General features: G+C 36.4%; 3 protein-coding genes across 3 annotated transcripts; 1 reads left to right on the forward strand and 2 right to left on the reverse strand.

Moving 5' to 3' along the window:
- Positions 1–6,880: 6,880 nt before the first annotated feature.
- Positions 6,881–13,918, reverse strand: LOC140155449 (large ribosomal subunit protein mL40-like). Its single transcript, XM_072178307.1, has 4 exons — positions 13,783–13,918; positions 10,759–10,944; positions 8,581–8,745; positions 6,881–7,409 (listed from the first exon to the last, which is right to left on the reverse strand). The coding sequence occupies exons 2-4, from the start codon at positions 10,908–10,910 to the stop codon at positions 7,094–7,096; spliced, it is 633 nt and encodes a 210-aa protein (XP_072034408.1). The 5' UTR covers positions 10,911–10,944; positions 13,783–13,918; the 3' UTR covers positions 6,881–7,093.
- Positions 13,919–14,083: 165 nt separating this feature from the next.
- LOC140155448 (coiled-coil domain-containing protein 191-like) lies at positions 14,084–39,069 on the forward strand. Its single transcript, XM_072178306.1, has 18 exons — positions 14,084–14,217; positions 16,541–16,665; positions 17,120–17,158; positions 17,375–17,519; positions 18,844–19,047; positions 20,210–20,382; positions 21,138–21,361; positions 21,993–22,167; positions 23,761–23,951; positions 25,091–25,358; positions 27,050–27,399; positions 30,795–31,010; positions 31,686–31,801; positions 33,747–33,829; positions 35,466–35,567; positions 36,234–36,530; positions 37,664–37,818; positions 38,823–39,069. The coding sequence occupies exons 2-18, from the start codon at positions 16,564–16,566 to the stop codon at positions 38,956–38,958; spliced, it is 2,976 nt and encodes a 991-aa protein (XP_072034407.1). The 5' UTR covers positions 14,084–14,217; positions 16,541–16,563; the 3' UTR covers positions 38,959–39,069.
- Positions 39,070–40,684: 1,615 nt separating this feature from the next.
- On the reverse strand, positions 40,685–59,559 carry LOC140155461 (omega-amidase NIT2-like). The gene is made up of 9 exons (XM_072178318.1): positions 59,395–59,559; positions 55,451–55,569; positions 54,194–54,314; positions 52,561–52,649; positions 51,776–51,869; positions 46,726–46,800; positions 44,859–44,937; positions 43,840–43,938; positions 40,685–42,479 (listed from the first exon to the last, which is right to left on the reverse strand). Exons 1-9 carry the CDS (start codon positions 59,402–59,404, stop codon positions 42,338–42,340), a joined length of 828 nt encoding a protein of 275 aa, XP_072034419.1. The 5' UTR covers positions 59,405–59,559; the 3' UTR covers positions 40,685–42,337.
- Between the last annotated feature and the right edge of the window lie 1,389 nt (positions 59,560–60,948).

Raw genomic sequence — 60,948 nt, forward strand, 5'->3', positions numbered from 1 at the left:
GGTTATGTAAAAGATATACTATTGAGGACATGCAAAATGTCCTTGAAAGGATAAGAATGTCCTGGGAAAATTGGTTAATATGTTTTAGAGCGATGTCCATGGAAATAATTAATACATCTACACCACCATACACATCCCACCATAGTGACCATACACCCTCCTTTACCCAACCACACAAAAACCAGGGATTACTATGATGTCGGGTATGTATAGCGAGCATAAGGCTAATGAAAGTTGATTCCAAGTTTCCTGTCACCTGTCCGCATCACTTTTTCATTTTGGCCAAAACCTTCATTATTTTCATGAAAAAGTCATCTGAAAATTTCCATCTGAAAACTGAGATGGAAATAATATTAATATATTAAAAATGTTAGACATGCCTTGCTGATGATTTCAGCAGTTTGTCTTAGTTGTAGGGATAGAGAATGTAGTCAATAATGACAATTTAAGGTTGGTCTGAACCCTGGAATTATGGAAACTTTGGACCTCATAACTTCTAAATTGTTGGTCTAAAGTATATAAAAGTATACATATTTAGAATGGCAAAGACTTGATAAGTTCATCTGTGAGGTCAAATTTGGGCCAAAATGGCACTTTTGGCCCAAAATCCCAAAATAACGGTTTTTGGCCCACTTCTTTTTGTGCACCATAACAAAAAATTCTTGGGCTAAAATTTTTTGTTATTAATTTTTAAAAACTAGATCAAAATATCTAGGACCCGTTTTTCATTTTTTGAATTTCGACTAACTTTGAGAAATTTGCGCCAAAAATGGTCAAAAAATGCTGATTTTTCAAAAAAATCACAAAAAAGCCCGATTTTGGCACAAATTTCAAATATTTTTGGTGAAATAGTTCGATATGAAAAAAAAAATGAAAAAACAGGTCCTAGATATTTTGATCTAGTTTTTAAAAATTATTTAAAAAAAAATTTTGGCTCAAGAATTTTTTTGTTACGGTGCACAAAAAAGAAGTGGGCCAAAACCGTTATTTTTAGATTTTAGCAAAAGTGCCATTTTGGCCCAAATTTGACCTCACAGATGAACTTATCCAGTCTTTGCCATTCTAAATATGTATACTTTTATATACTTCAGACAAACAATTTAGAAGTTATGAGGCCCGAAAGTTTCCATAATTCCAGGGTTCAGACCAACCTTAAGGATACATACTCTTGAATTCCATCCAACTTGTCCATGTTTTACATTTTTGCATATTTATGAAGTACATACATGTATTCAACACTTCAGATATTCAATTTGCAAATTTTGTGCCTAAAAAGTGCTTTTAAAAATGATTGTAATATATCCATTTTACCCTACATAATATGTTGTTTACAGTTGCTAGGTGAGGCAATTGGGATTGCCAGACCCAGCCATATACATTTCTAAGACAGCTGAGCATAAAATCCCTCTCATTCACAATATGTAATATCACAAGGTAGAGAAAATCCATAAAAATCAATATATTCAGACAATGACATAACACCAGCCCTGTTTCAGCATTATTGAACACCATCCCACAATTCACCTGCTTTTGACACCTCTTGATCTAAATAGCAGTGTATTATAATACATGTTAGTTTGTCACACATCAGCACACATGTATTGACTGCATTGATTTGTGGGAAGTGCTTTGACTTGAAAGATTAGGCTCTTCACCAACCTTCAAAAGAATTCATTACTGTACTGTTGTATGCATGGCTAGTTGTCAATAGTGTGACTTGTAAATGAGGCTTTTGTGTGGGTCAAATACTTGAGGTCAATTCTGGGCACCATTTTGAAAACAATGTGCTTTTTATATGACTGGAGACATTTGAGATTTGGTCTATTTAACCTGTTCTTGAACCTGGATTTGGATATAATATAAAGGATGTATACATTTTGCTTGGGATATAAATGGTGAGTACAATTGAGATGGTAAACTAAGAACTGATTTGACACATAATGGCAAAACAGGTACCTGAATCACAAAAATGATTGAAATGGAAGCTTTTGAAAAAGTGTGTGATTTTGCAGAATGGTGGCAAGAAATGTTACTATTTTTCATCACTGCTGTAGTTTGGACATACAAACTTTGTACCTATGGCTTAAGTAGGATTCAGTGATATATTGCAGCTAGTTTAAAATAAAAAATATGGGTCAAGAAAGAAAATAGAAGAACTTTAATGAATAAGCTTATGACCAAATGTGGAGCACTGAAAATTTACGTTTTCTAGAACTTGTAAATTATATTTCGGAGGTTCATATACCAAAGTTTGATAGCAAGAATGTAATTGTGGAATGTTTGACATATGCCTACAATTTGGTAGAGAAATCGGTGTGAAGTACATGTATGGTATGATATCAACGATCCGAAAATAAAATAGCGAGTGGTGAGAGTGGGGACCCAAGTCATAGGCTTCCAGTGAAAATCTGATTAAGGCTATAAAAATAACAATAGGAAAATAATAATATATAAGCCTTTACCTTTAAGATGAGGTATAACTTTTATTTTTCCGATGATTATTTCTGGGCCAAATTTGATACTTAATGTGGCAAATTCATCCCATTTTTTTGCTCAAAACCTCAAAAGAGGCAGTAACCTTAAGGATTTCCTCATGATGTTCCTGGCGATTACAAAAAAATTATTATTTTTTTCATTTTCATAAAACAAACTGAAATTGTTTTCTCAATCTGTTTAAGGGATCTAAAATGAGCGTTTATTGCGCTTTTCGACAGTATTTTTGTGGGACATGAGAGCACCTCAGACCTATCGAATTGCATTCTGAATCTGAAGCATGTCTTTCTGATATCAAATAATTTTAATTTTTGAAAATCACAATATAATACAAATTTTATGACAAATTATAAAAATTTGATATTGTTCAAATTTTTGATATATAACAGTCCTCGAAGTAAATTATATAAATCTAATGTTATATTCTTAAAGTGTATGTAGCAGGGAGGAAAAAAGCCGACGGTCAATTGAAAATTTTGACCTTTCATATTGAAGATATGGATTTTTTTCCCCAAAAGACCTAATTTTTTTTTGTTTTTGGAGAAAAAATCCATATCTTCAATACGAAATGTCAAAATTTTCAATTGATCGTCGGCTTTTCATCCCACCTACATACTCTTTAAGTATAAATCATCAGATTTCTAAAGTTTACTTCAAGTACTGTTAAATAAATTTTTAATGATTTGCCATAAATTGTGTAACGTAGCATTAACACGCAATCAAGACACAAGGAGGCTGATATGAGGTATTTCGAGTTCCGACTTTAATACCGTTCTTAATCTCAGTGATATATCGCTAAATTGTGCAAGACCCGACAAGCGATAATACATACGATACAATATTTGGCCGATGAGGCCTATCATAATTAAATTGCGAATTTCAAAAATCAAAATTATTTGATATCAGAATGACATTCTTCGTATTCAGAATGCAATTCGATATGTCTGATGTGCTCTGATGTCCCAAAATAAATACTGTCCAAACGTTCATACCCCAGCCCTTAATTGCAAAGATGATCTAAGCATTAATCCCTGGTTTGACATTGTCTTACATCAGCAATATAGGTACATGTAATAATGAAATACTGTCAAAATAACAAATAATGAAAGCGTCACCTCATAACTCGACAAAAATAGTCAAGTATAGAGGCCATTGACGACCTAGTAAAAGCGTGAAGTTGCGTACTAATGCAATTTTATTCATTTTCATAAAACAAACTGAAATGTTTTCTCAATCTGTTTTATTGCAAAAATGATTTAAGCATTAATCCATGGTTTGACATGGTTTTACATCAGCAATATACCGTAGGTATCAGGTAGTTATGAAATATTGTCAAAATAACAAATAATGAAAGCATCACATCATCACTCGATAAAAACTATGTGATGGGAAACTTAACGTCAACTTTCATTAGCCCAATCACCAATTCACCATAGGCATAGAATACAACCCACAAGAGTTAATAGTTGTCTGAATAATTGAATAACTGAGAGGAAGAAGGTCAACTGTGTTTTTGTGATATTAAAAAACCCTTAATATTTGGAAAAGTTTTATAGACAGAATGTTGTCATCTTCAGGGACCTTTAACATATGAACATACAGTATTACATTCAACTCATTTGCAAAATTTTGGATACCAGGATCGTATTCTGATATAGGGCCAACTCAGATCCATGAAGTTATAGGTTGTTATATTTGATTTAAAGTACTTTGTTTTAAAATTTTAGGCCGCACATGTTTAAAGAAAGGGCCAAGGGGGCCTATAATATTTGACCTTTGGATCTCATGTACCCATGAATAGTTATCGAGAAACGGTTGGCCCTTTGGTTTGACATTTGGGCCCCGGCAGGGCCGGGCTTACCTTTTTTGGGGACCTGGGCTGGGCCAAAATTTGGAGGCCCCAAACGCACCGTGAGGAAGGCATGTGCACTCAAGTGGCCAAGTTTTTAGATTCTACTAGGACATTTGCGCGCGAATCGCGCGAATAAAAAAGATTTTAGACTATTTTAGCCCAAATTGAAGCTGGTATTTTGCAATACAACAGACCAGTGCCCGCGAAGCGCGCAAAATTTTGCAATGTTTGTACCCTATTTTGGCCCAAAACATGGTGTTTTTAAAGCTAAATTGGAAGATGCACACTGCACAGGGCAATTTTGGGGCCCAAAAATTTAGTGGCCCTGGGCCCTATGGTATATAAATCCGCCCTGGCCCCGGGAACACTTGATCTTGGATATCTGGGCCAACATTTGCAAAATTCACATCTAAGTGGAAAGGCCTTTAGGCCTAAGTGTATCATTGCACGGTCCACATGTTGGGTCCTTCGTAGTTTTAGAGCCAGCTTTAATGATACCCTTATATTCAACATTCGGGGCCCTGGAGCTGGGCCCATACTAGGTGACTCCACGGTCGTACTTGTATTTTGAGTATATATAATCATGTAGGATTATCAGTGTAGCAACTCGCAGTCCGATTCTATAGAAACTGTGTGAAACTTTTTCGTGGTATAGGGCCCTGGGTGTGCCACATACCGGGCCTCATATTTTTTGATTAGTTTTAGGGCTACTAGTCTTAACACTCCATGGAAAGAGAAGGAAAAGCAACCCACGAATCACAAATTCGGGCATAAATTGAATGGCCTTTTGTACGCACGGGCATAACTTTTTCATAACTATTCTACCCAGCACACCTAGATTTGAACCTTGCACAAAACAATTAAAGCAAAAAAAAAAAAAAAAAAAAAAAAAAAAAAAAAGCAGGGGGGCCCTTGGATCAAAATAGCAGGGGGGCCTTGTCAGCAACTGCTGACTTGCTGACAGCTTAAATCCGCCACTGGGTATTGGTGACAAGTAATTAGATATGTATATTATAGGGGCAAGGACTACAACTACTGCACTGGAAATTTTATTTCAACACAGACAACAGTTGTGGAGTTACAGTCAAAAATCAGGGAAAACCAATATTTGATCAATAAATCAATAACTACTTGTCTTGAGTCACTGAAACTCCAGTGTAGTAACTGGATTCCTTGCCCTATAATATACATAACTTTTGTTATCAGTGTTTTATTAGTTCTTGAGAAAAATGCAAATTTATCAAGGGGTGTAGTACCACCTTAACCCACACGGAAGAACAGTCTCATGGTAATAAAATGCTGGGTCTAATTCATTTTTGTAAAAAAATGGAGTTGGGCCCTTCTTCCAATTAGGTATTAAATTTATTGTCCATCAAGCATAATCCATTTGAAATTGAATTTGGAGTATTTAATTTTAGGCTGAACCAATTTATTATTTACTAGGTTATGTTAAGCGCCCTGATGAGCTGTTAATGGAATGAACAGAGTATTTGTATTTAGTAATTGGGACATGGGGAATTTAAAATGGACATACAGAAAGTGCTTTCTCCTAACCTTTCAACACTGTCCCATGACCCTCCGACCATCCTGCAATATGGAGCCTATTGTCTAGACATAATAAGGTACATTTAAATTGAATGGACACATGACTTCCCTGTACTTTCCCATAATGCATCTTGCACACTAACCTGATATAATTAACTCTAGAAACACTCTCGGCTAGTCTCTGGGAAAATCAAATTAAATCATGCTTTACAGAAAAACACATCAAGCATTACAGGTACCTGAGAGGGTAGCGCTAAATAATACAATTCTTAAATCTAACATCAACAAATAAAACTTCATGCAAACCCATGCTGCAATTCAGGATATAGAAATAACGACTGTAGAATAAAATATCACAGCCATTGAAACTTTTACCTTATTTAATTTTTCTGTGATTTAAATTTTTATTTATAACATTCGGCTGAAGCCAGGCTAAGCCCAATCGTACTCAGAGGCTTTTAAATTCAAGGGATGCCATCCGGATATGACGGGACAAGGACATGGGAAGAGGTCCGATTTTAGATTCTAATACAATTTTGGAACCTAATTTGGATTCTAATACAATTTCATGTAAACAAGTATATTGTAACATTTCCATAAAAAGATTTGTATTTCTTTTCCACAACTGAAGTCTGTACTTTGATGTGTTATGACCATCCTGTGACGTGCGCCATGTACGTACAGTGCATGAGTGTTATGAACATAGTGTGTACACATTTGACTAATATTTTGATCATGTGAACAACGGGACGTATCGGTTTTTTTGCAAGGTATGTTACCTAATTAGCGCATAACAATCATGTAAAAGTCAGAATTTTGACAAAACCTGGGGGCATCCTCCTCAACAAATGTTACAATATGGCTTAAGCAGATGTAAGTAAGAAAAGTCTGTAGGATAAATTAAAGAAGGGGAGCTAATTAGGCTGTATAATGTCCATTCAATTTCAATTTTAAGCTTTAGTATAATAATTGTGTTTCCTCTCTCCAATCTATAATTTAGTAAATTCTCAATTTATTGATGAATTTTCACATATTACATGTACTTTGGCAATAATTTTATGAACTTGAATTAATGTCTTAAATTGTGATGTGGTTATAATTAATAATGAAAAAAAAAAAAAAAAAATCATTGCAGAAGTTTTGAAGTTCAGAGTTTCTGCACACATTAAAGCACATTATTTTCCTACTAAAAATGGTACAACTCTATTTAAATTGCTTTGTCTTATCCACATACTCGCCATCTAGTGAGAGACGTTCCTTATACCCTTTTATTGGCGGGGTATGTGTGGGTCCTTTAATTTCAAGTGGAAACAGAAAGAAGTCTTTTTCTACAGCTTTTTGATACAGTACTTCTGATTCAGCTCTGAGCTCCTCTAAAGCTCTTTGTTGAGATTGTTTGGCTGTTTCTATTTGATGAGTTTCTTCGGCATGTATCGCTGCTCTGTACTTGTTCCATTTCTTCTGTAGCAAGGCTCTACGTTCCTCTTCTTCAAACATCAAATTGGGATCGGGCCTCTTTCTGAAATTAATCAAGGCACATAATGTGAGATTAACAAAAGGTTTACAGAATTGTTTGTGTTCTTCAATGTGACATGATCTTGTCCACAGTGGAGACCATCAGCAACAAATTAGAAATTGAGATAAAGACAAAAATATGAAGTAAACACCAATAAAATACATAAGAAAATAAACATCACAAAACATCATAACATTAGAATCAAGAATGCTAGACCTTTGGTGTTTTCAGTATAGCTTAGCCTAAGGTATGTATGAGGTAATAATTATACATGTTGTAGGTCAATTTTCAAAAATGCCTCCTTGGAGCAGATTGTGTCACAAATTATTTTTTTAATTCTAACCATTTTTGGGGACGCCTGGTACATTTCACAAATAAATAATTGATATGCTATACTCTGGCTTTCTACCTTTTTTGATAAGTTTTCAAAAGTTTGCCTATAAATCTTATTCGGTAGTGTGTCAAATCACAATGATATGTTCATCAAACACGGACCATATGTAGAATTCTCATGATAAAACTCCAAGTGTGGATGTCAGAAAGTTGTTGATGGGATCTTAAAAGATCCCATCAAAATGGATGACATCAAAATGCAAGGAATTCATCTTGAAGTTGTCACTAAATGTAACAGGGTGGGTTCTTGACAAGTCATAAGTTGATACACAAAGTAAAATTCACCTCAACTCCCAATCTCAACTTGCTTCAGTAAAGATCCTTATCACTATAAATCTTGAACACATATTTTGTACACATATCTGATACTAATTGTGTCAATGGCCCTTCAGGAACCTACCACATCAAAAGTGAGTTTTCATGTACTTCTACGCATGTGATTTATGCACTTGGGTGTCGACGACATTCGCACATTCTGTACATCGGTGAAACTGAACAGCGTTTGGCTGATAGGTTCACCGAACATAGACGAGACGTCCTTATATGCGACACCGCTAAACCAGTCCCTCAACATTTCAGAGGTGATAGTCATGCCATCACTGACCTCACCGTTACCACTCTCACCCAAGTGCATAACACACATAAATGGAAAGTCACAGAACAACGCATCATCTTGGTACTCTACAACCCAATGGGATCGACATACAATTCAATGTTTTCAACATTAATATGAATTAACTTTAATTATACATAAACTCTTCTACAGGTTTCCAATTCTCACCTTGCTTCAGTTAAGATCCTTGGATCATACATAAACTCTTCTACAGGTTTCAAATCTGGTTCTCCCAATTTGTGCTGGACCTTCAACAGTCTCTTTACCATCCGCTCTTTCCTCGCTTTATCAATTGCAGGGTCTACTCTTACTGACTTTTTTGGTGGTTCAGCACTATAGGAAAAAAAGAGACCAAAATGATATGAGAGTTTTCCTGCACTGAAGGCTATGGTAGAAATATACTATCTTAGGAGTACAGTTTATGTGACATGAAATGGTGTATGATAATGGTGTATTTAGAAATAGGGTAATATTTGGACAATGGCTTTACATTTGGACTGAACCGTTGCAGGCAAACATTAAGTGACACGACGAGAGTGGACATGTTTTGAAATAGCTCTTAGAGAGGGCTTTTATCCCCTTTAATTTTCCTTTTTACTCGCATATTATTTTGTTTTTTTGACTTTTGGGAGCACTTTTTGATGTTACTGAGAATCTATTTTGGTGGAAATTGGAAAGACTTTGTGAGGATCATTCATCTGAAATTTGCACCATAGTATATCACACTACTGGAAGTCACATTGTTTTTATCGTTTGGATTTCTATCCCTTTATAATTTTCCCCCTTTTCGCACATCTTTGTTATTTTTACAATTATTGTGTGAAATTTACTTTTGTAAACATTGTGGAGCACTTGTTGATGTTACTGAGGATTTATTTTGGTGGAAATTTGAAAGTCTTGGGAGGATCACTCTTCTAAAATTTGCGCCATTTTACCGCACTACTGGAAGCCATGTTGTTTTTATCATCGGTTCTATTCGCCATTGGATTTTTACTGACTACCTCAAAGCTTGCCAACCAGCTAGGAATGAAGTAGGAACTCACTTTCACGGTAGGAATTTTCCATTTTATATTGATATTGACGCCAGCCATTATGTTATCCAAGTTGAAGTATCAAGTATCAGTCTACCCACCCAGTATTCATCTACATCTACAGAAATACTGGACAGGACCAATTGGTATATAACGTCCAGATGTCCTCTTGACCTAGAGGGTTGATGAGTACCGGGGATGGTCCCCCTTTTCTTTTTGAATAGCTCTGACACTTTAACTTGCACAGGGATGAATCCTCCTGAACACGGGTCCAACGGCTTTATGTGACTTCTGAATCACGGACGGCGCACATACACTACCTATATCTGCACGTGCTAAGCAGTGTATGGGGGCGAGAAGAAATTCTACAATTAAATCAATTATGTGATGAAACTGGACTTAATTGAAGGATTTCCGACCATATAGGAACTCTTTGGGAGGGAAGAGAATTTTCACCTAAGGCAAGCCCAAGGCTCGAACCCTCGCCGATCGTATCTCCCGGCTGACAGCGCAATGCCTCAACCGCTTGGCCATCTCGCCCACTTAGTATTACGCTTCATATTATTGTACTATCGACCACAGATTTGGTAGGGGTCTTCGCACTAAAAATATTATCTCATAACTGCCAAACGGGCACATATGCAGCCATTCTGATTGTAAACATTTTAGCAGGTGATATTGAACAAAACCCAGGGCCAGTTAAAAGAGAAAGAAAGCCAAGTACCCAAGTACTCAGTGTGATCGTGCCGTCAAAAATGCTGATGTCATGGCCAGATAAGAGGTTGGACTGTGAGTAATCATATCCCAAAATGTAATCACCCTAAACGAAATACCATTATTCCAAAACGGTTTATCTTATGCCAAATTTGGTGCATTTAAAGCTTATGCTCATAAATGTATGCTGTGACATCAATATTGAGGCCATTGCAGCAAATGTCATAATGTGCAGAAATCAATTTTGCTTCAAATGCATATATCCCAAATTTGGCATTTACCATTTTGGAATAATTGTGTTTCATTAAGGGGGTACTACACCCGTGGCCAATTTTGTGCCTATTTTTGCATTTTTCTCAAAAATTATAGTGCATTGGTGACAAGTAAGATATGTATATTATAGGGGCAAGGACTGCAACTACTGCACTAGTTGTAGTCCTTGCCCCTATAATATACATTACTTGTCACCAATGCGCTATAATTTTTGAGAAAAATGCAAAACATGCACAAAATTGGCCAGGGGTGTAGTACCCCCTTAAGGGGGGGTATTTACTTTTTGGGGTGTGTTTACAATGGGAACTACTCCAAAAAAAAGACCTACCTGAGTGGAGGTGTAATTGCAACCCTTAAACAGCTGGATACACTGAATGCTCTAGTCATTTGGTACTTGATGATACTCTCTGTGACCCTCTCTCTCCACATTGATTGGTGTAATATGGAGTTTGCCCATCGACATCCTGCTTTATGGAGCATTATAGTACTTCTGTTATCTCTATTTATTTTGGCACTAGAATTAAAATAAATTAAAAAGAGAAATAGGCGATATGAATTTGCTTCCGCACGGACAGCCAAACAAACAAGCAAACAAACAAACAACCAACCAACCATCTGGATGCCCCATGTGGGGGCCAAAAATTATGTCCAATTTTCTTTTGCAATTGCACACGTTGACAGTGCAGTCTGACTGGTACAAGTCAAGACTCAGAATTTTGCAAAACACATTTTTATTTAATTGTCAAAAATACTAAAGATGAAAATTGTTGACAAAGACATATCATACACGAAAGAGGTGACTTTAGTTTAAGCTTTATTTTTACATCACTTTTGTTTCACAAGTTTTTCACTCTGACATGCTCCTCTTCTTCTTCTTCCTTATAAGTGCCATGCCTCCCTCATATGTATTCGTATTATCGTACAGTGTACAGACAAGCTGTACTTATAATTTTCACTCTGGAACCTATAGTAGATGAGTGTATTTTTGAAGTACAGTCAACAGTACCGGGATGATCCCCTGCTCTTTTCGAATAGCCTGTGACATTCTTTAACGTGCACACTACATTAATGTGAGAAAATATGCATGTACACGGGACCGACAGCTTAAAGTGCCCTCCGACATGTCCGAAGCACTAAGCAAGTAGAGTGAAGTGCCTTGCTCAATGACACAAAGAGCAAGCTGAATTTTTATAGTCCAGCGCCCATGATCGCTGAGCGACGTACGATTGCATGGTAATGAGGTGGCGCACTTCCTTTTCCCAAAATGCCATGAAAAAAACTCATTGACTAGATAGAAAGCAATCGCTTTCTAGAGTTTGTCCACTCTGAAGTACAAAGTGACAACGTGCACGTATACAGTAGAGTCCCAACCCCAAAATTGGCGAATTCTCCCAATAGTGCGAATTCGCTAAATAGTGAGAAATGGTATTGCCCATCCATCTCTACACCAGCTGTCAGTGCTTTGCTACAATTGGTAGGGATAGGTTGACTTCCGGTACAAGCGCTGTGGAAGAGATGGTACGGTACATGAATGACGGCAAAGACGTCATCTTTAGTTGTCAATTTCTTACCGCGACCATTGCTCAAAATCCATTAACATCCACTAAAGCTACATTTTTAAGTACAATTAAGCTGAATATTTTAGTACAATTAAGCTAAATAATATCCAAACTTCGCTCGTTTAAGTTGATTTGAGTCATTGATCGCAATTTTTGTGGTAAAATTCTGGCAAATATCGGGCCTAAATTTTGCAGAAATAGAATCTTCGAATGGGTATTTTCCGACTCACATGTTTCTTTTTTTAAGGCATTTTTTGTTACTTTTTTACCTAACTTGAAAATGCATCGGTGAATTTTTTCCATCGGTACTCAAGGCGTCGGTAGTCCTTGGGCATTTTGATCCCCCAAGTGCGAGCACATCTATCGTTAGTTGCGAGCGTGTGTTTGAAATAAACAATTTGCACCATTAGAGAATTTCTCACTAGGTGAGAAGGTGAATTCTCACTATTTGGAGAATTTGCCAATTTTGGGGTTGGGACTCTACTGGTAGCTTGGTATACAGTGCGTTAACAGTGGCAGTGGCCAGTGCGTAGCGCTGCGTGCCTTCAAACTTCGGCACAATGTATGTGTCCGTGTCGGTACCTCAGAGTAGACTGACTGTAGTCAATGGACCAAGCCAAGTGCCCAGGATGAGTGCACTATGTACTGATCCAGGGCATACTGTTACAGTGTCTGCAGCTGTCGGAGCAACTTGTGCTTTTTGTGTAGAAATGCACGCTTATGAACCAAATTATACCTCTGGTGGTTATGCTCGTGATCTTGACCCAGAGTATAATTATGTCATTGCTATCTCCATTGGTTCATATGTAAAGTACAATTTGCCTGGACAATACTTAGGTATGACAGGGAAACCTCAGTTAACACATTTGTTAGTCAGTCAAAATGGCCTAAACCGGCAATACAAATTTACATTGAAATTAAAAAGAAGCTTTTTAAGAAGGAAACCTTCATAAATATGTTGTCTATACTTCACTTGACCCAAATATATGATTTTTTTTGGTGATGAGAGACTCGCACATGGAATTTCAGAGAGATTTTGATAGCAGTTCCATTAAAAAAAGGAGCTATCGTCATGAGACTAAGATCTAGAAACACCCCGTAATGCTGTTTTGGGGAATTTTGCTAGCAGAATCTTTTTGATGAAAGTCAATCTTTGACAAGATGTAACTTTGCTACGGAAAGTGCTATGACAAAAAGGTTTTCAGTGTTGGCTTTCTTTACTCAAGGGCTTTAATTTGATATATAAAATGATGCAGTTTGATGGCAAATTTGAATTCACCTGGGATACCTACAATACTTCAGACCTGTCTTGTCATCATACGTATTTGAGTTACCACCAAATTATACTGTGATGGACTCATACAGTTGCAAGAAAAGACTGTCTTTTCTTGATATGTTAAATCTTATGGACTCGTATGAGCCAAATATCACTTGCTACTTGTCACATCAAATAGCTGTTTTGATCACATTTCCAGATGTTAGCCCTTACCTGGAGCTAACGGTGAGTTATCTTGATCCCAAGTTTTACAGGCTCAACATTCCGGTGGCAGCGGTTGTTAGTGTTTGTTGTACTCTCTGTGTTGAAATGCATGCATATGAACCAAATTATGCCACTGGTTGTTATGATCGTGTTCGATCTTAAAGTCTGTAGTTAACATGGTTAAGCTTATCATGCCAATTTAACCAAGGCAAAGTCCAAACCAACTCTCACGACTCAGACATGTCAAGGCCCTTACGATTACAACGTGTATGAACATTTCATAAGGATATAAAATTATAAATTATAAATTTACCTGTCCGATATCTTTTTACTCTGCTATGTGTGAGAAGAATGGCCAAAAAAACAATATTTTTTTAGCCCCAAATCGATGTTCCAAAAAATTCTGTGGGCGCCGCCATTTGCAATTTTGTAGACAAGCTGTTTCTATATTTTAAAACTTTAAATCTGAAGAGAAGACATATTTAAAATAAAAACAATTGCAATAAGTAGAAGTGTTTTGTACGTATTTATAAGTTAAATAATTTTCAAAAAGTTGAAAGTATAGTTACCTTGCCTGAGGCTTTATAGATATATAATTTTAATGATTTTCAGAAACACCAACATTGGGTCAAAGGTTGATGTTGTTGACGTTGGAGATGCAGGAAATCATCAGTTTGTGGCGTTCAATTTTGTTTATTTCACTAATTAATTACAGCAAAGACGTGTAGTCTATAGACATCATTCTGTGGTACCGGTAAGTATAATATGATATCCCATGCAGTGTTGCTGTCCCGGGGTTGCTGTGTTGGACATGTTGGAATTAAGCATTTTTTAAATCAATTTATGCTACGGGCTAGACCGGGTAGCAAAATTTGCTTTTAATTTTTAATTTTCATTCACTTAATTTCATTGACATTGGTACATTCACATACTTCAGTGTGAAGTCTGTTAATGTCTATGCATGGAGGTATATAAAAATGCTACTCAACTCCAAAATTGTGTAGCAAAGTGATATTAAATTAAAATTGTGTAGCATTTTGCTACGGCCTACGCAAAACCCAGTCAGTGATAACCAGCTATTTCCAACGCTGATCCCATGTTACTCGTACCAAGACCGCCTGAAACGATACCAGTGAATGAAGCATTTCTAGATGATTTCAAGAACACCACTGCGCATGCGTAAGACCTTTTTAGCCTACATCTCGTATAGTACTATCGGATCGTTAAACAAGAAAACCTCATCACGAATTCACTCACCTTCCTACACCACCAGTTGAAATAAAACTCAAAACTTCCCGTGTTATTCCTCAAAACAACATGCAACTTCATTAATACAAAATTGAAATCCTAGTATGACCTGTTACTGTTAGTGTTATCGAAAATTTTGTTTGATAAACGTCAACAAACGGGAATTTTTTCTCACGAACCCTCCGGGCCAGTGAAATGGCAAATCTAGTGGCCCTGCAATAAATTAACTGGCCCAGCTTTTTCAATATGTTCTACTGCAAAAAAAAAAAAAAAAAAAAGACCTTTTTTTTTTTTTGGTGTTTTGGGAAAAATCTGTATGAATTTTTATTCATTTGGCATGAAATGTGTATATCGCGAATTTAACAAAAAAAAATCAAAATTTTATGATATCAGAAGGACATCCTCGTTTTCAAAATGCAATTCGATATGTCTGATGTGCTCTCCCACAAAAAATATGTGGAAACTTTGCTATCCGAGCCCTTTAAAGTCAAGCAAACCTTAACATTTTTATTTGTTTTGTACTGAATGTACTCAATGTAGAGTTAGTCACTAACACAAATTCAGTCAGTAGTCCTGCCTTTTTTAGTTCCAAAAGTTCACAAAGGTTCAAATATGTGTTTTTGCGGTATCGCTATCATCATATTAGAGCACGCAAGAGATTGGAAGTAGTATGTAGGCCTACTATCAATGTAAAAAGCAGCCATATATTTCCAACTTGCTAGCAACACAAGAATAAAAATATATGAAAAATCATTCAAAATAAAGATATAAATTACAGATGACAGATGGAGCAGAAACTGTTTAAGGTGGTATGAAAGGCAAAATCAAGTTGCTCTGATTGAGATTAAAATAGACTTGTTGCAGAGAGATATATGCAAAAATTCTAAAATTTGAGCCAAATCGGACAAACGGTTTTTGAGATATTGCTGTTGAAAGATTCTTTGTATTCTATTGTTTTTGCCAATATATTGATGAAGTTAATGAAGAAAATTGGCAAAATGTGCTCATTAATTAATATTAATTTTTGCCAATATTTTCCCAATATTTTATGAATAAACCTTCATACTACTTTTACCTTTAAGAATTTTGACCTGAAACTTTGCCAATGTGTCTCTATGACCTAAACCTTTAACATGTGATTTTCCGCCAAATCTAATTTGCATATTTGCATAATTAATTAGCCTTAAGTATAATGCTAATTAATTATGCAAATGGTAATGTTTTAGGCCATAGAAACACATTGGCAAAGTTTCATGTCAAAATCATATAAAATAAAAGTAGTATGAAGGTTTATTCATAAGATATTGGTATAATATTGGCAAACATGAATATTCATGAGCACATTATGCCAATTTTCCTCATTAACTTCATCAATATATTGGCAAAAACAATAGAATACAAAGAAACTAAAACATGCATATCTTGACAACCGTATGTCCGATTTCCTTCAAACAAAAACTATTTTGCTCAGTGTATTTAGCTTAACTTATTCAATCTATTCAAATGGTTCTAAATTCAGTTTCTGTTTTCCAGAAACATCGTTTCGAACCCCCTTAAATATGGCCATCACTGATTATATCTTTTTGTCTCAAATGTGTTATATCAGGTTCAAAAATCTAGTGGCCCACCGGGCCAGCATTGTTAGAAGTTTACTGGCCCGACTCAAAATCCACTGGCCCCGGGCCACCGCTTAATGTCCCTGGTATTGATATGTAAATTGCGAGAGGCAAATTCATTATCAAGTCGCAATTTTTGATAACCTCGTACTCATAGGCTTGTATAGCATTGTAAATTCATAATCAATTTATTATTTTAAATTTCAGGTAGATAAGTGTAGATCCTAGCAATGGCATCCTCTTCATCAGGCTCTGCAGGCAAATCTGATCTATACAGGTGGAAAAGATGGACTAGAGACAAGCCTGCTGCTACTCCTGCACCATCTATCAAAGTAGGTACCACCACTGCAAGGGTTCATACTGAAATTCATCTCAGGATTGATGTTGATTTTATGGTGTCTGTCGGATATGTTGAAGGTTTGCCAAGTCAAAAATCAGATTTGCTATGTTGAATATGAAATAAGGTATGCTATGTCGAATATTCATGAAATAAAGTTAGCTAGGGCTAGGTTTAGGTTCAGGTTAGGACAAGGATTAGGTTAAAGTTAATGTGTCATAGTGAACCTTATTTCATATTTGATATAGCAAACCTTATATTTGACTTAAAGTGAACTTTTGACATAGTAGAATTTAAACCTCATTATGACACCAAATTGTTTCTTTAGGGGTGGGGGTAAAGGCAAGTGAATCTGGGGGAGGGCAAATAATCTTTGAATCCTGAAAATCTTTATGTATTTCAGTCACAAGTGTTTCAATCCTTTTGTACATTTTTTGTATATATTTCAGAAACCAAGCCATACAGATGATGTGCAAGACTGGATAAAGGTATGATTATTCATAAATTTATTTATTAATTGATTAATATGATTTTGTAGGTAAAATATAGTGAATGTCTGTGGGGCAATTGTATGATTTATTATGAGTGTCCGACATGATTTATGGACAAGAGCTTATGAGCCACCTGTTGGCTACACAATTTAGCACATACTTAATGACCACTCCCTTAGATGTAGCATTTAATCAATCTGTTTTTCTTTGTAGAAAGTTGAGGCAGCATCAGATGAAGCAGCAGCCATAACATTTGGTGTAGGCAAACCCCGCCGTCAAAACAACCTGCTATCTGGACACGGCTCTGCTATGGCAACCATAAATGTATTGCAGGATCATAATGAAGCATACACAGAGGGTAAGCTTTCTGTCTCTCCCTCTTGCTATCATGCATGCTGAGGATGATAATACGAACAGTAGCAGATATGATCGGAGTCATCAGACACAGTAAAATCGTTTTTATGTTCTAATGTTTTAATATTTTGAGGCGATAATGGAAAATTGAAAAAAAAACCCTCTCTTTAATGTCCAGGGGATGATCTAGCCATCCTTTGTGTAGCCTGTACCAGGGACTGACTTCTGGAATTTGCAGGAGAGTGTTAAATTGCTCTTCTGGAGCCTTCAAGGAGAGCTGTTTAGAGCATTTAAAATAGAATGTAAGGAGAGACTGGTCAACTAATTAAGGAGAGCTAAAATCACTCTCCTATATCAGATTCAGAGATGTCACATTTCGGATTTATCCGGATTTCGGATTTTGGGGATTAAAAAAAATATTCGGATTTTCAAAAAAAAAAAAAAAAAAAAAATTTTAAATTTTTTCCCCGCTTTAGAGTGGCCCTATTGTCTTATCTTTCTGCTTCACATATATCAACATCAGCCATATTGTCCATGTAATAAAGCCCCCTCGACCCCTACCGGGGATTCGCCCCTGGACCCCACTGGGGGACCTTAAGCGGGCCCCGGACCCCCACAGTGTTCTTGCGACAGCTTCGCTCGCTCGCTCGCTACGCTTCATAAGTTCAGGATTTTTTGGGTCAGCCTGTGACATCTCTGCAGATTTAAGGAGAGCAGTAGAGAGCGATTGCTCTCGCTCTCCACAAAAGGCAGTCCCTGCTATACCATGCCTGCACTTTCTTCCACCATACCTTGCAGGAGTTGCTGTCCCAAGTATGGATGACAAATCATATGGCCAAAGAAACGCAGCTTTTTGTTCTAAAGAGATTTCCCATTGCATAGTCAGTTCAATCCCAATTTTTTCCAGCACCCGAACATTTGTATATCACCTGCGTACAGAGACTTTCAAAAAAGTACCCAAAGAAAGTCTTTTTCATTCATGTAAACTTGACCCAAAGCAAGTTCAACACAGTTGTTTTCCTACCCTAAGGAAGTATTTTAATGATATGAGTTGTGATGAAACCATGACCTACATTATAAAACTCTCGGTAGCGATCAGTCAAGGCCTGAAGAAAAACCTATGACAAAGCATACATTTTACAATTTCGCCCAGTATTTTACTTTCATTTCATGGTTTTTGTCGGCATCTTGATGCCAAATTTAGCTGTCCTGTTAGTGTATCGCGCCCATGGCAACTGGACGTTTTACTCGTTAGTCAAGGGCAACATAGCCATTTTCAAAGCATCTGGAAATCAATAATCATTTTTTGTCTTACCTCTTCACATTAGCCCAAGACTTACTAAGCCAATGGATGGCAGAGAAAATCAACCTTGAAGATGACAATGACAATGACATCTTTGATGATGATGATGTGGATCTTCACATGGTATCTAAGCGAACACAGAAAACTGATCTTCAGAACCACTGGGAGAGTATGCTGGAAGAAAATGAACCTGGAATAGTGGATCCATACAATAAAGTGTCTTCTACAGGTACGTTTTGTAGATTAGATTTTAGTTATGTCATGTGTTTTCATATTTTTATATACCTCAGATAAGTTATCCTCTGTAGTAGTGCGACGCAAAATCAATTGTTACCATGTCAACTGGTTGTTCACGCTATCAGTGTTCAGAACCAAGATCAAAATGATCACAACACAAAGTCAATGGGTTGCCAACAGGTATGCAAACCAAGCATGAACCAGTAACTAAGGTATGATGTATTCACTCAAAAATACTCAAGGGCAGATTTGGGAGCCACCCCATCCTCTTTAAATAAAAAGGAGGAATATTTGTCAATATTTTATGGCAATATTGACCTCCATATATTTTAGCACAAGTTTAATTTCTGACTAAAAAAGTGAAAACAATTTGTTTAAAGATTTTGTGGCAATTTGCAGGCTCCTGTCAGTATGGCCAAAAGAGTCAATTTACCGTAAAATTGGGGCTAGTAAAGTGAGCAGGAACGTTTTTCGTATCCTTTAAATTAACCTTGATCCACCTTGTAAATATTCTTATAATTATTTTAGAATAATAATATTTGTGTAATGGTAAAAATATAGTCACTCAGTGAAAGATGCATTGTCCCTTTTCATTTGCAAAATACAGGCTCTTTAAGTGGAACATGCAATTCATTTTTTACCTCATGATTATATTTCATCCAGCACACTCACAGACAATTAGTATTTGCATAATGTTATATTGTCTTTTCAAAAATGTTACCAGTTTCACATGAGAATAAGATCTGAAACTTTTGGGGAATTTGTGTTTGAGAGATTGTTGTCTTAATTTAAAGAGCAATTTAAAATGATCAAATTTTGACATATAAAATATTTTAGTCAAGGTGCAAATCTGCCTATAATAGCTGAAAAAACCCCAACAATTTTGGCTCTATGTGACCAAATCTGATCCAATCAGGCTAAAGTCGGCAATAATGAAACAAAGATCAAGGCAAAAAGTGAACATAAGAAAATGGATATATAAAAGGTTCATAACTTTGCAATCAACATTAGTAAGTAAGGTAGTAATGGAACTCAATATTCAGAATTTCCGACTTTAGCCTGAGTGGATCAGATTGGGTCACAGATAGTTATTTGATCAGGTTATATGATGTTTGTGACATTTGTTTATGTCATTGATTGTCTATGTATTGTAGATCTGTTCCATGAGATTGAATCCAGAGATGACAGCTTGACGGTGGATAGGATCTTGCAAGGAATGCTGGACAAAGAAGTGGTAGAGAAAACGTTCAAGAGAGATCTAGGATTAAATGCTGATAAAAAGAAGAGGAAAGATCCAACGGTTACAATGGAGGCTAGACAGAAGAGGGTAAGCTTCATATGAGATCACTCTTGACTCTTAATACAAGCCGGCATCGGTATTAAAGCCATATTGTAACATTTGCTGAGGAGGACGCCCTCAAAATTCTGTTTATTACACGATTGTAATGTACTTTATAAAACTAACATACCCTGCAAAAATCATGACTTTAGGTGCTGTAATTTTGTCAAAATCCATGTTCATAACACAGTACGTACATGTCGTGCGTCATCACACGTTAAAGGACCATGCCATAGCACAACTGACAGAGTGACGAGCATTGGCGACCAGTGATGCCAACGCTGCGCCTTAGGCGCACAATTGGGCTACTTGGCGATCACTTGCCGCTACTAAAAAAAGCATGCCGCTACTTGCCTAAAATTGGGCTACTTTTGCCAGTCTCAGGCCACGGCAGTAATTTGATGTATTTTCCTTTCAATTTAGCCGATTTATAAAGGTTTTGAGTCTCTAAAGCTCCAAATTGAAATTACAATAGGTTTTGTGACCATTTATTGATCAGTCAGTAACTTCTTAGCAAGTACCGGAAGTTTTAAAGTCAAGTGCTTTTCCGCCCAATTGGGTGTTTTGCATTCTAAATTCGGGTAAATCCGCCCAAATATCCAGTATTGGGCGCTTTTTTTGGAAGCTAAAAAATTGGGTTACATTAAGTCCCCCATAGAGCTCCATGTTAAATAGCCAAAATAGCCAGTGGGGTCTACGTATACATTTACCTGTTTATGTTGGTATAACTTTTCTCTCATAAGGTAAAAGAAAATCGTGAGAAACGAGACCAAGAAAAACAGCAGCAACTTAAGCAACGTCAAGTACACAAAGATGCCCAGCTACAGGCAAGACAGATGGTGATGAAGGAGGAAAGACAGAAGGCACTGCGAAGACAAAGAGAAGAAGGACTCATCCAACAGGAGATGGCTAAGATCCGTAAAGAAATGCAGAGTCAAAGGCTAGCTGTGGAAGAGACTAGGAACAGGTATGGTAGACACTGTGATTGTAATATTGAAAACATCTTATTCATTCTGTTTTTGTTCTCTTTCACTATTTTAATGAAGAAAGGAGGCGGCGTAAGATAATGTGAGACACAATTAATATATGTGAGGATTGGAAATAGATTATGCAAGTTCAAGAAAATATGATTTAAATGACTTTTGAAGCTCAGGCAAACTGACATATAAAAAATTGAGAGAGTAGAAAAAATCGGGACCAACAGGGTTTGAATCCTAGACCTCACTATTATCGGTCGAATGTTATACCACTGAGATCACGTGTGGTACACAGGTAATCTCACCTAGTCATGATTGCATACTCTCTCACGGTGTCTTAGTAGCCAAATATAATAAATGATGAAGAAACAGAGAGCGTGGCGCAATGGTTAGGGTACTTGCCTTTAGTGCATGAGATCCCGGGTTCAATTCCCGGCTGTGGTGATTTGCTGGGATATTGACTTGGAAAAAAAAAGTCTGAAATTAATTGGCAACATCTGTAGATTAAATTAGGTAAATGAATCATGAAAGTACTCCGTCCTTCCGTCGGTCCCGTGTACAGAGAGCCATACCTTTTTGTAAGACCGTTTATGGATTTTTCTATATGTTTAATATCCACAGGCAAAAAGAATATGAAGATGCAGAAAGAGAGAAGATTCGTCTTGAGGAGGAGCTTAGTCAGAGAGCTGAAGCAGAAGCAAGACTGCAAGCTGCGAGACTCCTGGAAGAAGAAAGGCAAGAATTGATGCTCAGAGCTCAAGAACTAAAGGCTGCTAAAGCGGCTGAAGACTTGAAGGTGAGATTGCTGCAAAAACACATGCCTTAATATATCCTCTTGTATGTTCTATACTTTTGTTGTTATAAAATTGACAAATTTGATTTGTGTAGCGAATTTTGTAACTTGAAACCTTTGAAGGTATTCTGGTTTTAATCAAAAATGCAAATTTTTACCTCTTTTAAAGTTTTCCAACTTTGCAAAGACCTGTCTATTGGAAATCGATACAACTCTCTTTCATACATTTGTATGTGTGGAGTACATTGTAAGTCATGTATTAGTAGATGTGTTGTTTTGAATTAAGTTAAAGCCATATTGTAACAATTTCTGAAGAGCAAGCCCTCAATGTTTTTTCAAAGTTCTGATTTTTACACAATATGTGACACGATCAAGGGAAATGAGTCGGATGTCGCCAGTAATATTGATTTTGAGATATTGGCAAAGAAAGTGTTACAATTCTTTTATTTTATATTGTTTTCAGCGATTGATAAATTGACGTAACTTCACAAAGAAAAGTCGTATCAACATGGGATTTTCAGTTTCTGAAAGCTCTAAATGTCCTCTTTAGAAACAAGTGTAAAACTCATTTTCGACCAGGGCAGACATGTAACTCATTCCCCTTGATCGCCTTGATCATGTCACATATTAGTAAACTCATATACCCTGTAAAAATCACGGCTTTAGGTGCTGTAGTTGTGACAAAATCAGAAAATTTGAATAAAACTAGTATGGAGTATGCTGTTTAATTATTATGATCGAAATATTAGTTGGAAAGTGTATGCTATGTTCATAAGACAGTACATGCATGGCGTGCGGGGTGGTTATAACACATCAAAAGGACCAATTTCAATCACATTGATACACATTGGCAACAGCGGTAGTTCCCTCGCCTTAATGAACCGCTGAGTTCCCGGGTTCAAGCCCCGGCCGTGCCCAAGGACTGTATGTGCATTTGGTTTATCCCAATTCCATGCTCGTTCTTGCAGGTTTTACCCGGGATCTCCGGTTTCCTCCTGCTTTCAAAAAATCGGTGATTAGTTGTTTGGTTATCAAAAACTTCCTCCACCCAATGGAATTTGGGGAGCTGCACAGATAATTGGTGGATGTTACAATCTAAGTGCGGATAGGTCTGCGCCAGATTTGGCTGCAACTGATGATGTGATCTGATTGTGATGATTTATCATGGCAGCAAAATTACAGCGCTTTGAATCCTTCAAGATCTAGCTGGAAAACGGCGCTATATAAATCCAAAATTAATTTTATTTTTTAAATTTATTTTGATTATTTATTAAATAGCGATTTTCTTTGTTTTGCCTCATCCGTTCGGGTAGAAATTTTAAGGGGCTTATCCTAATACTTATGTGACAGTGCAAACTAACATTTTGTGGAATAGGAATGCAATTCTATTTCTGTTAGAAATGTTACAATATGGTTCTAAGGCATGAATACAGACACTTGCATCATGTAGCCTGCTTGCATCTCTTTACTAGGTGTTGTCAGAATTTGTTTTTCCTTTGACCTGCCAGAAGTTGTTGGCATGTCCTGATCCCCACACCTCAATTTTCCAGCATATGAACTATATTATATAATTATTTTGTTCTAATTTTTGCACAGAGTCTACAGAGACATTTCCAAGCATGGTACCAACTTGTTGTGCACCGTCGCCTCAGGATGGGCAAAGCCAGAGCTGTTTCGGACTGGAGGTGTCTGGTTCGAGCCTGGAATGCATGGAAGGCCTATGTAAGAGCTTGTAGAGCAGAGAGAGAAACAAAGGAAGCAGAAATATATATCAAAGAATCTCACAGGTAGGTTTGAGGAATAAGAATAATGCCAGATTACCCTTACCACCCTGTTACTCAAAAGCATCAAGACTACCAGGAATGCCCTAGAGGCCAGAACCACCTCCTGGCTTTTAGAGTCATGTGTCCATGAATTTTAGGTCTGAAAAAAACATATAAAAAGCATCCAAAGTTATGGAAATTGAGTCATGAAGATATAAAGATCTGTTAATGATAGCACTAGCACTAGAATATTCATTTTGAAAGACTTTGACTCATTGTCTTTTGATATGTCTTTTTAAAATACAAAAATTTAGGTACCAGTAGTCTGGGTGGTAGTCATAAAAGATAAAAATAAGTATATGGTCATAGCACCTGTCAAATGGGATCAATGTTTTGTAAAAATTTTGCTCAGGCCTGAATCCACATTACTTTAGGGGTTTCACCGTTGTTCATCACCGTTTAACAACGATGCGTTTGCGTTGTCTGCGTGGTTTACTTCCGAGCGAGGTAAACCATGCAGACGTGCCGGAAGCGAGTTGTTAAACATCGATGAACAACAGTGAAACATGATTGAATCCCTTTCAACAACGAAAAGAAGCTGAAGATTGTATAATTAACATGATTATTTCATGAGTCAGTTAATCATTGCCACTCAGCCTTACAAAAACTTTGGTGATTTCTCTGTTGATATCAGCAATAAAATAACAGAATAAAACGGCAATGTTTAGCTGCAACCTGCAAAATACTGAATTCAACTTGTAAGCTTGCATACGCACACAGGTTCCAGGCATGACGAATTTAACACTCTCTTGCATAACACGTAGTCACACTTGCGTTTGCGTATACACTGCAGTAAAAGTGTGGATTCATGATGATGATGTACAGCTACTTGCGTCATGTGATCTGTGTGGGTGATGAACCCCACGCTGGTCAAATCCCCCTAGGGTTGGTAATAGCAATGCCATGTGCAGACTCTAAATCCCCCTAGGGTTGGTAATAGCAATGCCATGTGCAGACTCTAAAGTGTTCTCCCTTTCCAGTTTCTCAGGATTTGTATAAATGATAACTTTATTATGTAATGTAATAAAATGCCGCGTGATACACCTCATAAAACATTTTTGTTCTGTTTTCAAATTGTGATTCAAATATTGTGCACCATACAGAAAGCAGCAGCTGGCTGTGACACACAACAGACAACGCATTTTGCATAAATACTTTTATGCATGGCAGAATTGGATTGCAATTGACCATAAGCAACAGGCTTTGCATAACAACCAAGATAAAACCCGATCCAAGATGGCCGCCTTCTTGGAAGCAGCTGCTACTGGAAAGTTATGGACCAATAGGAATGAAGATACTATAGAGGGCGTGACTCATGATGTCAAGGAAGAGAAGTCTCACCGTAGGCCAGAATCAAAGGGGAATGAAATAGTGAGTATGATCACAATTAAATAGACATTAGTAGTCTCACATTAGGCCAACATGCTTGCTTTTATATTAGGTCAACTTGTCCAGTCGGACTCCGCTGATGACTCTCCAAAGGACTCTGTTCTGCATGCAGTTCCTAATGTCTTGTATCTCTATCTTTGTATCGAGTTGGTTAATGTAGTCCTTCTGTGGTTGTTCTCGTGATGTTTTATCATGTGTAGGCTGCCACAGCAAGATACTGGTATACTATGATCAGCTCTTAATAGGCGGGAATTATTCGGTTTTTGTTACTGCGCGAGTCAATAAAGTTCCAACTTACGCACGCGTAAATTCACAAAAGCACCCGTCATTCACGCAAAACCCAAAGCGCAGTTCGCGTAGGTGCTGCGCCTAACTGTGTGTACGCCATTCTGTATATCAATCCACGATGTTATGAGTCCCCGCCTATTAAGAGCTGATCAGAGTATAGCTGCATTTGTTTCGTTTCTGGCACAGTATCCAGCTTTTCAGTTTTCAGGTTTTCGTAGATGGGGGAGAGATTGCGGTACAGCTCATTATTGGCGGTGTGTGACTGCCAGGTAACATTAAGTGCTTTTCTCAGTATCTTGTGTAACAACCATCATGCGCCTTCTAAACTTTTGATGTAATTGTCCAGGTTTCTGCACCATACATCAGAACTGATTCAACTGTAGTGGTGAAAAGCTTGATTTTCAGATTTCTAGGCAGGCTGTTCTTCCATATCTTGCACATGCTGTTGCAGGTTTTCTTGATATTAAAATCTTTTATGCTGCTACCAACCCAAGCCCCAAGGCATTAAACTATTTCACTGAGTGCTATTTCCAGGTCACTGTCATCAAGTGTTTGGATTGGAATGATTGCCTTGTTTTTCTTGACGTTCATGCTGACACTGACTGTAATAATCTTGGACATTTATATTCTTTTTTTTCTATCTTGCTTTTCTTCATTCTAGATAATAGCTGTTCATAGGTGACAGAACCCTATTTGACTAAGGGAAAAAATTTACATGCACAGCAGTTTAAGTTATTATCCATTCCACAACTGTTTGAAGTAACCTTTATTTTTGTGCAGGTATTATTATCAATTGGTGGGCTCATATGCAGTTAGGATGAGATCAATAATACTTAATTGTGTTACCTATTTTGGACAATGGTTGAGGTCCAATGATCTTTAACCTTTCCCAACACTCCAATGTACTATGGAATCTATTATATTAACAGACTTATAAATCACCATTTTGGTGTAAAAATGGAAACATGCTGTGTGCTTACTCTTACACTTGCTGATCAGTTAAGGGGTTGACCCCAAAATGTTAGACTAGTCATGGCAAATCATGGTGATATGATGATAAAAAATGCATTTCCTACCTTAAAAAGTGTTTGTAAGTAATAGAATTTATACATGAGTTATATCAAACAAGTATTTACTGTCTTGAATTAAAATATAATCACTCGGTGAAAGAGGTAATGTTCCATTCTTCTGGCTCATAGAATGGAACAATTATCTTTCACCTCGTGATTATATAGACAGTTAATATTTACTATTACTACTACAGGAAGAGTACAATGATCATGCTCTGAATACACCCTGGTTAAGTTTTGATTGATGTAAACCGTGCAAATCCTACATGTGTTACAGACAATATTCAACTCAATCCTTTTTGTTCTCATTATTAGGATGACTTGTTTGCACAACAAACCAGAAAACAAGATTCTGCACGGTCCACTCAAAGCTCAGCACGAAGTGAACGCTCCGATCAAAGTTCAGCTTGTAGTGAATCCTCTTCCCAAGGATCAAGCCCTGCTCGTTCACATCGATTGAAGGGGGCACCAAAGTTTGCATGGCAGGTCCAAAGAAGGCATCTCAATATGACAGCAGAAGAATTAGCCAACATTGGTGAACCCTCAGCAAATCGGAATCAGAACAATGCAGCGCCTTCATCATCACCAAGGCCTAGCAGTGAAAGCTCAGGGACTGATAGGTCCAAGAGGTCCATACAGTATAGAGTTAATAACTTTGAACACAGGTAGGATGTTGAACTGTGTGATGGTTCCCTCTACAAGTAAATACTGGTTAAGTTTTAAATATGTGTATGGTTTTATTCAACACGGGGGCTCCTCAAATAATCTTTTGGTAGGTAAGTGCAACACAGATTTACTCTGGACTGTGGTTTGGGGACATAAAATGGGGTCTCCGACACTAAAAATGTGGCTTTTATGCCTCCACCGCAAGGCCTCCAGATACTGTGTCTAGAATAGATTGGCAGATTGACTTCAGATTTTCAGGATAGGTGAGCCATGGTCAGACATGGTGGTGTCATATACTGAGGTCAAAGGTCATTTGAGGTCGAATTTTAAAATTTGGTCTCATATAAGCAGTAATTATAATATCTTTCCAAATTTAAATCGCTCCATGGTAGAGGCATCCCAATCAACGCCTTTCATCAAAAACCATGAAGTTTCTAGTTTCAATGCCCTTTTTTTTTTAACATATCCAAACATTTCTCAGAAATAAGTGCTAGGACCTCAAATTTGAAACTAAATTTAATTTATTTTGAAGAAAAGAAAGCCTTTAAAAAGGCTCTGGGAATTTCAAATAGGGGTCTTCGGGATGGAAAAAGAAATTAATGGGGGTCTCTGGAATGAAACAAAGATGTGTCTTGAGGGTGGCACTTACCCGTAGTGCAAGGTATATGGAGTACAACCCCTCCCGGTTTAAGGTAGCTGTGTACTCTCAGATACGCATGTAGTAAAAGTGCCATAACTTTGTAATTATTCACGCAAGACATGTAAAAGTATACATTTTTATGAAGGCAAGACATCAATGAATCTAAATATAAGTACAGTTTTGGTGTAAAAATAACATTTATGAAGAAAATCACAAAAACGTGAATTTTTGGCAATTTTTGTTCGGTACATCATAACAAAAAAACACTTTTTCCAAACATTTTTGTTTTGTTTTTTTCTTAATCTTGAGGCGCCATTCCAAAAACGTTTTTTTTAGTTTTTTGATATTGGCCTTATATTTGGAGATATTGACCATATAAGGCATCAAAATGAACTTTTTAAAATTCACAATCGCCTATTTGCAACAAAATGACGCCTAAAATTGGAAATAGACCAAAATATAAAAAATGAGAAAACTGTTTCTTAAGTCAATCATGCTTTTTATGATGAGCATAATTGCTTACCTATAGATGCTGTATTTATTGAGTTATCGTGTACCTAAATCGTCATTTTACCGAGAAAATGAACATTGAAATAAAGGCCGTTGAAGTTTAAAGTGGTCACATTTTGCACTTTGATCGAAGCTTACAGGAGAATGCGGCAGTTCTCGTTTTTCTACCTAACATTACGTGAACATCGGGTAAATCCACATCCCCTTGAGAAGTTTGGGCGAAATCTATTCATATCTTGATGTTTAAATCGGGGGAAAGAACTTGAAAAAAATCACATTTTATCAGCTAAAACGGAGCCATTTGACCGCTAGGTTTTGTGAAATCAGTGCTTCCGTGGTGTTTCCATAAGATGCGCCACGCATGCAGATAAGCGTCGGCGCAGACATATGCGTAAGCGTATCTGTGCGTTACCAAATTGCGCGACACGCAATGCGATGCGTTGTTGCGTTGCCGCGTGTACCCTGCTGGTTCAAGATTTTCTTTCCTTTTAAATTTCAAACACGAGTGGAATAGTGAAATAAAATCCTTAAAATATTGCAGTTGGAGTTTATAAATCTGGATTTTCATTCCTTGTATTTATAAAAAACATAACAAAGTACAAACATATAAAAAAAACTCAATTTCGCAAAAGAAACAATGTCTAGAGTACACAGCCGCGTTAACACTAGTAACAGCCTTTTTGAAACTTTGGTGAAGTGGATGATTTTTGTGCAAAGAACAATGGGACATATATTTTGAGTGTCATACAGCATACCAAACTATTAAGTTGTCAAATCAGAATAAAAACATAGCATATGATGGCAAGAGTTTGTATATTTGACAAAATTAAGTATCTTATGTGCCCTCAACAATCCTGTTACTGAAAGTGCAAAATTCTCATAACAACCAAATTGAATTATTGGTATTAGAAATTAACAGAGAAGAAGAATCAAATGCTTGCTTACACTACAAGATTCCTATTGGGGCTGCCTGCCCAGGTACATCGTTGCCAAGGTACTTGGCTGGTACTGTGCAGTACCAGGGGAGTACCAGTACAGTACCACTGCTGGTGGGTCCTGTGCAGTAGCAGCAATGGTACTGTGTAGGTATGCCCAGCGAGGTCACGTCACACTTGGTGTGACGTGCCCTGAACTCCAAATAACTTTCGCAAGCGACAGACAAATTGCAGGAAAGCGTGCCAATTTAAGCTTCCTGTAATATCTATTGCACATAACATACGAAGTCACAAACTTACAAACTTCAATATGCACTTCAAATACAGCAGATCCTGTACCGATCCTGTAGAATAACTTACATAATCTTCAATTTCATGGAATCCCGTTGCTCAGAATTGCAAATCTCATTTTTATCTGTCAAATGCGCTGTGGATGTGCTCAAAGATTTTATGATGCGCTTCATTAAATCACAGGTGTGAAACTGACTTTATACCACTCGCTCGCTTTCGCAGAAAAGCGAAGCCTCCACCTCGTGGCGCTGGGGCATGACGTCATCATGGACGTGTGTAAAATTTCCGACGGCCGGGCGCCATATAACCCGTTTTGTGATTGGTTGCAAAAACTATTAATTGCAATCGTAAGCCAATCAATGAACGCGACGTCCTTAATTAATGTGACCCCATGTGACCCGCCAGTAAAGTACGTCTAACCTGATTGGTTTACAAAACTACTTTGATAATTGCTAAGCCAGTCAGTGTGCTCGATGCTTAACAAACTCGTAGAGGTTTTCGAGAGGCGAATTCACGTGGTGATCCAGCGATCGAGTATAAATTCAGCGTGACAACTGCACTCGCAGGTGCAATAACAATACATGGACACAATCACTGACATTTACACAATGTAATAATGAATTATTTATGACATGCATGGGCTGGATTTTACGATCGAGGTAAGGTTTTCGGCCTGTCCCTGCGTGAATATCCTTAGTTTTCAGCATTAAAGATACTTGCGATGACCAGTTTTTTGCGGACACTTTGATAACAGGTAACTTTTATAGGTCATAGGGTAGAAACGATAGTTGTACAATTGTACAAAATATACATTTTGTTATAGGCCTTAAATGTTTACAAAGATATATTGGTCCACACGTTGTGCATGTATTCAGTTGTTCGACGTATACTGTGTAGGTGTGAACCAGTCAGGTACCTTGGCAACAGTGTACTTGTGCAGGTGGCCATAATAGGAATCTTGTAGTGTACATGTAATATTAGTCAAATTAAGGTGTTTCATTGTTGCTTTCATAACAAGGTATGCTGCACAACAGAAGATCCTTCATGATCAGCAACAACAACTACGTGAGCAACAGAGATTGATTGAAGATCTTCAAATGACCCAGAAACAGGCACTATTTCAAAGGCAGCTAAACAATATCAGGGAAGGTAATGGTGCTGCAAACCCAGCTGGCTTAGATCATGTGCAGGATGGGGATAACCCAACCAGTGAAAGGACCACATCAAGTGCTAGGTGTGTTGTGTAATTTTCCTATAGTATCGATGATTATTTTTTCCAGATTGAGAGTAGATTGTGTGTAGGAAGGGGTTTAGGGGTCAAGATATAAGGAGTCCACAGCAATGCTTGCTAAGTTGGATTTGTTGCTCATATTATACAACAGAAGCAAAGGCAGTATCATTTGTAACTCTGCTCTAGTCTGCAGTTAACCAATGAATGCACTTATTAGCAGAAAACATGAATGCAGAAAGTGACAATGTTTATCGACAGAATTGGACTTTTCAAGGGGAATTGTTATTAATGTGTTGATTGTCACAGCTAAGCTATTAATATTTCAAGAAAATCAAGTTTTTGTCATTAATTGTAATACCATCCGAAAATGATTGGCAAATGATGACACTAGGTTTGTCAGTAAAGCCGTTAAAGATGGGAACGAAGATTAAACGGAACAATCGTCTTCAATATGACAAGACTGTTTGGGTGCATATAATGAGTGCATTTAAGGCTTGGTATATTGCAAAATCTACCTTTTTAAAACGTGGAAAATGCATGCATGGAAGAGGATAATTTCTTTGATTAGATTAACATGGATTTAACAGATTATTTTTACTCTAGGCCAAATCATAATCATCACCAACCAATAACAAGGTGCAGTTTTTAATTTTATTTAAAAAAACCCTTTTAATGCAGGTCGGAACCAGACTCTTCAGCAATGTCCACGACACGTTCAGATGAGACAGAAATGTCAGGAACTAGCAATGCATCACAAGCTTCTTCAGCCAGTAAAAAGCCGCCTACATTGAAAGGTGATTGTTGGCTTACTGTAAAAAAGTTGTATCAACTTTTGTGGTCATTTTGCAGGAAAAGTCTTTTGTTCTTACTTGGAAAAACACCAGCATGATAGATCACAAAGGGATAACACACAATTTTTGAATTGCAAAAATAATTTTCTTTAGAATTAGATATTAACAAATAAATCATTGCCCACTTCTGTGATGCAACCTCATGTCATGATCTTTATAGTGCTCTGTCAGAACCACAAGGCTTACAGAAAGTTGCCGACCACTGAAATCATCCCATAAACCATTCCAGGGATGTACAGTTTACACCTTCTTCATTTATTAGGGACAGGCTTGGCTGGAAGCTCCTAAGTGATCATAGATATGATAACTTGTGTATCACTGTCTTTAAATGCCTAGCCGGGCTTGTTCCTGAAGGCCTAAATGATGTATTTACTCTTATTAGAAACAATCATGGCCATAATACAAGAGGTAGCTCTCACGGTAATATAGCTCTCAATTTTAAACCCAGAACTGAAGCTGGAAGATGTTCTTTCCTGTTCAGGGGGGCCAAAGCATGGAATAGTCTGCAATCTGATCTGAAATTTTCAAAAACAGGTTTTTAAGTGTGTAATATTAGCAATATTTAATATTAGCAATATTTATTAGTGAAAAATGTAATAAGTAGCAAATCTTTTTATAAACTGATTTCATCCACTGTAAAAATTTTGTGAACATGGCCTTAAGCTTGTATTTGGCCAATGTTGAAATCAAAATTTTAGTTTTGAAATGTGTATATTTAATAATTGAAATGATGATGAAATTTCTTACAATATCAAGTTTTAGTATGTTCAAAATCTTTAATTGTTTTATAACTTGTGAAATATGTTTATGTATTTCAAATACTAAATGATGAATTTTCTTGTTATATAAATACTATGCTGTCTCAAATCTTTTAACTGTTTGATTATTTTGTTTCAAAAACATGCCTTTTTATGCATGTGTTTTGGAAGTCTGAAATCTTTTCTTTTGTTGAAAAATTCCCCAGGTTTTGTTTGGGTTTTTACTTGCAATTTCTGAATTTTGACTTTTGTAATTTTGATAAAAGTGCCATGTATGAATTTGAAAATGAATTTTCTTGTTATATAAATACTATGCTGTCTCAAATCTTTAAACTGTTTGATTATTTGTTTCCAAAACATGCCTTTTATGCAGTATTTTGGAAATTCTGAAATCTTTTCTTTTGTTGAAAAATTCCCCAAGTTTTGTTTGGGTTTTTGCTTGCAATTTCTGAATTTTATAATTTTGATAAAAGTGCTTTGTATTTAAATTTGATGAGCTGTGTTGGTTATTTATTTTATAATTGTAAATATGGGTTAGTTTGCCCATTTTAAGTTCATGATTGTGTATACCTATATATATTTATGGATCCTATGTATTTAAATATTTTGTTAAATTATTTTTATGTATGTTGATGTATATTTGAATGTGTATTTTGATGTATATTTTAATGTGACCCCTGGGCCTCATGGAAGAACTGAGGATACCTTAAAACATTCACTGAATGAGTAACCCAGGCAAAAGATGAAATAAAACAAACAAACAAATCGACACAAGCCTTAATCGACCTACATAAACCATTGCAGCCAAGATCAGCTCCACAAGTTTGATACGGGTCAGACTGGGACAATAAGAAGTTACTTGTCCGGGGGAAAATTTCAAGCCAGCTGATTTTTTTCTCGAACGGCACATCCCAGTATGGTTATTTGTATTGAGTACCCCCTTTCTAAATATGAATGACAGGCCCTGTGTCCCTGTTCTTGATATTGGGTCCCCTTTTACAAATTCTGTAATGACACATCCATTGCATCACTCTCATTTTGTATTTGATAGAAAAATATCTTGTGCAATATAATCTTTTATCACACTCAAAGCTATCCAATGATTCTGGTTGATATTTTCTTGTTCCCAGGCATGGATGAGAGAGCAGCACACAGAGCCAAGCTTAAAGCTGATAGAGAGGAGAGACAACGCAAGAAGGAGGAAGAGAGACTGGTAAGTGAGCATAGCGACAAATTGCACATGAGCAATACACTGAAAGCTTTATAGATGAGTTGACCTCAATGTTTATCAACAAAGGCAAGGGACTGGTATATCGATATGTTTGAGTGAACCCCGTGCAACCATTACACTGTTCAATAGCCTTATTGTGATGTGGTGGGAGTTTTAAAACACGTGCCCTGAACAAAATATGATGCGCGTGCATACTGCCAGGCAAAAAACAATGGAAATTGTGATAATGCGTGCGCATACTGCCAGGCTTCTATAGCATTAAGGCAGCTGTGTACTCTAGACATTGTTTCTTTCGCAAAATTGAGGTTTTTTTATATGTTTGTACTTTGTTATGTGTTTTATAAATACAAGGAATGAAAATCCAGATTTGTAAACTCCAACTGCAATATTTTAAGGATTTTATTTCACTATTCCACTCGTGTTTGAAATTGAAAAGGAAAGAAAATCTTTGTTGTACCAGCAGGGTACACGCGCGCAACAACGCATCGCGTTGCGTATCGCGCAATTTGTTAACGCACAAATACGCTACGCATATGCGACGCTTATCTGCATGCGCGCGGCGCATCTTATGGAAACACCACTGAAGCACAAAAACCTAGTGGTCAAATGGCTCCGTTTTAGTTGATAAAATGTGGGGTTTTTTCAAGTTCTTTCCCCCGATTTAAATATCAAGTTATGAATGGATTGCGCTCAAACTTCTCAAGGGGCCGTGGATTTATCCGATGTTTATGTAATGTAAGGTAGAAAAATAAAAACTGCCGTATTCTCCTGCGAGATTCGATGAAAGTGCAAAATGTGACCACTTCAAACTTCAACAGCCATTATTTCAATGTTCATTTTCTCGGTAAAATGACGATTTAGGTACACGATAACTCAATAAATACAGCTTCTATAGGTAAGCAAATATGATCATCGTAAATAGCATGATCGACTCAAGAATCGGTTTTCTCATTTTTTTATATTTTGGTCTATTTTCGATTTTAGGCATCATTTTGTGCAAATAGGCGTTTGTGAATTTAAAAAGTTCAATTTGATGCCTTATATGGTCAATATCTCAAAAAATAAGGCCAATATCAAAAAATATAAAAAACGTTTTTGGAATGGTGCCTCAAGATTAAGAAAAAAGCAAAACAAAATTTTTTGGAAAGAATGTTTTTTTGTTATGATTTACCAAACAAAAATTGCCAAAAATTCACTTTTTGTGATTTTCTTCATAATTGTTGTTTTACACCAAAACTGTACTTATATTGAGATTCATTGATGTCTTGCCTTTATAAAAATGTATACTTTTACATGTCTTGCGTGAATAATTACAAAGTTATGGCACTTTTACTACATGCGTATCTGAGAGTACACACACAGCTACCTTAAGCGTAGTAGTGCTGATTCCTCTTGCACCTGAACTAACACTTACTCAAAATGGTAATTGTCCTGTAAAGGTAGTTTTCTTCATTAATTGCAATATTAGTTTAATCTTTGATAGAAAAATACTTACTTCACATCAGAATAACAATTATGGATTAATTAGAATCAAACCTTTATTCTATGTTTGTATGACTATCAATACTGCCAAAACCATTCTTACAAGCTGTATTATGTATACTTTGTTATGTTTCAGGCTAAAATTAAGGAAGAACAAGAGAAAAGGATAGCAGCAGAAGAAGCAGAGAAGAAGGCTAAAATTGAAAGGAGAAAGGAAGAAAAGAGATTGGCAAAACAGGTAGGTATATATGAGGGTCATTCAAAAAGTTCTGCCTTCTCTCTTATAATGTAGTGTAAATGGTTTAAAACTTCAGCAAACTTAAGCATAGTTATACATTGGAAAAATTATGTCACCTACAAATAAGGGCAAATGTATATTGATACCTTTTCAAGATTTTCGTAGATGACCTAAGATAAGATAAGATAAGATACGATACTCCGGAAACGAGCACCGTCATTTGTCATGTCTGTTAGTCTTTTTTTGTATATGTTTCATAACCTGGTGGTTTCGTAACAAAACACTTGGTGGTTTCATAACATCTTTGGTTGTATTTTGTCAGGGAAAGGCAATTCTCAGGCCTTATTGGCCTTCCTGCCTTTTTTGCCATATTTATATTTTTTTCTTTTGTATTTTATTGTAATTGATATATTTCTTGATGTTGGAATATTGTTATTTGTGGAAATGAATGAATGAAGGAAGGAAGGAAGAAATCTGGAATTGAGAGCAAAGCAAAACTTGGTCAACTTGTTATTTTTATGGAATTTTTGACCCTATAGTTATCATCCACAACAAGGTGATAATGCCCATTTCTGGGACCCACATTTTTTCCTCTGATAAAGATGAAATTTGTAGGCTATGTATTTCTTTTGTAAGCTATGTTTTTCTTTTGTTTTTTGCATCCAGAGGGAACTGGAAAAGCAGCAAAGACTTCAACATATAGCCTCACAAAATGCTAAAGCAGATGAACACTACAGACTGTCTATAATACGAAATTATGGATTTAAACCATGGAAAAAACTTGTACATATGTCACATCAAAATATGGACAAAGCCATAGATTACCATAGTAACATATTACTAAGGATGTGTGTGTTGCCATGGCATCAGTACACCCAGGAAATAAAGAGAGGCAAATTACAAGTTGCAGACGACCAGTATCAGTATATGCTTGTGAGGAAGTGCTTCAGTTATTGGAAAAAGGTAGGATTAGAATCTTTTGAACTGTTGTCTTAAATATGGCAGCAGTCTCTGGAATTATGGTAATGACATTATCTGATGTGATGAAAGAAAGTGGGTCATATGTCGAAAATATTGATTTTTAGATATTTAAATGGCCATATCTCAGGAACTGTAAGTGATGGAGTTTTCATCAAAATAAAGCTCTAAAAATGGCTCATGTAATGAAAATGAAAACTAAATTTTGATTTTGATCAACATCCGACTCATTTAGATTGATTGCATCACATATTAGGTGGGGAAAGGGGGAAATAGCCAGATAGTTCTTACCAGGAAGGCAGCTTGATAAACCTGGGCAGAAATTCAACTAAATATTGTAGAGAACTTATTCTGTTTGGTCACTTTATACACTAACATTCACCATATGGCCCCGAGATTGTGTAAAATTGCAACATTTTTACGCACAATGACAAGAGGATGCACATCTAGAAAATTGTAATCTTTGCCCCCCCCCCCATTTTGACAACCAGTCCTGATACACCCCTGAATCATAGAAGATTATCACCACAATACACCGTGATAATCTTCTATGATTCAGGGGTGTATCAGGGACTGGTTCCTGATGCATGCAGGTTCTCATGGAGCATGTATAAGAAGGAGTGCAATACAGCAGCAATATCACTGGGGTTTAGGTTTGGGATAGTACGTATGGGTAACTGGGGTTTCATGCACTAATGTCAAGTGTTCAAAAATTAAAGATCTTGCAAAAATAAGACAAAATAGGGTTATGAAATTTGGCCATGCACACTGTACTTACAGTATGTCCAGCACCTCCTGGGAGATACTGAAGGGATGCTGCAGCCAAACAAAATTGTTTCGCTTGCCCAAGATCACAATAGTTGAAGAAAGCTTGTAGTTGCCTGCTTCGCAGCCGACTGATGATGATGATGATGAAATTTGAAATGTTAAGTCAAATGAAAAAGGTCGAATTTCACATAAGTGGCGCATGTGCAGCACATAGTGTGTTCTGGGATGCTGTGCAAATCTTCTTTGCCCCTGAATAATGAAAGTGGAAACCATTAGAAGACATGTAACCAAATGCTGATACCCTTTGTCAAATAATTACCTTATTAACTTTTCCTTTCTTTCATTTCTAGTTTGGGCATTACCAATCGATTCAACTTCAAAAGGCTAGAAAACATTACATCACCACCCTCCAAGTTAAAACTTTTTCAGCGTGGCAAGACTTTGTGACTAATGAGAGGATAGACAGATGGCGTAAAGAAGAACTGGCAACACAGCATAACACAAAGTAAGAGAAATATGTGACGTGTCATGTCAAAAGCAGACACTTTTGGGCAGGATCGTAAATGGAGAAATAGCTAAAAATCTGACCGGGGTGATTTTTTCACAATTTGGGTTTGTTGCGAATTTGTGATGTTATTAATGTTAAAAATATTGTGTGATAGTTTCAGACCGGAATATAACTGGCATCTTGTATTTTTTGAGACATTTTTCAAGGTAATTCTTACTCTCAACATTGTCAATAATATTTTTAAAGGTCGATACCTCAATTTCCAATTTTATAATACCATAACTTACGAACTCATTATCTTCGCTTAGGAATGTGCGATTTCATTGGGGAAAATGGCGTTATGGAGCAAAATATCTCTATATTTAAGATATGTAAAAACCTCAAAATTTATAACCTGCCCAAAAGTGTCTGATTTTGACATGACACGTCACATATAAGAGAGAGTACTTCAAACTTTTAATGAGAAATTACGATTTTGTATCGAAATGAAAGGTCTATCAAGAGCTATTCAGAAGAATGCCACAATTTAAATTTTTTTAACCTTATCTGTGGTAAAACTGTAGCAGCACATACTAATAATTTATGCTACCTGATAGGCAAAATTAATTCAGGATTCAGCAAACATAGAATTGTCAAAACCTGTTGTAAAGGTATATCCCAAGGGGAAACCATAAGACCTTTAATGTGATATATAGTACTTTACTTTACGAAACAAGCGTGTCTAAAGCTAATATTCAAGTTTTCTTTATGACAATGTTAAAGGAGCTGGTCAGTGTTCGAAATATGCCTCAAAAAGTTACAGGCCAGCCGGGCTTGTCCTTAAAAGTTACCGGCCAGCCGGACCAGCAACTAGATGCCAGTCAGAAAAGTTACCGGCCAGGCCAAAAAGTTACAGGCCAATGGCCGGCTGACCGGCCCTATCTTAAACGCTGGAGCTGGTGGCTTCCCAAAACTTACAGCAGTCTCATTACATATTCTTTTAACCATCTTGTTTTCCCCAGACGAATAATGAAGATAGCATTCCAGGCTTTGAGGCAATATCCAAAGACACTGAAAGCAGACAGAGACCGAGAGAAAAGGAGAGAGGAGATGAGGAAGAAAGTAGCATCACTAATCCCAGACTTTGGACTTAGTTGACAACACATTGATTAGTAGAGGACAACTTTGTAAGGGTGTCAACAAATTGTATTATACAACTATTTTCTCGTAAATGTAAAACTCTAGGTTTGTTATAAGCCATGCGCGTATTTTGGGGGAGCTTTAGCGCCAGCCTACGAGGTAAAAGCAGGCGGCGAAAATGAAGGCGGCGGAAGAAGGCGGCAAAAACAGGGGCGGCAAAAGCAGATGGGGCGGCAAAAAGAATTGGTAAAAAAAAAAGGGCGGAAAATTTTGATAAAGCATAAAAATTTTTGAAAAAATGGTACTATACATCAAAATGTGCTGCTTTTAGGGCGCTAGCGCCTGAAACCCTTTTTTTTTCTGCTATTCACTTTTTCAAACGACCGAGAAACAAATTGGGTCAACCTTTTCGGGCTGTTGAGGAAGGGGCGGCAAAAGTGAATTTTCTTCAGCCCCCCGGGGTTGGGGCGGCCACAGTACGCCACTGTAAGCAGTGGCAATGCTAGAATGTTTTTTAGGGGAGGGATGTGAATTTCAAGGGGGGGGCAAAACTCAAAAAAATTTGTCTCAATTGTGCATTTTGGCCCCAAGAGTTGAAACTTTTCCAGTTGGCGTGGGGTCTTGGATTGGGACAAGATTGGGGGCCTTTCCCCCATGCTCCACCGGGTGTGTGATACATGTGGGTCATGGATTTTTTTAATAAAAAATATGTTGATAGCATGTTACCACATACACCAAGAGGGTCTTTTATGTGGACTTGTTATTTTCATGGGATCTTAATGGTGCATTGAGATATAAGACCATAAAAATGACCATCAAAGATCTAAGCCACAACAAAGTGATGCACCAATTAGATCCATTTTTTTCTTCTGATTTTGTTACAAAACTAACTGAAGGTTTCCAAATCTGTTTTACTTTCACTGGGATAATGTTGGCGCACAATTTCCCATTCACTGTGATTGTGTTAATCGTTTCATGAGGTTTTTGGACCAAAATTTCAAGAATTTTTATGTCGCAATCCGAAATAGTCAGGATGTTAAAAATTTAGCCATAGGATCTTGAGGTAACATATTATCAACATATTTTTTATTAAAAAAAACCCATGACCCACTTGTATCACCAATGGTACACTCTTAGCGACAATGACTTAACTAATACCGTCAGTTGATCAAATTTACTACTGTGTAGTCTTGGGATGATATGCATCTGTCTTGACTAATCTTTAACATCATCAGTAAGTTGATACTTTTCTGGTAGCTTTCAGCTTAGGGGGTCACTTGAATGTACAAATGCTACCATGATTGTTACGCAACCCTCACAACATCATATATGGTGTGATTGATAATCGCAAATGTGTTACCGTAAATGGTGGAAACTAAACATTCAGTACCTTAAATTGTGCAAAACAAATTTACTGACCCTCTTGGGGCTTGCAGAGAATTGTTCAATGGATAAGCACTACCACACCATTATCTACCCTGTTAATATTAATTAATCAGGTGTAAGTCATTGAAAAATTCCTCAATAATTATTAAGGCACGTGTTTCAGTGTTGTTCATATTTAAATGTTTTGCCAACTCCTTAGCGAAGTACTAAACATGCAGCACATTATTTTGCACAAGATCTTGTGCAGTAAATATGCACATGCTTGATGTTGCACACATAATATGAGAGGACTAAGCTTAAGAAGGATATGGCAAACATTTCAGTTGTGAACAGACAATGCCATTTTGAATTCACAGTAAATTTTTCAACATGATTAAAATATCAATGTTCACTAAGTTGTAAATGTGTCAACAAAAGTGAACCATTCTGACATGACAAAGATGAAAATCTATCTAAAACTAACTATGTATGTATCAGGGGGCATCTGAGAGTAGTGGGTTAAAATGTGCAATATTTATCGTGGTTATGATTTGTAAAACATTTAAACTTAATTATATTATGATATTTGAATAAATTGGTTGTGCCTTAAGTTGCAAGTTTTAAGCACTTTTGGGAGCGATTACCGAATAGGGTGCAACTCTACTAGTCTTATTACAAGACTGCCCTACCCCAACCATAAACCCTAAACTCTGTAAAGAGGACTGGAGTCAAGTCTAGCAAGTTGCACCCTACTCGATAATTGTACCCTCTTTTGTATGGTCTGTAAGGCCAGCACATCTCTTTTCCTACACATTTGTAGTTGTCTGAATGTGCAAGCAGTACTAAAATAAAGTAGCAAGAAAACAATATTTTTTGGTGTTAAATATTTATTTGAGCACAATTATTTTAAATATATACACATGTATGCTGTAATCAAGTCATAAAACAAAAAATACTGGTATGCCATCAAAATTCTGAAAATTCTTTATTTTGGGATAAATTTGTATACTTTAGATCAGAAGTTCATGAGAGCGTAATAAACCACCACCAGGGTTCAAACCCGCAACCTCTCGCACCATAGCCGAATGCCTTATCGATTGAGCTAACTTGCCTGCTTATACAGGGAATTAACTTGACTGCTTGCACAGAGATATTCCATTTACATCTAATCTCTTTTAATAATACAGATAGTGAATAAAATTATCTTTGCAATCAATCCGATTATGTCCCAAAATTGAAGAAAATTAGAATTACACGGTTTGTCATTAAGGTGGCTCCCACGCAAAGGTGCAGTGGATAGATTGATGCATTATTGAACAGAAAGGCTATTCCAGCTGAAATTCACACAATCTGTAGTACGGAAGACTGACATATGATCTCCCATACAGATACAGGGGGGGGGGTGTATAATTCAAATGGAGTCACCCATTCGGTAACCCCATTTGAAATTCACACTCCTTGTGTGGAAGATTAAAGTCACACTCTTTCATAGGGGATGTATAGCCTAATGTATTACACAATTATATCAATCCTAATAATTACTCAAAGACAGCACTGTCTGGTTTTGAGTTCAAGATAAAATCACAGCAAATTACCAGTATACTTTGATCAGTACTAAATAGACAGGCTTCATAACACATACCTGCCAACTGTTATTCGTTTTTGGGAGGTAAAAAGAGGCAGAGTTCTTATTTTTGAAAATCCTAATGATGGTAAACTGAATTATAAGAATAACAAAAAGCAATAAAAACTTGTTGAATAACAGGAAGTTCTGATAACAAGTAGTAAAATGCCAAACCCCATGAACTTAAACCAGTTGCCACTATATCATACTAAAATTGAAATAAGATATCCTAAGTAGGCCTACATTTTGTTCAGTGCAAGACCATGGTAATAAGTGGCACTTACAGGAAGACAGGTGATATTTGTACAATTAATTGTTCATGATTGTATACCACAAACTCTAAAATTTCAAATTTTAATTTTTCACAATTTATGTGCCTCAGTGTAAATTTACTGTTCAATGAAGCCGTTATTTTTCTGTCACTTCATATAAATCTGTCCTTTTTTGATTCCTCAATGGGATATTCTGTCTAACTTCTTCCATACGCTCCAAATCTATGTCAGCATAAACGATGGTCTCATCTGCTTCTGCCTTTGCGATTACTTCACCCCTGAAAATAAAAACAACATGAATGACCATTTTAGATGTCTCTAGTCAATATAATCAATGCATTAATATAATAAACATTAACGTAACTGTATTTTATGTCAATTTTAAATTTTGATTTAAATTACCGGCAAAGGCAAATTTGACGTTTCTCCTCAATTTTATAATTAAATTTATCCCGCTCTCACCATGCTTAGGCTATTTGATAAAAGTGGCTATAATATAATACCATGTGACCAGATATTACAGCTTCTACACAGGAAGTCTGAAAAAGGAATACATTTTCTTTATTTTCCATCTCTAAATGTTTTAGCTATATAAATTATTAGTCAATTTCATGATATTTACCGAAAAGTTCATCATTTGTTTGCATATGTGGTACTTAAAATTGGTGGTCTTGGTATGGTGGCACCATGTGTCACATGTAGATATATTCACTTTTATACAATAGCCCAACAGTCACTGTTAATATCAAATTAACTGCAGAACTGAAATGTTCACCAGATACAGTTCAGCTGCATCGGAATGTCTGCTGTTCTGTGAAGCACTCCTGTTTACTTCAAGCATAGGTTATCTAACCTCTCACAAAATACATTTACTGTTTAACCTTCCTGGTTGTAAACTCCTCAAATTTTTTTTATTTTCAAGCACTTATATTTCAGATTGTTTGTCACATGCTCATGACATGCACTGCATATCAATGGACAGCTAAAAGTTGCAATCCCAAATCTTTGCAATCTGGGACCTAAATGTAATCCTCCAAGATGACAACGCTAGCACCCTCAGAGCCAGGGTTATCAACGACTACCTCTAGAATATAGGAGGAGTAGAGATAATGGAATGGCCTGCCATCAGCCCAGAACCTCAACCCGATTGAACGCTTGTGAGACCAGCTTGGTCATGCTGTGCATGCCAGAGTAATCAATGCAACTTCATTGAATGACCTGTGACGAATCCTGGTTGTGGAATGGAATGCCATTCCACAGCAACGTGTGACAAGGTTGGTGAGCAGCATGAGGAGGAGGTGCCAGGCTGTTGTGGCTGCATATATTTTTCCATCCTCTATTGAGTTTAGTAGGGACTAGTGTTGTTTGAGCACAGAATAATGGTTAATCGGCACACTCTGTTAGAGACCCCCCCTACATACATGTCACAAATAACTGCAGATACAGATGCTTGAAAAACATTTTTTGAGGTATTTACATTGTAATATTAGTATATTTCAGAAAACATTATTTTATAAGTGTTAATGCTATGCTAGACTGTTCAACTTCAGAACATTTTGTTTGCAGGTCTTGATGCAAACATAGACACTACAATAGCCTTATTACACACATAAAAATGAAGGGTTTTGTGCAACCTACCAAGGGTTGACTGCTGTACTATGTCCCCAGGCAACATAACTGCCTTTCTCATCTCTAGCAGGAGCTATACTAGCCACATACACTTGATTATCAACAGCTCTGTAATGGCAAGAGAAAATCAAATTCATTTAATAACATGGATCGAAAAACATCTGAAGCAGCCGACTGTAAGGCCTAAACAAATTGATTTAACAGACTTAAAGGCAAACCATCAGGGTTGGTTGGTTTCCATTTTTTACAATGTTAAGTTTTTACTGAAACTATCAGAGATGGCTGGATAGCTTTGATTTAAACTGCTTTCTGTCAAAAAGGTCACAACTGGATGATGGATATCATATTCTCATGGAGAGCCATCTGAAAATTTGAAGGAGAGAATAATTTCTTGTGTTTGGATCAAAAGTTTTAAACTTGAATCATTCAATAAACCATCGCAGATGAAATTTTCTGAACATAACAATATTTTATTCTTGTTATCTCGGATAGCAACGTTTGCACAGTATTTTTTGTGGGACATGAGACCACTTCAGACACACCATTGCATTCTGAATTGCATTCTGAATACAAGGAATGGCCATCTAATATCAAACAATTTTGATTTTTTGAAATTCGCAATATAATACAAATTTGATGGCAAATTATACAAAAATTTATATTTTTGATATTTAACCATGCTCAAAGTATACTTTATAAATGTAATGATATGTACTTCTAAAAAGGTGTACTTTATGTAGCTGGGAGGAAACTCATGCACCCTGTGGGATCAGTCAGTTCAGCCTTGATATATTAGGATGGTCTTGTTTTGAGTTTATATAATTTATTTATACATTATTTTTAGAATTTAGCACAAATGTCACAGGCTCCTGTGCCAGGAGCAACTACCTGTCCAAAATGATGGGTTGATGGGTGGGTTTGTTTGTTTGTTTATTTCTTCTTTATACTGGGTCCATATTCAGGGGAAAATTTAAGTATTCCCCTGTTCTTCCATATGGCCCAGTTAGCTAACACCCTGCTAATCATACCTTGCTCTGGTAAGAAGTTCCCAATGAGCTGGACCAGTTGTCATATTAAAAGCTCCAGGGTACAATAGCAAGCTACAACCTGTTACATAAATGAAAAGAAATAATTAATTATCAACACTAGTGATTTATTGCTCTTTATCTGTTAACCTTCCAAGAACAGAACTTACAACACATTATTCAGGGTTGCCAATGTAGGGATTTTCAGATAGGACTCTGAGGAATCTTTTGAGATACTTGTATGGATCCGAGTGATAAACAAACACATTTAATTAATACCACGGAACGCGAACTGGCCTACATTCCCTTCATGGATTCGGAGATTGATTGGAGAGAAACTTATCAAACACACACAGCCAGTCTTAAAAGTTCATTGTCTCATCACCTCATTGTTGATTTATTCAAGTGGGCGCTCAAGAACAAATACGCGGTTTGTCTTGGCCCAAGCCTTAGTATTAAGACGTGTTCCCAGTATCACTTCTCGCTAAATCATGCCATACTAAACTTGTTTAACACCTATGTGTTGACCATCAGCAACTCTCGACTTCAACTGCCAGCTACAGACACAGTACCGACTCGACTCTCACTGGCCGTGCACGTACTTTTAAATGGTATATTTAGCCGAGGGCAGTATACTGAAAATCACATGGACATTTTTGCTATAGGTGTATCCCCAGAGGCAAAATATTATGTTGACACATCAGTTTTCTCTAATTTTGCCTTCAAATCTGAACTGTCATATTCAGGTACTCTTACACGAACTTATAGGAATCACTTGGCGTGAGATCTTGTCCAAAATTATATAGTTGATTAAAAATTCAATTCAATTTGGCTATTTGGCATATCAGCGCTGAGGGGTGTGCTAGGGGATGTGCCCTCCTCAGCTGTGGAAAATTTTCCAAAATGAAAATCCAAATGAAGCCATTTGGTACACTATTTTTACACTATGACTGGTTATTTTCACGTACTATTTTGACAATGCACAAGATTTTACTACTTGACTTTGGAAAGTGCATCAGTCATTTACTATTAACTCATTATAACTCATTTCTTGCATGTGCAATTCAACAGTAGTAGAGTAACTTATTTCATTTTTATGTTTATATATTTTTTGTTCTTCAAATCCGTACCTGCCTTTTTCAATTTTAGCCCCCTCCCCCTTCCAATGACCCCATTGGAAATAAGTTATTATTTATTGATGACTTTCATGGGTGATCCTGTTTTAACAACATTTTGTTTGGAATTGTAATCTTTTATCTTTATCATATTCTTTAAAATGTCATTTTTAAGATGTAAAAAATGTGTGCAATATTGTTATCTTTATTATTTTCAAAAATGTTGTTATTTCAAATAAATTCAATCAATCAATCACAATTTATACAAATTAAATTATGCCAAAAGGAAATGAATAATGAATGAAACAAACTCAAATCTTGAGTATGATATAGTGAGTGTCCAACAAAAAAGAATGGTTATTCAACCTGGGACGGCCGGGAAAAATGAACATTTGCTTGGAGGCAGATTCCGGAAGCTCTTTACTTTCTGTTAAAACAGAACAAAATTAAAATCTTCATCAAATTCAGAATTTCTTCCATGATAACGAAATGTACCGGTAAGATTACATAGATTTACTATATACTTGGGGCAAGGGTTCGGATGACATCAAATCTCGGCAAGTTTGTAATAAATCGAGATGATGATGTTGTGGAACACAAATTTAAGGACCTTTAATAGAAGGGGCACAATGGTATAGGCTCCGATTTGTCATTGGAAAGTTGCGGGTTTTAACCCCATGCTGCACCATGTTGTGCCCTTAGACAAGCACTAAAATATTGCTGTTCTATATAGATAATGAATTCTGGCAACTCACCTTGTTTGTTGTAGATTTGAGCCATTTCTTGAAATCTAATATCATAGCATATGCCGACTCCAACCTTGCAGAAGGCTGCAATTATAATTAGAAATAATTTATAATTTGTATAGCAGTAAATATATTGTTTGTTAGTTATCAGGCTGCTTATCTCCTCTCATATTGAAACTAATATGCATTCAATTAACTTAGACTAAGTGTTTTTATTCAATACTTGACAAAATAGTGATCAATGTTAAAAATTATGAATTAAATGTTGCTAAATATTGTTAGACTCAACTATAGTCCACTTTACAAATCTGATGATAAACACTTAAGAGGAACTGTCTGTTATTTTTGAGAATAAAGTTGCCACGGTCAAAAAATAGATTTTCTTTATACTTTCATATTTGATGGACCTTGACCTCAAACTAACACACATGGGATAAATTTCGGAAAAATATCCCCGCTGCCATGGTAACAGGCAAATTTCAATTTTAGGCCTATTTTCACAATTTTTGCATTTTTCAGCAGTCAAATTGTCAAGTTTTGAAGCCAGTGTTACTAATATACACAATAAATATAAATTGATTTCTTTATAAGGTATGAATAGGTCAAACCTTAGATGCAGCAATGAAAGTATAAAAATAATCACCAGATGTCAGGTTGGGTTATACCATTTATTTGAAATAGGGGTGTTTTTCAATTTTATGGACCTGAGAGCACATCAAAATACCGTGGCATGCATTCCTTAAAAAATATGTGAAAGTGAAACATCAACTTCACCATGTTGAAATGATACATATTTGGTCTTATGAAAAATTTACACTTAAGCTTGGGGAAAACATTATGCTTATACAGTGTTGCCTGATATTTTCCTATTTTTTCGAAATTTAACACAAGTCTCACATTAAGTTAAATGATGCGAAAATGAAACTTCACCTTCACAAGGAAAGTTTATTAAAATGAAATTTACTTTCATATTAAATTTGATCAGTTGTATAAATGGTCAGTGTTGTTCCAAACCACATGGGTGTTGCCATATTTAGGGTTTAATAATGAGATGTGGATATTTTTATAAGTCATTAGGGTTCAAATAGCGACGTTTTCACATATTTTTTGTGGACCTGAGAGCACATCAGACATATATTGAAATTTGCGATATAATACAAATTTTATGGCAAATGATTAAAATTTATATTTTTGAAATTTAACAGATCTCAAAAGTAAATTGTATAAATCTAGTGATATGTACTTAAAGTGTATGTAGCTGGAATGAAAAGTCGTCCATATGAAAATTTGACCTTTCGTATTGAAGATATAGATTTTTTCACCAAAACTCCTAAAAATGTTGGTCTCTAGGGGAAAAAATCTATATCTTCACTATGAAAGGTCAAATTTTTCAATTAACATTAATTAATTGATTAGTGCGTTAAAAGGTGAGCTGTTGTAAACTGCTTATCCACAAAAATAGCCTGTTTAAGTAAAATTTCAAAGTTTAGGGGCCTGAGCTTTCGATCCTAGCAGGATCTTTATCAAAGGCAAAGTGACAAGACAACACACAAACATGCATATATATAGTGACATGGACATAAAGGAAAAGGAAATTAGCAAGACAATAGAAGACATAAGTGGTTCCTGGGAACTATCAATTGGGGCAGGAAGTGGGATGTCATGAATGGAGATGAGAGGGATAAGGAAATGAATGAAGACAATGGGCTGAATAGAAAAATGAAAATGTGTGGTAAAAATAAAAACTACAAAAACATAATACATGATGATGGAAGTAAAAGGGAAATAAAAACTGAAATAATAAAGTGGATGGAAAATATAAATAACAAAATCGGAAGAAAAAAATTGGGGGGGGTTGGAATATTATGATAATGAAAACCAAGTTAATCGCTTCCCTCTTGGATGTTGAGACCATGTGGCTGGATGGTACGAGGCGCTTCATCCAGAATTTCTCCCTGCTGGCACGGACGGTGTCAGGACGGTTACCTAAAGACTCAATCCCCTGAAGGATCATGTCGGAGATAGAGTGGTTGGGGAGGTTAAAGTGATCACCAACAGGGGTGTCAAACTAGGCTAAAATAATTGATTAGTGGTCGGCTTTTCATCCCAGCTACATACACTTTAAGTTTAAGTACACATCATTAGATTTATTAAGTTAACTTTGAGGACTGTAATATGTCAAAAAAATAAAAAAAATTCAATATACATAATTTACCCTAAAATTTTTATTGTATCGCGAATAAAAAAAAAAAATCAAAATTATTTTATATCAGAAGGACATTCCTCGTATTCAAAATGCAATTTGGTATGTCTGATGTGCTCTCAGGTCCGACAAAAATACTGTGCAACTGCAAAGGTGGGTGACCAACCCCTTAAAATACAACACAGAAAACATCAAACATGTATACTTTAAAACATACATAAAAGCCATAATTTTTTTTACCAATATACACATAGGCCTACCAACTAGGCTAAAATAAATTAAAATAACATAAGATTGTTACATTGCAAAAGGATGCATATAAGAGTAAGATAATGTTTAAATTACGCCTACCCCATATTATTAAAGCACACATCCCAACTATACTTGCAAAAAAGATATAGGGAAGAAATGGGCAAAATGTCTCGAAAGATATGAGAATAGTCAAAGACAATGATGCACAGAACCTTTTCACAGCCAGATAAATTAATGTCCAGTTACTTTTCCCGAGAGGAGCTCGCAGGAGAATCGAAAATATGATATTTAAAGTCATGTTGAAGAGGAAATTGAAATGTTGAATTATATTGTTGCTAATTCTCTGTCATTCAAGCATCCCCTGCTCATTGATGACATGAATTTGTATGAGCTTGTAAAAAGGAAGCAGCTAACTAAAATTAAGCTTTCAAGACTGAAGGAGATTTATATGAACACTTTTGCAGATACTTGCAGGGTTAAAACAAAATAAAAAATCACCAAATGTTGATAAATGTTGTCTGAGGAAATATCCGCTTCAAGTAGAAAAAGAGGACTACTGGGCACAGTATACCTATGACATGACCCCGGAGGGGGTTCTCCCTGGTTAAAGGTATACAGGGATGTGCCACGGTTTTGGGGGTACCTTAGCAAGTTTGGTATACGTCGATTGGTGGGTTTGCAGTGGAGACAATACGCCAAATTGGGTGCATTAAGGCAAAAGTGTTTTTTGTGAAAAATTGGAATACTATAGCTAGAACTTTAATAAGGTGTCATTTTAAAACCTTAATATTGCGTTCATTACACAATAATTTAAAGGATGTGTACTATTTTTAAGACTTGTAAAAAGCTGGAAATATCTAAATTGTCATATTAAACGCCAGCTATGGCAACACCCATATGGCTTAGAATAACACTGACCATCCCAGATGATCAAATTGAATATGAAATTAACTTTCTTTCTATAAAAGATATGTTCCGTATGAAGGTGAAGTTTCATTTTCATATCTTTTAATTTAGGGCGAGACTTGTGTTGAATTTTGAAAAAATAGGAAAATATCTGGCAACACTGTATAAACTGATGTTTTACCCCCCGATCAAAATAACTTTTTCATAAGGCCAATGTATCATCTCAACATGACGAGGTCGATGTTTCTTTCTTTATTATAGAAATGCATTTTGGTATTTTTATGACTTGTAAAAAGTTGAAAATATCCACAAATCACAATTAAACCCCAATTATGGCAACACCCACGTGGTTTAGACCATTATAACTGATCAAATTTGATATGAATAAAAACTCTCTTTCTAATAAATGTTCCTTGAAAGGATCATGTTTCATTTTCACATCATTTAACTTAAGGTGAGATTTGTGTTGAATTTGAAAAATAGGAAAATGTCTGGCAACACTGTATATACAGATGTGTTTTCCCAAGCTCAAATGTAACTTTTTCAGAAGACCAATGTATCATCTCAACATGCTGTGGTCGATGTTGAAATCGGAACACTACCATATGGTTTATGAGCTATACAAAGTTGGTATATTTTCATACTTTGAAAAAATTGAAAAATACGCCTATTTCAAGTAAATGGTATAACCCACCCTGACATCTGGTGATTATTTTTATACTTTCAATGCGGCATCTAAGGTTTGACCTATTCATACCTTATAAAGAAAACAGTATGCATATATTGTGTATATTAGTAACTCTGGCTTCAAAACTTGAAAAATTGACTGCTGAAAAATGCAAAAATTGTGAAAATAGGCCTAAAATGAAAATTTGGCTGTTACCATGGCAACGGGGATATTTTTCCCAAATTTATTTCATGTGTGTTTGTTTCAGGTCAAGGTGCATCAAATATGAAAGTTTAAAGAAAATCCATTTTTTGACTGTGGCAAACATTTTTAAAAAATTCTCCAAAATAACAGACAATGCCTCTTAATTCTTTACCAATTTGGTTATTTCCTGCAATATTTTTCTTAAAAGCTGTATAACGTCGAGTACCATAAACTTTTCTGAATTAATCCATTTTAATCATTGCCATGTTTCACTGTTGTTCATCACTGTTTAACAACCCGCCGTGTCTGCCTGGTTTACTTTGCTCGCTTCACAAAGTAAACCATGCAGACAACACATACACATCGTTGTTAATTTATGTTAAACAGTGATGAACAACAGTGAAACATATGATTGAATCCCTAATTCTACACAGGTTTGTATACATGGTCATGTACTGCTTTAGTTTTATACATTTCATTGTCTTTGCCTTACTTGTACCCCACATCAAGATTTTACATATTGTGTAAATAGTGCATTTTACCTACTCTAAAAGCAAAGTTGTTTCTGGTTGATATCAAAACCAGTTCATTTCCTCCACTAATCGGCAGTCTCAGAAAATTGAAATTTAAAAACCAGCATAAAGTGATTTTGTTTAGCTTTAAAATTACACCTTACTTGTTGAAATCAGAGACAGAAAAATGTATTATGAGATGAAACAAGCTCAAATTTCTTTTTATTTTCTCATCTTCTTTCGTTGTTATCTGCAAATGAAGCCAGCCGACAACTGGTTGGTTTTGATATGATGGGTCACAAATGCAAACCTTACGTGTAGCAAATGAAGTGAAGACATTTCCGGGACTAAGAACGTCGGATTCTTGGAACTTGATTTTGCCAGGGACATCTATATCAAACAAATGGATCTGTGATAAAAAGAAATTGGGAAAATGTGAAGTTCCTTTTAACCCTCGACACAGATGTTGACTGCTGACGACAAGTTCAAAAAATTTCAGAATTGGATATTTGTATGACCATATTTGGAATCAGCATAAAAATACATTACAATGAGTACAAATGAGCCTGCTATTCTTGACGTTATACAAAGTGATAGTGTTCAGCAGCTAACAGACCACATCAACCAAGTAGACAAGTCTGGCTCCATTAAATTCACCTTTGAGCAAATATTGCAAGGTCAGCTCCCATTTCTGAACACTTTCATTGTGAAGAAAGACGATGGAATAGTTCAGCTGTTGGTCTACCATAAGCCTACACATACCGACCAATACCTCAACTACCAGTCACACCACCCTTGACATCATAAACTGGGGTGGTACACACTTTTTACAACAGGAAGGACGGCATCGTAACAGAAGAGGACGACAAAGTCGAAGAAGAAAAGAAAATCCAGGAAGTGTTCCAAACATGCAGTTACCCAAGTGGCAACTGGCAGGTAGAATGTACATTACTAAATTCTTCTTAGTCATTTTGCAGTTTTTGCACCATGGGACTTCAATGACATCCAGCTATGCATCAACCAAAATGGCATATTAACCAAACAACAAATAGTTATATTTGGATCAAATACCCTAAAATATTTGTTTTCTTTATAATCACCTTTCTATGCTTAGCAATCATGTTTCCTTCTGGATCATATACTGTGCAAGTATTGTAATACTTTCCTCCATCTTCTTCTGGGAAGGAACCTGCAGTAACAAGGATTAGAATTACATAACATTAGGTGAAGTGCAATATTTATGAGCACCCACCCCCTCTAAAATGTCCAATGGTGGGCCAAAAATTGCTCGTTCCCCTGTTTGCCTGCCACAGTTTTAGAGAAAAGTGATTTTGGAGAATCTATGTGAGAAACTAATTAGGGGTTCATTATTGAAATCAAACTGTCAAGAGGCAACCGAGTAATATATTTGAGCAAGCAGCCAGAATGGCATCTACACAGTACATATGTGTACAACCAGGGTACAACAACTAAAGATCTTGATAATCTTAAATATATCAATCACCTAATTGATAACCCACTATAATTGATTACCCCCCCCTTCAGCCTGCCAACAAATTATTGCCTCCCCTTTAACCAGGAAATAACATATGTTACACAATCTGGTCAATGGAGGCCAAAAGAGGCATTTTTGAAAATTGAGTTAGTGTACATGTACCTTTTATAAACATTAGGCTATCATATACTGAAAACACCAAAGGTATATCATACTTGGTTCTAAAGTTATGAAGATTTGGAGAGTTTATTTTCTCACTTTGGCCTCTGTGGTCCAGATTGTGTCACATATATATTGAGTGCATCTATTCAAGCAATACAACTGATAAAGATGCTGCCAAGATCTGAATCTCTCCACTTTCCCAACCTATAATGTTGGCACTATTTTGGTACTATTTTGCCATGAGAGCAGTATTACACTGTGAAATAAAATCACTGACAAAAGCAATGAAATCTGAAATGAACACTAAACATGCTGAAAAGAGGGTCTCTGTAATAATCACCGAAATAATCACTGAAATACCGCTGAAAATTTATTCATTTCAGTGGGATTAGTGAGTTTCAGTGTGATTATTGGAATGACCTTGGACACTAATCACACTGAAACACAATCCCACTGAAATGATCAAATTTTCCCGGGGGGCACTCCAACTTTGGAGGTGACGCGTATGTAGGGCTGTTAAGACCCCCTTTTTCAGCATCGCTGTCACCCAAAGACCCCATATTTTTACTTAACACATGCTCTGTCACCCAAAGACCCCTATTTTTCCATTTGATCTGTCACCCAAAGACCCTTACAAGTTCAATTTGAACAGCAACTTTCATTTATCACTGATTTTGTTACTTATTTTGAAAAAACAATGACATTTGAAGCCATTTAGAACTAGAAATTCGATTTTCGAGGTTTTTGTGGCGCTGTTTCAGCTCTCACCCAAAGATTCCATTTAAAAAAAAGGTCATGTTCTCACCCAATGACCCCATATTTTTTACATTTTGCTCTCACCGAATGCCAAAAATCATGCTCTCACCCAATGACCCCATATTTTTACATTTTGCTCTCACCGAATGCCCCTTAGTGCGAAAGTGCCAGCCCTACACCTACATGTATATCCATTTCATATTGAAGTGCCCCCGGGCACATTTTCAGTGAGTGTTTCAGTGATTATTTAAGTGGTTATTGCAGATGTCAATGCTTTTTTCTGTGATTTTATTTCATAATGAGTCAGTGTTAGATTTTACCTCCAACTAGGAAGACTGAGTTCTCCTTTGCCGCTTCTGCCAGAGTTGTACTAGATGGCCCAGGTATCTTCTCAGCATACTCAGCAAAATATGAAGTACCATACGGTGAGTTGAAGCATTCCTTAAAAACAAAAAGAATATTATTATTATTATTTTCAAGAAATCTCCATACAGAGCAAGGGCTTAGGCAGTTTTACACAGCCAAATTTGTAAATACACACCCAGTTTTTGCCCACATGGCCTATACTTTGTACACAAATCTTAAATTTACACACCCAGATTTTTTTAATTTACATGTACACAGCCAAACCTTCAAATCCTGCCTAAAGACCCTGATACAGAGTCATATAGATGTTATTTAGCCTGGGTAAATTTGGGGTATTTGGCCGATCACCAATAGCATGTTAGGTAAATAAATGAAAACAATTCTGTATCAAATCTGATGATAAGGACCCCCCCTCACCCCCCCCCCCCAAAAAAAATTTGGTTGCCCTTCCAAGACAAAAATTTGGAGGGTCGATAGGTCGATCATCATTTTTTCCTTTTTATTTTTACATTTTATGGTAAAAGTTTTTGCATTTTTGGAGTGAATTTAAATGGAAATACTGCCTGTTTTTAATCAAATATGCATTTAATTAAAAAAATGTGCAAATAATATAAAATGTCCTAGATACTGTCCAAATTTAAGGTTTCTTCTAAAAAAAAAGTGAGTAAAAAAACACTGACCCTTAATTAAGCTTTAATTAATTTGTCACATTGATGTGCTTTGTAATGATTTTTCTGTCTCTATCATTTGCAGGCCCGTCTATGAAATCTTGCTAAAGTACGGATCTGCATTTTGCTTTTTTTTTTTTCAATACCACCCATAATCCATGTTTTTATTCATGTGGATGCTTTCGAGTATTTTTCTGAGTGGCTCCCTGGACATCTATACAAATGTATACATGTGCAAACCATAGACTAATAGACTATTCACCATAATCCTGGTCTTTGTATGCATACTGTGAATTTCTTGCATATGATCGAGGGCTGATCATTCGATCATGCATGTCTAACAATCACACCAGAGTTGTATGCCTCCGCGTATACATACGCGATAGAGCACTGCTGGGCTTTTTGTAAAAATATGCAGTATGTGTGATTGTGTGTATCTGTCGTACTCGTACTTCATGGAAGGATCAGCCCTCCAATCATAATCGAGTGATGTTGGGACTTTGTTGTTAGGCTGCATCTGTTTGGTCCATGGTACAAACTTACTGGTAAAGCTACAATGTTGGCTCCTTCTTTAGTGGCTGTTTTGATCAGCTGTGCTGCTTTCTGTAAATTCTCTGCTTTGTTGGCACCCACAGCCATTTGGATAAGAGCCAGTCGAAACACTGAAAATTAGTAAAATTAAATAAAACATACATGTATTACATGTGAAAATTAAAAGGGCATTTTGTGCACATGATCTACAGCCTCATCCCCCCACTTTTCTCAAAAAAAGTTGAGATTTTTATATCACTGGAAACATCTGGCTACATTATGCTAAATGTACAAAAAATTTCTTGCAGATAAATTGTTTAGCAAAGATATCGTGAAATTTGAATTTTGTTCAACGAAATTGAAATTACAACACATTGTCTATGGAGCAGTGTAATACACATAATCATGCATAACTCGTGGATATCTATTGAAAAATGTCATAAAAAGAGGATGCTAGGATCACGAAACACTCCTTTTAAATGACAAAGTTGAAAAGAGACTTCAAATTGGCACAATGAATATTTTCATCCTTTTCTGCAGAGCTCAAAATCCTTGTTACCCTATAAATCTAGCACATTGCTATATCCCACAGTGTCAACACCATGTATTATAAATATTTTTTCCCTGCAACTTAATACTCCGTTGGTGAGTGACGGGCGATTGGTATTTCATCGAACGCAAGAAAAGGAGTCCTATCTGATTGGCTAGAAATCGATCGCTAGATCGCTCAGTGATGAATTACAAACTCAAAATGTAGAGATGTATTCAATTTGATTGAAATCAATATTCTATTATTGATGCAGATAAAGAAAGTGGCATAGTGTGCATTGTAATATAGACTTGTGATTCTATACAGCACCTGGATCTGTGTTTAGTTTCCTTTTATGGTTACAATTCTCAAACAGTTAAATATATCACATTTTTAACGTACAATTTAAAAATCGTTATGGATAAAATGCAGTAAAATATATCCACAGCAAACAGCATTCGCCGCTAATTAGGGTATTGAATTTCCAGTTAGTGTATTGAAAACAAAACCTGGGTTTTACCTGACAACAAATCAAATTTTCTTGTAATGGCAATATCATATGGGGTACTGAGCATGCGCAAAATGCAAAAATGTGTAGTAGAAACTCTGTGGTATCTGATATCGTGTAAATGGTATGCTTAGCCTGAGTCGTTCGACGCTCGGCCTATCTCGAACAAAATCGCCATGCGTAGCTGTTGAAAAACGAGAGGATTCGCCGTACTATCAGGGCAATTGTTGACACAAACAGAGATGTCACAGTCTGACCCAAAAAATCCTGAACTTGCGATGGCGTAGTGAGCGTAGCTATCGCCCTGACGGCGTGGGGTCCAGGGGCACGCGCCCGGCGGGAGTGTCGAGGGGGCGGTGCCCCCTCCCACCCCACTCCCTCTTCGGGTATGAGGGAGGGGGCCACCAACATTGGGGGGCTTAATGTGCAAGCCAGAGGGTTTCTGCACATTTTGCACCGCAGAAAATGTTGACCTACAAAAAGGGAAAAAAATGTTTGTGTTTTTAATATGCATAGTGATAATTTGTGTTCATGCCATACTCTACATGTATTAATGATTTTAAAATGTATTGAATTTGTATCCATTTTGAAATCATTGATGCTATGACATGAACACAATTTATCACTTTACATATTGAAAACACAAACAATATGTTTTGTAGGTCAACCATGAATTATCCTAACATTTAGTTCTTGGTCCAGGGACCAGACCAGGGACACTCAAAACCAAAAAAAAAAAAAAAAAAATTAAAATTTTTTTTTTTTAATTAATTAATTTATTTTTTCTTTTTTTTTTTTTAATCCGAGCACATAAAAAAATCCGGAAATCCGGAAGTGTGACATCTCTGCACAAAGATATAGGGATGATGATGATGCGATTGCGTATCCCATCCTGCCACTGTCCTTGTCTGACCCAAAAAATCCTGAACTTGGGGCGTAGTGAGCGTAGCTATCGCCTGACAGACGGCGTGGGGTCCAGGGGCACGCCCGGGGGTGTCGAGGGGCGGTGCCTCCCACCCCACTCCCTCTTCGGGTATGAGGGAGGGGGCCACCAACATTGGGGGGCTTAATGTGCAAGCCAGAGGGTTTCTGCACATTTTGCACGCAGAAAATGTTGACCTACAAAAGGAAAAAAAAATGTTTGTGTTTTTAATATGCATAGTGATAATTTGTGTTCATGCCATACTCTACATGTATTAATGATTTTAAAATGTATTGAATTTGTATCCATTTTGAAATCATTGATGCTATGACATGAACACAATTTATCACTTTACATATTGAAAACACAAACAATATGTTTTGTGGGTCAACCATGAATGATCCTAACATTTAGTTCTTGGTCCAGGGACCAGACCAGGGACACTCAAAACAAAAAAAAAAAAAAAAAAAAAAAAAAAATTAATTTTTTTTTTTTTTTTTAAATTAATTAATTAATTTTTTCCTTTTCTTTTTTTTTAAATCCGGAGCACATAAAAAAAATCCGGAAATCCGGAAGTGTGACATCTCTGCACAAAGATATAGGGATGATGATGATGCGATTGCGTATCCCATCCTGCCACTGTCCTTGTCTGCTAAACTTTTATATTTCAAGGGATGTTCACTTTTCCATGACATTTACATGTACATGTATGTATGTTTTGCAATTGTTAAAATTTTAAAATTGCTTTTTCTTCCATAATTTTTCTTTCATAATTAAAAGGGCATTTCGTGATACACATCATCATCCCCCACTTTTCTCCAAAAAAAGTTGAGATTTTTATATCAAGTGCTGGAAACCTCTATAATGTTTATGTACCAAAGATATTGTGAAATTAGAATTCATGCCATGCCAACTCACTCGCTGGTATTTTAATTTAATACTGTATCAATTCCAAGGTTGTGCGTTCACATATTGTAGTTCGAAATATGTGATAAATGAACGCGGATGGATCAAGTACAGCTGTTGAAAGCTGTGTTCATTCAATTGAAATTTCTAGTATAAATATTAAATATTACATGTATTTAGCATGAAGAAACTAGCATGACTACATCAGTACATGACTATTAGGCCCTTCACATTAAATTCTTAGTTTACTGTTCACCGCCCGCGTCCAAAATTGAAAATTGCAAAATATTTAAAGGAGTATTTCGTGATCCTAGCATCCTCTTTTTATGACATTTTTCAGTACATATCCATGAAAAAAGCATATTCCCAAAATATCAGTTGATTCCGATATTGCGTTTGCGAGTAATGCATGATTATGTGTATTACACTGCTCCATAGACAATACGTTGTAATTTCGTTCTGGTGCACCAGAACGAAATTCAAATTTCACGATATCTTTGCTAAACGAATTAATCTGCAAGAAATATTTTGTACATAAACATTATGTAGCCAGAGGTTTCCAGTGATATAAAAGTCTCAACTTTTTTTGAGAAAAGTGGGGGATGAGGCTGTGGATCACGAAGTGCCCCTTTAATTATTTTATTTTTATTTTGGATTTTCTCCTTTAAAATAACTTTTAATGACTTTTACTTGCTACTTTCTAACATGAATCATATTAACGGACCCTACTAGAACACGGACCCGGACACGGACACGGACTCGGATTCGGACTCGGACCCGGACACGGTGACTTTGGTGATTTTTATTTCAGCTATATATAATGATAATAATGATGAATAAACAAACAGCATAACTGAGTGCACCTGATACTATGTGTAAAAGTAAGCATATTAATAAAATAATTAAATGCCGACTCCCGTCAAAACGGTTTGATAATTAGGTGTGATAACTAATACTAAATAAAGAAAATAAAAGATAATTAATAATTAATACTTAAAAGTCACCTCGTCCTATTTTTAAAATCTTGAACAGTAAACTCGGAATCAATTGTGAAGGGCTTAGTATTAAAACTTATACAAATAGGGTCCTACCTTTTGCCATGGTTTTCACTGATTTTCCTTTCCGACAGATGTAAATTCAAGTTTCAACGTTTACAACTACAAAAATACAAAGTCTACATCAACATGAAGAAAATTTATAGAGAGGATAAATGACAAATCACATGATTTTCACTGGTGTAACAGTGGCAACAGGCTGTGTAAAATCATGAAATCAAAATATAAGCTGTCGTTGACTGAGTAGTTGCAGATCTAAGCGAAAAAGGATTAAATGTTGACCAATAAAATAAAGCGTTTTATACACCTTGACCAAAATTGTTCTTTTTGATTGGTCAATATTAAATCGCTTGTTGTGCAGCGACTGAGTATGAACTTACATTTAGCTTTCCTGCAGCCGGTCACCCCAATCAATTATCTTAGACTTCATCCAGTCTGAACACAATTTCTTTTTGCTTTTTCCTTGTGAGCATGGAGGATCCGGGTTGTTGGTATTTTGTCTACAAGACTTGCATTCAGTCTAGCACACTTGTGCGACAGGCTGCACATCATCAGCTGATTTTCAACTGCGTTTAATTTTGGTGGTGTTTGTAAGATTTTTATATCATTTGCTACAATTATCAGGAGGACTTTAAAAACTAGCAAGAACATTGTCTCGGGACATCGAGTTGAAGGTGAGACCTCCACATTCCTGCACGGTCTTGTGGCATGTACCGAAATAGAATACCAAATACGATCTTTATATTTTAAGCTTACCTCAGCATACGAAGTCTCGAAGAGGCCAAGCAAGGCACCACGATAAGGGACCGTTCATAAATACTTTGGTGGGGGGACTGGGCAAAGTGTGTGGGGGACACAAAAAGTTTTGAGTTGCACAAAGGGGGGGAACCAAAAAGTTTTGGTTACTAAAGGAGGGGGTCAAAAAGTTTTAAACAAAAAATACCAAAAGAACAAGAGCATACAAAATTTTTGCGCGCTACGCGCGCATATAAACCAATAAAGCCCTTTTTTACCACGATTATGGCCCAATGAGTGTAAAATAAATTTTTGACGCGCTACGCGCGCTCATTACCGATGTCCCATTAAAGCCTTTTTGGAATCCCAAAGACTTTACATGTATTCCACAGTCGCTATAAGAAAAGGGTCATTATATGTATCCCACTGATAATACCGGGTCAAAATGATGCAACCAGGATTTTTTTTTTTGTCTTTGCCCGAAATTTATATTTTGCCCCCGACCAAGAAAGCTGGCTACGCCCCTGATAAACAAGTCTTAAGTATTATAAAAGTCAAAATTTTCGCGCGCTTTGCGCGCATATCAGGACAGAGTCATTTGAAAGATCAATTTAAGATATTCTTTCATTATAACCAAAATTAATTAGTGGTAGGCCCTATTTGTGCTCCGGCGCAATAATTATTTCAAGAATCGGGAGCGACACCTATCCTTAGCCCTGGGTGCCACAAGCCCTAGCTACGCTACTGTCAATTTCCTTTTTGTATTACTTTTATTTATTTATTGGTTATAAGAATGAAACAAAAATTAGAATGCATAAATTGAAATCAAACTTCATACAAGTCACAGCGTGTGAA

Source organism: Amphiura filiformis, chromosome 6 (assembly GCF_039555335.1).
Source record: "Amphiura filiformis chromosome 6, Afil_fr2py, whole genome shotgun sequence".
NCBI lineage: Eukaryota > Metazoa > Echinodermata > Ophiuroidea > Amphilepidida > Amphiuridae > Amphiura > Amphiura filiformis.

Bases quoted from the DNA above. Each gene is read 5' to 3' on its own strand.
- LOC140155448 (XM_072178306.1), top strand. From the start codon at position 16,564: ATGGCATCCTCTTCATCAGGCTCTGCAGGCAAATCTGATCTATACAGG. The intron at 17,159-17,374 runs GTATGATTATTC...TTTTCTTTGTAG, and splicing joins ATGTGCAAGACTGGATAAAG to AAAGTTGAGGCAGCATCAGA. The intron at 22,168-23,760 runs GTGAGATTGCTG...ATTTTTGCACAG, and splicing joins AAGCGGCTGAAGACTTGAAG to AGTCTACAGAGACATTTCCA.
- LOC140155449 (XM_072178307.1), bottom strand. From the start codon at position 10,910: ATGCTCCATAAAGCAGGATGTCGATGGGCAAACTCCATATTACACCAA. The intron at 8,746-10,758 runs GTAGGTCTTTTT...TTTTTCCTATAG, and splicing joins GCAATTACACCTCCACTCAG to TGCTGAACCACCAAAAAAGT. The intron at 7,410-8,580 runs GTGAGAATTGGA...GATTAATTTCAG, and splicing joins AGGATCTTAACTGAAGCAAG to AAAGAGGCCCGATCCCAATT.
- LOC140155461 (XM_072178318.1), bottom strand. The intron at 46,801-51,775 runs GTAAGGTTTGCA...TTATAATTGCAG, and splicing joins CTTCACTTCATTTGCTACAC to CCTTCTGCAAGGTTGGAGTC. The intron at 42,480-43,839 runs GTAGGTTGCACA...TTTTATTTTCAG, and splicing joins AGTACAGCAGTCAACCCTTG to GGGTGAAGTAATCGCAAAGG.